Below are 72,089 nucleotides of genomic sequence, written 5' to 3' on the forward strand. Positions count from 1 at the left end.
CCTTTACAACTTTGATGAAGCACCCGACAGCTGAATCGGACCGGAAGGTTCCCCGGACAGGCGATTTTGGAAACGTGTCTGCATCCGGAGATTTTGGCCGAGAGATTCAATAGCCGGTATGCGTTTTGGCCGATAAAGTCTACCCGCGGTACGTGAAAATGGCCGATAAAAACCTTCCTGGTACGCGAGAATGGCCAATAACCTCCAAAGACCCAATTTCACCATTTTTCAAGCTTTGATCACCATTCCACTTCCTGGATTCATCTTTTCAGCTCCAAATGGCTCCAATTACACCTGATAAACACTCAAAACTTGCAAAGACTCATTGGGACCTAATGCATCTCCTAAGTCCTAAAACAATGCCTAAAGACCTAAAATATATGCAAATGAGACAAAATTTGGACTTAAATATGTACATTAAATGATGCAATTTATCAATATATCACTTGTGTGGTGTTCGGGTTCTCCACACACATAAGGATCGAAGTGTATCGGCCGGCTCCCATTCTTCTTTCAGAGATTGTTGGCTCCTCGTTCTCACATCCATCGGCTCCTCGTGCGTTTGGAGGCTTACTAGACTCGGCCTGTTCTTCTTTCATGCATATGCGCAGTGGTGAATTGATGACGGGGTTGTATAGCTGATCTTTAAGCACGTAGAAGGAGACATTGCGTCGTTCTTGTAACATTGTAAGGGCTCTATTGGGCAAAAGAACTTGCATGCCCTCTCTGTGTAGAAACGTGAAGTTATAGGCCCATCTATTCCCTACCTTGCCTCTGAAGAAACCACTCTTGCTTAAGTATTGCTCATCAATCAGGCTCGGCTTGGATTTCGTATCAGGGAATACAAACTCTCTGGCTCTCAGGATCTTTGTCACCACCCAACCGTTCTGGAGCCTCCTGGTGCCGTTCTTCTTTCGACCACACCACACATTGTGTCTATAAGTGAGCATTTAGATCGCAAAGAATGCACCTAGAGAAGGTACATGTATCGACCCTTCAAATTCTTTGTTGTTCTTCGTGTGAGATATGAGTGGCTTCAGACCAAGACCTAGCATCTCAAGCTCGTTCAAGTGAATGACTCCGGGGTTGTAGGTCGAGAAGAACATGCAAGCCAAGACTCGGTTAGCGTATCTGATCGCAGGGTTTTTCATGCAGATTGTCTTGCTCTTGCCTCCAACATACGGTCCAAAGGCGATGGTTTCCCATAGAGCAGCTATCTCTTCCTTCGCATACACAAATTTCTCCAAAGAGCTTTTATTCTTTACAAAGCCAAATACCTCATCTAGCTCCTTGAAACTGACTTTGTAGCTGACCCCGTCCATTTCAAACTCTATGTGACCGAAACCTCTCCCATGTAAGTGCTTGGAATCTCTTTTGGGGTACATGAATACCTCCAGAGTGGCCAGGAACTATTGAGTTATCCCTTCATAGGCAACATCACTCATCTCAAAGAACGAAGCTAAGCCCATGTTTTGGAAGATTAGAATCACATCGTCAAGTATCTCAAGCTTCCTTAACACCTCCTTGTCAGGGAACCGACATTGAGCCACTCTCACTGTGTTGAAATGATCCAAGTACTCCCCAGTGGTTCGAAAATGCTCCCGTTCAAGCTCGGCTTTTGGCTCTCTTTTGGCTCCTTCATCACATTCGGTCTCATGCTCCTGTGCATCCCCTTTTGCAACCGCGGCTCCAGCTTCTTCCTCATCAGATTTCCAAGCCACTTGCTCTCCTTTTTTTTGGCTCAGGAACAGGTGCAAGTGTGAGCTCGCTGTTCTTTGCACGCTTTGCAGCTGGTTCGCCTTCAGCTTGCTTGGTGCGTGCGGAGGATTTCTTGCTCGTTCCACCGTTTCTTGCCGAGTCCACAGCCTTGCCCTTGTTGGCTCTCTTCTGAACATCTTTTCCTTGGGTTAAAGTGGCGGTTCTTTCAGTCATCTGCAAGAGAAACCATCAAAGAATGAATGAGAACCGAGTGTGTCGTTAAGCTCAAATGCCAAAAGAACAAACAACAAAAGAGTTTTCTTCTCAAAAAGAATGGTTCAATGGGTTCTCAGGCTCAAACTGATCAAGAGACGAGTCAATATAATCACTAATAGTTAAAAAAAGCAGACCGTTCAGCCGAGAAACCCATTTCACCATTAAAGCCGATTTAAAGCACAATTTCTCATGAATTTTAAAAACTCAAGAACAAACAATTTTCAGTGCAAGAACCGGTTTTTCATGTGTTGTCTATCCAGATGGAATTTCTAAAATAATTCCCAAGGTTTTTAACAGTCTAAAAGAATCGATTAAATATTTTACAGTCAATAAAGCTCGTAAACAATAATGGAAAAACATGAGTTCTTCAAAATGCAAAACCTTTGGGAACATAGAATTCAAGCTTAGTGAGATGCTTATGCAGGATAGACAACACCCTAATGAGTTCAGAACACTTGGAATCGTGCGAAACTGATGAGAAATGAGAGAGTTATGTGCGTGAAATGCAGAGAAAAGAATGAAGAAGGCAAACTCTGAGTTTTGGCTCGGTATGGAGGCAGGTATGGGCTGGAGTCAGTTGGGTCAAGTGGAAATCCTGCGGGTCAGTCCAGTATGTCCCAGGTCGCACACCTAAGTCGCAGTAGATGAAGACTTGTCTTGTGAAGCCTGAATCGCCTTGTCTTAGCCGCACGCCTAAGTAGGAGTGTTTTGCGAGTGTTGCTGCGGCTTGGTCTCCTTCCTCTCCAACTCGCAGGGCTAAGGCGGTTTCTGGGGAATGTACAAACTGTGCGGGTTGGTCTCTATTGCACCTAGGTCGCAGGCTCAAGTCGGAGTGATTTGCGAGTGTTGCTGCGGCTTGGTCTCCTTCCTCTCCAACTCGCAGCATCCAGAGCAGCTTAGACCACTTCGCATTCCGGAGAGTGTAACTCCTATGAGACTTGTCCGAATTGAATGATTTCGGTTGCAGAAGACAGAGGACTCATTTATCTCCAACTTTGGTGAAGAAAGCTTCGGTGCTTGGGAAGTGTAAGGCTTCCTGGAGGGCACATCTTTGCAGTGCATGTACACGACCAGAGAGAGGCGTCTAGACATGTGTCCATTCCGGAGACTATATCTTTCTGCTCATAGATCCGAATTGAATGCTCTTGGACGTTCTGGAAAGAAGACTCAAATTTCTATGGTTCTCATGAAGGACCCGGAAACTAAATCGGCCTGGAAGTGCACCGTCCTTCGCATCCTTTAGAACTGATCTGCTCGGTCAGGAATACCTGCGAGACTGGGGTTCCTTCCGACAAGCTTATCTCTCTGCTCACGCGTCCGAATTCCACGATTCTACTTGCTAAGAGACCGTGATGCAATGCTCTCCAAATTCTATGAAGCACCCGCCGTCTGAATCGGACCGGAAGGCTCCCCGGACAGGCGATCATTCAGGGGTATCGGATTGCTCCGGAATGAGTGCGAGACCTGTTCGTCTTCCGATTACCATATCTTTCAGTTCTGTGGTCCAAATGCCTTGATTCCAACTGTTATGAACTCTTGACTCAATTATCTCCAACCTTTATGAAGACTCCGATAGCTGAATCTGACCGGAAGGTTCCCTGGACGGGCGATTTCGGAAACGTGTCTGCACCCGGAGATTTTGGCCGAGAGACTTGACCGCGGTACGTGTTTTTGGCCGAGAAAGCTACCCGCGGGAAGGATTTGGCCGGTAAAACCTTCCTGGCCAGCGAGAATGGCCGGTAATCTCCCAGGACCCAATTTTCCACTTTTTTCAAGCTTTGCTCACCATTCCACCTCCTGGATTCATCTTTTCAGCTCCATATTCACCTGATAGACACTCAAAACATGCAATATACTCATTGGGACCTAATGCATCTCCTAAGTTCTAAAACAAACCCTAAGGACCTAAAATGCATGAAATAAAACATAATTTGGAATGATTTATGCAACCTAAATGATGCAAATTATGAACATATCAACTCCCCCACACTTGTCCTTTGCTTGTCCTCAAGCAAAAAGAGCAAATGAGAGAAAGAGGTTGTATGCAATGGGAGTTCACATTTTCTTTTGAAAGAGAAAAGTGACAACTAAGAGAATTCAAGTTCATGCTCAATATGCAATGCAAGACCATACTCTGATGTAACAACTCAACAGTAATCTCCACAAGTTCTCTTATTCCTCAACTCTTTGACATTCATTAAGCTCTTTACCAAGTGGATCAAATGATGCAATGTTCAAACAAGCAAAGTTTGGCTAGGGTGAGGCTATGAGATTAAAATGATCTCATCAGCGCCTGAGTGGGTTCAATGCAGCAAGGGGATCTCCCTATGAATGATCAAACTTTGGCAGAATGCTAAAGGTAAAAAGCAACCTATGCATACAAGGGCAAGGACTCATCCCACCCCACACTCTACTCAAAGCTTTCTCACTTGTTCAACCTCTCAAGAACCTCACTTTCCACACTCATTTTCCTCTCACTAGGGGACTCACTTTTAATTTTCACACTCAAGTCTTGGAGTTCAAACTTTACATAGCTCTTTTGCACTTTCTTTTGTAACTTCTAGCCTCTTTTTCTTTCTTTTTAAAACATTTGAGCTCTTGGGCTTCTTTTCTTTTCTTTTCACTTAGAGGCTAGACTTTTTCTTTTCAAAACACTAAAGCTCACTTTCTTGACTCAAAACTCCAAGACTGATTTCTTTTCTTTTTCTCCTAGTTCTCACCATTCTCCTTTTATTTCCACTCATCTCTCCTTTTTCCACTCACCAACAAGTATTCCCCCACACTTAGTTCTCACCAAATCTCTCAGCTCCTTGATGATGGAACTTAACACTCAATGAGACTTGCCCTTGTCGCTCTAAACCTAACACTTTCTGCTAAGTTTGATCCAAGGTGGCCTTTCAATCACACACAAACATTTGGCTTGAAGGAAGGATGGGTTCAAGGTGAGGAAAACTGATCCAGATGTGGACTCAGCTATTTGAGCTAAGGAAGAGGGTGGTAAAAACAGGATTCTAGCTCAAATATGTATATAGGTATCCACAAGCTTATTCAAACAATGCATCAAAGATAATTTCAAGTCAAGTTCAAGGTTTTCACTTATTAGAGTTGAGTTCAATTCAAAATTGCTTCTCAGATTCAAACCATTTCAAGCCTTGCAAGCACAGAAGTCATTTCACAAGCATATTTAATCCAAATTCTCAAAGTGATGTACTCTCAAGGAAAGAACCTATCATTACTCCCATTTGCATATGATGCAACCTATATGAAAATGCAAACTTGACTCAATCCTAAAATGTGAATGCAACTACATGAGCATTTTTTTTTGTGAAAAGTTTTCAGATTTTTCAATTTTTTTTTGGTTTTTATATGCACTTAGATGAATGCAAAATGAGACTCAAAGTGAAAAGGAAAATAAGAGCAGAATAAACATGATTAGTAAACACAAAACCCCTCCCCCACACTTAAATAACACAGTCCCTTGTGTTATAAAAGCATGAGAAAGAGAAAAAATCAAACATGAAATGCAAAAGATAAAGAAAAATGCTAAATGCTCATTTACAAGTGTTTGGAGTGATACCTGGTGTGGTTCTTGTGCAAAAGGGGAGTGAGTATCTGCACCAGATGAGGCCAGACACCACTGGAGATGGGTTTGGCTTGGCCTGAACTCCCTTGCTGCGGCCTGGTCTTGTGTTTCCCAGGTAGCAGATTTTGGGACTTAGAACTCTTGGCCTGTTCTTCTTTTGCTGCGGCCTGGACATCGTTCTTCTGACCCGCACACCCATCCCGCACGGTTTAACACTTAGAACCCTCGGCCTTCTTCTTTTTGGTGCGGCTCAGCGTCTACGCTCCTAGGTCGCACGCCCAGGCCGGAGTAAATTCCGAATAGTCGTGCGGCCTAGCTCCCCCTCTTCTGACCCGCGCACCCATCCCGCAGTAGATGGGACTTAAACCCTCGGCCTTCTTCTTTTTGGTGCGGCTCGGCCTTCCTCTTTCCAGGTCGCACGCCCAGGCCGGAGTAAATTCCGAACCTTGCTGCGGCCTGGGCTCTTCTCTTCTGACCCGCACTCCTAGGCCGCAGCTTTTGGGACTTAAACGTTTTTCTGGCCTTAAACACCTCTCTCAGCTCTCTCACATGCTTCTTTCCATTCATCACTGAGCTATGTCCTCCAAAGATCACTTAGTACCTGAGACCAACTCACAAAACCCATCAAAAGATCCTAAAACATAAAAAGAAATGAGAGAAAAGAATAAAAAGATTATATACAAGGATAAGCTTGGGGTGTCTCCCAAGAGCACTTTGTTTAAAGTCACTAAGTTTGACTTTTTACACTCTTTTTAGTAAGGGAGAGGAGGAGCTTTGATGCTCCAGGTCTTGTCCATGAATTCAAGTTTGAGGTCCTTGTTCATCAGCTCTTGGACACCATTAGATCCTTTGTCTATGAACTCTGGTGTGAGGATAGCTCTGACTTTGGCAAATGGTCTTGATCTTCCATTGCCTTTAACCTTGTATTCAACAGCTCCACCAACAAACTTCCAAGGAGTGAGAGTTAAGACCTGAGAAGATGACTGAAGAGTGAATGGTCTGGTTCTTGGTGGGTTCTTGTCTTGAGACCCTGAGCCATTGCCTTTGTTGCTGCTGATCTCCTTCTCACTTGGTGTAGGAGATAGAGATTCCAAGCAAGCTTCATCATCACTAAAGAAATCCCCTTCAAACTCAAGATCAGGTCTTATTAGGGATTCTTTCTTTTTCTCAACAGATGCAAGGGGTATAGCTTCTTCTATAGTTCCAATACTCCCCACATACATCATTCCATAGTGTTTCAACTCATCAGAATCATCATATATAACTCCACAAAACCCAGCAAGAGGAGGCTTAAGAGGATAAGATACTTCATCATCTACCTTAGCAAGCACCACTCTTTGAGTATCAAAGTCCATCCTTGCTCCTGTGGTGTTCAGAAATGGAGTTCCAAGCAAAAGAGGTAGCTCTTTTGTCTTCTTCATCTTCACAACTACAAAATCTGTTGGAACTGTGCATTCACCAATTTTCAATGGGTAGTCTTCAAGGATTCCATATGGTTTCTTTGAGGATGAATCTCCAAAGGTGATTGACATGGGGTGATGCTTAAGACTCTTGATCCCTAGTCTCTCCACCATGTCTAAAGACATTACACTGATGCTTGATCCAGAATCACACAAAGCATTGTCCACTTTCAAATTTCCAAGAGAGCATGAGATGGAGAACTTTCCTGGATTGCCTAGCTTGGGAATAGATTTGGGTTTCACCCTTGTTGAGCCAGTGCTAGAGACTCCATCAGATGTCCTTCCTTGAACCATTCTCTGATCCTTTCCTTCAGCAATCTCAGAATCATTCTTTTTCATATCAAAACAAGCTGTCTCCCCACCTTCTTTCTCAATGTCCTCATTGAGATCACAGAACAGGAAGTCAAACTCCTCTATGATGGCGTCCTCATCATCTTGTGTTAGGCACTTTGCACTTGAGACATTGCCATGGAGAAGATCCTCAATTTCTTGGACAGCAGCATGATTCTCATCATTTGAGAGGATGGCATTGCAGTATTCTGTTGGATGTGCTACTGATGTCCCTGGTAAAGATCTTTGAGCTTGAGAACTGCAGTGGCCCTTGTTGTTCTCTAGAGTCTTGACTTTGGAAGCCAAGGTTGAAAGCTGAGATAAAAGATCAGAATAACTGCAATCCACCTTGTTGTTAATCTCTGCCATTTTCTTGTTAAAGTCCATGGCACCACTTGCTTGACCTTGGAGGATTTGCTGGAGCAGGTTCTGCACTTCGTGATCCTTATTCTCTGAGTTCTGTTGGGGACTTTGTTGTTGGGGAGGGACAAAACCTTGTTGTTGAGTGTTTTGAGGATAGAAGTTCTGGTTTGGGGGATTCTTGTAGTAGGTAAAGCCCTTTTGGTAACCTTGTTGGCCACCTACAAAGTTCACCTCAGCTGTGATGTCTTCCTTTTGAAATGTGTCTTGAAACACATGATTCACATCTCTAACAAATTTGGCTGACTGATGAGAATCTAAGAGAAGTGTGTCTAGCTTCTCAGTGAGAGACTTGATGGCTTTCCTTGTCCTTTCCTCTTCAGCACTCACAGCCCCTCTTGAAGTCCTTTCAAAGTCTGATCCATAAAGCTCATCACTCTGAGCTACATTCTCCACTAGGGTCATGGCATCATTGACTTCCTTGGTCATGAAATTACCATTAGAAGCTGTGTCCAAGAGAAGTCTGACCTGTGGCAAAGTACCTCTGTAGAATGTACTTAGCAGCTGACAATCTGAGAATCCATGGTGAGGGCATTGCATGGTATACCCTCTAAATCTTTCCCAAGCCTCACAAAACGATTCATGGTTCTTCTGAATGAAACTTGAGATTTCATTTCGTAACCTTGCTGTTCTTGATGAAGAGAAGAACTTGGTTAGAAATGCTCTTTTGCATTGCTCCCAAGTTATGACTGATCCTTGAGGTAGAGACTTTTCCCACTGATGAGCTTTGTCTCCTAGAGAAAAAGGAAATAGCCTCAACTTGAAACTGTCCTCACTCACTCCATTCATCTTAGTTAGATCACAAACTCTATCAAAGTTGTCAATGTGATCTAATGGGTCTTCTAATGCCAAGCCATGGAACCTGTTTGATTGCACCATGTTGATCAGGCCAGATTTGATCTCAAAATCGTTTTCAGGTGTTGGGGCTTGAATCCCATGTCTTTGACCCTGAGCATTGGCCTCATCACCAGCTCCCACAACTTGTCTTGGACGTGGAGGTGGTGGCTCTTCCTGATTCTGGTGGTTTCCATTACCACCATGAGCCTGTTGCCCTTGATCCATACCCAACCTCTCAATGTGCTCAGCTCTTTCTCTTTGTCTCCTTGCTTGACTTCTGGTGTTCATACACCTGAAAACAAAGACAGCACTTGAAAGGTAATCAGTAAAACAAAAGAAAATGACTTGATCTCAAGAAGATCCAAAGTCCTAATGCTAGAATGAACTCTCCAATTGGCAACGGCGCCAAATTGATAGTAGGAATTTTTCAATCCTTGATCAATTCCTCAACTACTCATGTCATTGTAGCACTTGAGGTATCAATCCAAATAGAGAGATTCTAGACACTAGAACTATGAGGATCAATTCTTAATCCAAGTCTAATAAGCAGATGAGTTGGTAACCAAGATTATCTAAAAGCATATAACAAAACAAGCAAGAACAAACAGTAATTAAGAATTAAACAAGCAAGAGAAACTAAACAAACACTCAAATTCAAATAAAAAGAAAGCTAAACCTCTAGATGTGATCATTGATTAGGGTGCTTTAAATGTGAATTCATGATGCTAAGCAAACAATGCAACACTTGCAAATCTTTAGTCTAGACTTCCAATTCAGATTAATTCATTCTCATGACAGAAATCCCTTTGTTAATTACCAATTCAAGACTAATTCCCATTAGTGAATAAGCAATTAACAAGCATAAGGTTCCAAGTCTAACATGACCAGACAGCCTCTTTGTGCATCAAAATAAGAGCTAAGAAAGACTGAATCTTATACAGAAAGATACAGCAAGCATCACATGATCTCAAATTCCAATTAACTTAGAACTCTAATCTAGATTAATCCTCTCATGAAGGCACTAACCTCTACACTAATCCATTTTCAAACCAAATCATCATTTGTGAAATATGAATCAATGAGCATTAAGAAACAGTTCTAATATGCCATTCATGCATTTAACAATCATTCCCATGACATTAATGCATAAACCCTTAGTTAGCTTTCATTCAGGCATTTCATCAAACACTTTTGGTGCATGAAAAACCCAGATTCTAGACCCAAGTGATGTGCAAGGATCTAGCATTAGGATCAGCTAACTAAGGAAAGGAGAAGAGAATCTAAGCTTAAACAATCATTAATCTACATCTAAGCACCCTAATCTACACACCTAGAAGCTTAAAATATGACTACTCACTAATCATGAAGAACACATCTAATCTTTTGCAAGAGATGATGTTAATCATGATTAGAAGCAGAAATGAGATGATGAGATGATGAGAAACAGACTTAGATTGATTAAATCCTTGAGATCTCTCTTAATCAAAAACGTTTTTACACTAAAAAGGAAAGAAAACTAGAGAGAAACTAAGAGAGAAGATGATCCTCCTTGGGTTTTTCTCCCAAAAAACTATATATACCTAGTGCTAATGGACCGGGTCAGCCCAGGACAAACTGGGTACTGACCCGGCTCAGTTGGGTCAAGTGGAAATCCTGCGGGTCAGTCCAGTATGTCCCAGGTCGCACACCTAAGTCGCAGTAGATGAAGACTTGTCTTGTGAAGCCTGAATCGCCTTGTCTTAGCCGCACGCCTAAGTAGGAGTGTTTTGCGAGTGTTGCTGCGGCTTGGTCTCCTTCCTCTCCAACTCGCAGGGCTAAGGCGGTTTCTGGGGAATGTACAAACTGTGCGGGTTGGTCTCTATTGCATCTAGGTCGCAGGCTCAAGTCGGAGTGATTTGCGAGTGTTGCTGCGGCTTGGTCTCCTTCCTCTCCAACTCGCAGCATCCAGAGCAGCTTAGACCACTTCGCATTCCGGAGAGTGTAACTCCTATGAGACTTGTCCGAATTGAATGATTTCGGTTGCAGAAGACAGAGGACTCATTTATCTCCAACTTTGGTGAAGAAAGCTTCGGTGCTTGGGAAGTGTAAGGCTTCCTGGAGGGCACATCTTTGCAGTGCATGTACACGACCAGAGAGAGGCGTCTAGACATGTGTCCATTCCGGAGACTGTATCTTTCTGCTCATAGATCCGAATTGAATGCTCTTGGACGTTCTGGAAAGAAGACTCAAATGTCTATGGTTCTCATGAAGGACCCGGAAACTAAATCGGCCTGGAAGTGCACCGTCCTTCGCATCCTTTAGAACTGATCTGCTCGGTCCGGAATACCTGCGAGACTGGGGTTCCTTCCGACAAGCTTATCTCTCTGCTCACGCGTCCGAATTCCACGATTCTACTTGATAAAAGACCGTGATGCAAGGCTCTCCAAATTCTATGAAGCACCCGCCGTCTGAATCGGACCGGAAGGCTCCCCGGACAGGCGATCATTCAGGGGTATCGGATTGCTCCGGAATGAGTGCGAGACCTGTTCGTCTTCCGATTACCATATCTTTCAGTTCTGTGGTCCAAATGCCTTGATTCCAACTGTTATGAACTCTTGACTCAATTATCTCCAACCTTTATGAAGACTCCGATAGCTGAATCTGACCGGAAGGTTCCCTGGACGGGCGATTTCGGAAACGTGTCTGCATCCGGAGATTTTGGCCGAGAGACTTGACCGCGGTACGTGTTTTTGGCCGAGAAAGCTACCCACGGGAAGGATTTTGGCCGAGAACCTTCGACCTTCAGTACACCATTTTGCCGAGAAACCCAAAATTGTTCCTTTTCACCATGTTTGATCATTCCAACTCCATTTCTTCATCTGAATCATATCCTCCACTCCAAATTGGCTCCAAAAGCACCTGTTTAACACTCCAAAACATGGAAAACTCTCTTGGACCTAATGAAATCTCCTAAGTCCTAAAACAATGCCTAAAGACCTAAAATGCATGCAAATGAGACATGATTTTGACTAGAATATGTACATTAAATGATGCAATTTATGAATATATCAGTTTGACTTTACTTCCCTTTTCTCGTAGTTTCGGGTTCAAGAAGAGGAACTGAGGTAGCTCCCTCTCTTGTTTCAGATACCAAGTAATGCTTTATCCTCTGACCATTCACAACAAAGCCATTACCATATTTTCCTTCTAAGACAACGGCTCCATACGGTCTCACTTCAAGGACTCTAAAAGGACCAGACCACCTAGACCTCAACTTCCCAGGGAACAGCTTAAGTCTTGAGTTAAACAACAGCACTTGGTCCCCTTCTTTGAACTCTCGCTTGTGTATTTTCCTGTCATGAAGCGCCTTGGTCTTTTCCTTGTAGATTTTAGAGCTCTCAAAAGCGTCTAACCGGATCTCCTCAAGTTCATGAAGCTGTAGAAACCTTCTCTCATGAGCCGTCTTGATGTCAAAATTTAGAAGTTTCACTGCCCACAAGGCCTTGTACTCCAATTCAACCGGTAAATGACAGCTTTTCCCATATAGCAAGTTGAATGGTGAGGTGCCAATGGGGGTTTTGTAAGCGGTCCTGTAAGCCCACAAAGCATCATCAAGTTTCTTGCTCCAATCCTTCCTAGATGAGCTCACGGTCTTTTCCAAAATCGCTTTGATCTAACAGTTTGTGACCTCCACCTAACCGCTTGTTTGAGAATGATAAGGGGTAGCCACCTTGTGCTTCACTCCATGCTTTTTTTAAAAGACTCTCAAGAGTCTTATTGATGAAATGGCTACCTCCATCACTGATAACTACCCTTGGAATTCCAAATATTGGGAAAATGGTGCTCTTAAAGAGCTTGACCACAACTTTCAAATCATTGGTCGGAGATTCAATTGCTTATACCCACTTGCTCACATAGTCCACAGCAACAAGTATATATTGGTTCCCGTATGAACTTACAAAGGGACCCATGAAATCAATGCCCCAACAGTCGAAGACTTTGACTTTGAAAATCGGGTTCTGAGGCATTTCATTCCTCTTAAATATGTTACCGTGTCTTTGACAAGCCTCACATCTTGAGACAACACTCTGAGCGTCTTTAAACATAGTCGGCCACCAAAAACCACTTTTTAGAACCTTGGCCACCGTCTTGAAAGCCCTTAAGTGCCCACCGTATGCTGAACTGTGGCACTCTTGCAACACCGGGTGAATCTCTTCCTGATAACTTGGAGTTTTCAAGGCTCTAAATGAGGGATTATCAATCCCTTTTGTCACTTTGCAGTACAAAGGGTATCAATCCATCATGTGTAGACACTAAGATGCAGGATCAGTTCTTAATGCAAGCCAAATGAGTGAGGTTTTTATGATTAATGACAACTAAGAATGGGAAAACAAGGATCAACTTAAACAAGCTAAATGAGATGAGAATGTATGTATGATGATGAGAAAGGTCTTAGACATGATAGTGGAATAGGGTGCCTTCAGTGTTAAACTAGTGAGCTAATGAATCATGTGATCAAGCAAACCATTCAACTTAAACATCATTAATTAAGTTAATCCTCTCATGAAGATATTAACTTCTATGGTAAAACAGCTTCTAACCTAATCATCATTAGTGAAACATGAATCAACAAGCATTAAGAACCAGATTAACTGTCATTTAAGCATATAAACAACCATTCCCATGATGAATAACACTTAAACCTCTAACAACCTTGGTTCATGCATTTCATCAAACACTTTTGGTGCATGAAATGCCCAGAATCTAGACCACATATGATGTGTATGGATCTAGTATTAAGAACAGGTTGTAGAGAATGGAATATGAATGATCTAACCCCTAAGCTCACTTATCTACCACTTAAGCATCCTAATCTATATATCTAAGACCTTAATATGGGGATTACTCACTAATCATGACCAACACACTAGATCCTTTGCAAGATGTGTTGTTAATCATGATTAGAAGTGTGTAAGTGAAGATGGAGATGAAGATTAAGAAGAAGACAGCTTTTGAACACAAGATCTCTCAAACTCTCTTGATTAAAACGCCCAAATCAGATATTTCTCTTCAAAAGGAGTTTTCTTACACAAAAGAGGCAAAAAGATTATGGAATAAAGCTTAAGTCTTTGGGATAAAACCCTAAAAACTATATATAGGTCTCTAAAACGGACCGAGTGTGTGAATCAAAACTCGCACAACCAAAAATTTGTAAGGAAAACCTAAGGGATCCAAAATTTCTAGGTTATCGCAAGAACAGTAAGATCAAAAGAGGGGTTTTTTTTTGCTGGAAAGTGTTTAGGTTTTTTTGCTCTCGAGTTGTGAAAAGTTACAGAATGAATTGTAAACATCGTCTATTTATACTAATTCTCTGAACCGCCTCTCCCAAAAATCTCGGGAGAGATTTTAGGAATATTTTCTTATCTTGTCATGCGGCCACCGTCATAACGCTTTTGCTTAGGGTTTCAGTAGGCTCGCATCCTCTGGCTCGGCCCACTTTCTCTTGTACGCAGCTCGGCCCATCTTTTCTTAGGTACGGCTCGGCCCATCATTCCTAGTCGTGGGATTTACCATCGATTTGAACCTGTCTGGGATGATTACAGGCGAGACGTATCGGGAACGAGATCGCCGAGCTGTTATGGCGGAGGTTATGACGAGGCATTTTTCTGAAAGAGTTGCCGAGCCATTTGCGTTAACGATAACACGAGGCGTTTATGTTAATAGTGTCGAGCGGAATCCACAAAGCAGGGTTCGGTTCGCACAGCTGATAACACTGTATTTTGACCACTTTTATGGATCGTTTTGAAATGCTTTTTCTATGTTTTTAATTGCTTTTAAGTACTTTTATCACGTTTTTCTAGTATTTGTAGTTCCAAGACTCTTTTCAGGTAACTTAGGGAAAAGCTTAACAAAATGGACAGAAAACCAGATTTCAGCTCAGAGTCAAACCGTCAGAAGTTCACCCCTGATTGAAGGCCTTCTCACCGTCTGATCCAGCTCAAATTTGGAGACCTTAAAGATGGAAGTATCAGCTTTCCAGTGCACTTTACAGCTTGGCAATCCAACGGTTCAATCAAAAGATACGCGAAGAGCAAGATGTCCCGTAAACCAGCTGGCCAGCACTTCCACCCGCGGCCAACAAGCTATTTCCCGCGGTCAGGAGCTTCCCGACCGCGGCAAACCACTCATCCACTGCGGTCAGAGCACTCCCGACCGCGGCAAGCCAACTCCGAGCCCATAAAGCCCATATCTGAAGCCCACATTTGGAGAAACCCTAAGTGACGTCCAGAGAGGTCTTGAGCACTATAAATACATGCCTTAGGAGCCCTAGAAATCGTGTAGAGTGTGAAACCTCATATGATGCTTATGATTTCGTTTATTATGTCTGAGTAGTTTTATTGTTGGGATTAAGGGATTTTCGATGGGGATGTATATGTTCGATGAGGATTCCATGAGCTTTTGAGCCGAATCTTAGAATTTTTTCTTCTGAATTCGTTTATACTGCATGAGAGTAGCGTCATGAACTACAATCTGATCCAGATGCTTGGTGACGCGAAAGTGTTCATCCGGTGTCAGATCTAGTTTAGGAGAGCAAAACAAACATAGGAGTGGAAACCTACCTATGGGCGATTTGTGAATTAGGACGAGTCTTAAACATAATGCATCTCTTCTCTTCCAGGGCCAGAGTGGAAACCTACTGGTCAGGGTTGAGAGAGATAATTGTCTATGATCACGACAGTGGCGTATTCATACGTCCGTGACTCCAGTTCGAAAAGTTTAAGCTAAGATCTTATCAAATTTCCTCTCTAGAAATGTTTTGAATCCGTCGTACCCCTGAGAAAACTTCCCTGAAGCCCAACGCCTTTTCTCCATTGATTTCCTGCGATTTTTCTTTAAGCTTTAGTTCAATATTGTCTTTCCTTTTTAGTTCATTTTCATTTAAGCACTAGAATATCCGTTTTTATCATTTTTAGTCATTTTCGTTAAGTTTAATTATTACGTCATTTAATTTCCGTATTCTCTTTTAGTATTTCGTTTTTAGATTTTAGAGACACCACCAAACGCCCACTAAACTGTTTTTGTTCTAGACTTCCTTACTTTAACTTATTTTCAAAGGCTTTTTGCAGCAAAAGATCCTCCTTCCCTGTGGATTCGATCCCTAAGTACTAGAATTGATCAGCTGTGCACTTGCGGCTATCGATTTAAATTAGGGTAAAACTTGACAACCCTCGACACACACATCAAGACCACCATCGACAGCTTGATGAGTTTTTTTGAAGAGATGCCAGGCCGAATCACTGATGTCGAGTCATTTTGCGTTTAACGATGAGGTGACGATGTGAAAACTATTCCAAGTTGTTTCATGTAAGGAATAACGAGGAGGCATTTTGAGGAAATACCGAGCCGTTTTGCGTTAATGATAACGACGAGGCGTTTTGAGGAAGTTGCCGAGCCGTTTTGCGTTAACGATAACGACGAGGCGTTTTGAGGAAGTTGCCGAGCCGTTTTGCGTTAATGATAACGACGAGGCGTTTTGAGGAAGTTGCCGAGCTGTTTTGTGTTAACGATAACGACGAGGCGTTTTGAGGAAGTTGCCGAGCCGTTTTGCGTTAACGATAACGACGAGGCGTTTTGAGGAAGTTGCCATATCGACAAAGCATGGTTCGGTTCACGCAGCTTGTGGGCTCGGTTTATCTGGACAACTCCATACGTGAGGCATTTAAGAGTCATTAGTTCTCTCTAAGACGTTTGGGTGTTGGCGCGTATGACGGATGCGCCAGGAAGTTACGCATTCGCCGCGGACTTCACGCGCCTCCATTTATTACCTATGTGCCATCCTGAGGTCTACACGGAGTCCACACGCTTCGGTCGTTCTATAAATAGGTGAGCTCCTTCGTTCCTTCTCATAATCTTCAGATCTCTCATTTTTACTAAAAGATAGCTCTCCCTTCTCTCTTCTTTCTCTCTCTAGTTTATTTATTTTCCGGCTAGGGTTCCGAGGTTTTTGCCGTCTCAGATCTTTTTCCGGCGAACCTTGTTGTAAAACACTGTAAATTTGGTACGATCTGTAAAATATGTCGAGGCGTTCGTGCGATTCGCTTGAACCCCTATTATTTTATGAAACGAGCCGTGCGGATGCCGCAGCGGGGAGTATGACGGGATCCTCTGAGGCATCTGCTTCGCCGAGCCCTTCCAAAAATTCTGCCGAGGCTCATGATGTGTCGAATTCTCTGAGCCCTTCAGGCACTTGTTCTGTTAATAACGAGGCATCTGCTTCGACGAACTCTCATCGAGGTCCTGTCAACCAAGAGGAGGTTGTTACGCCGCGGTTAAGGCCGACGAAGAAGTGTTTCCTTTCAACCCGGTTGAGGCGAGGCTCGAATTAGAACGGCTTATGGCATCCCGAGGCACCTCTTCTTCTGGGAAGGGAAAACCTAAACAAGTGAAAAGGCAAAAACCCGATCCTCCCGGTTCTACACTCTCATCCCTCGAGTCGCTCGAGGCGTTGCGCCATCGTTTTAGAATATCCGAAGCAGTTGAATTTGTCGTTCCGGAGAAGATTGACCGAGCCAACAAGCCTCCCGAAAACCATTTCACCTTATACGAGGCGTTTTTTGAGCTCTAGTTCCTATGGTTCCCAATCCCCAGAGTTATCCTCAAATACTTGTGGGAGCATGAGATTTCGGTCGGGTAGATTATGCCGAGAGGTTTGCGACATATGATCGGCATCCTGGTTCGGAGCTTCGAATGTGGTGTCGATATTGAGCTCGGTCATCTGCTCGATCTGTTGGAAATCTGGAGAGCCCCGGGAGGAGGCAGATATTATATTTCCAATAAGTCCAATCGCCGGATCATAGGCGGTTTCCCGAGCAAAGATCAGTTTTGGACTGAACGTTTCTTCTATGTTTTGGTGAACGAGGCTTCGGTGGGCGAGGATTTTGTAAATAAGACGAAGACCGTTTGGGAACCACTTGGTAGTCGATCTTCAACATAACGAGGGATCAGTACGAGGTCTAGCTTAAAATGCTCTCAAGAGGTGAGCCTTGGCCTGAGCAGTGTCAAGGTAGCAATGTCGAGGCTTGAGAAAACAATAAGCACGTATCGCAACTCATTTGGGCTAATATCGACCAACTTGGCTTCTAGAAGCATTAACTTTCAGCACACGACTCCAAATGCTTTGAGACCAGTTTCATAGTTAAAATGACTCATCCAACTCAAACTTTGGTGAAGAAACCATCGGAGCTTGGGAGGTGGAATGACCGGAAAGTACAGCTTTTGGACCGCTGTGAACTCTGGAGACAGTATCTTCCAAACCACCGCTCCGAATTGAGTGACCTCAGCCGTTCCGGAATGGTCTTTCACAGCTCTCAAACTTTGATGAAGACTCGGTAGGCTGGTTCGAATCGGAAGGGCTCTGTCCTTCGTGATCTTTGAAGCTCGCTGATCGGCGTTCGGATGCATGAGAGACAGGCATATCTTCCGGAGGTGATATCTTTCTTCTCACTGGTCCGAATTGCATGATTCCAACTGTTCTGTGATCTTGGCTTGATAATCTCCAACTTTTATCAAGACCCCATCAACTGATTCAGACTGGAAGGTTCCCCGGATTGGTGATCTTTGAAGCGCGCGAATAAAAATAGGTTTTAGCCGAGAATTGCTTCCCACGGTAAGGAAAATGTCAAAGAATCATGTACCGCGGTAAGCTTTTTAGCCGATAGATCTTCTCGCCTCGGCGTAAAACTTCACGCGATGGGATTTCTACCCGATACTCATTTTTAGCTGATAATGACCGTTCGGTAATGATTTTGGCCGAGGTTTTCGTCCAGCCGGTACGAATTTTGGCCGAGAATTTTGACCTTTTTCTTCACCGTTTTCATTCCTGATCCTCCTCTTGAGCTCCAAATAGCCTCCAAAGCACCTGATAAAGACTTCAAAACATGCAAAACTCTTTGGGACCTAATTCAAGTCCTAAATCCTATTTTGATGCCTAAACACTCTATATACATGGGAACACACATGATGAGGACTCTTAAATGCAGCCTTAATGATGCAAAATATAGACATATCAACTCCCCCACGCTTGTCCTTTGCTTGTCCCCAAGCAAAAAGAACAAATGAGAGAAAGAGGTTGTAATGCAAACGGAGCTCATATTTCCTTTTTAGAGAGAAGTGATCACAATGAGAACTCAAGTTCATGCTCAAATATGCAATGCAAAGCCATACTCAGATATATATATATATATATCAACCAAAACACGGAATCTCCACAAGTTCTCTTCTCTCTCAACTCTTTCACATTCGTTAAGCTTGTAACCGGTGGATAATGTTCATGCAAATCAGGGTGAACTCAATCGGCTCGGGACTGGGTTTTAAGATAAAAATTATCTCAATCAAGTAACTGGTATTCCATGCAACGGGATCACTCAAAAAATAGCAGACTTTAGTAAAATGCTAAGGGTAAAAAGCAACGGATGCATTGAAAGACAGAAATGCATCTACCCCACACCCAAAATGCTTTTCACACTCGGCATTGATCTTCACAAGACTCTCTCCCTAGTCTACTCACCCCCAAATGGCGTTTAGCTCTCTGACTCTGATAAAGCCGTATTTTGACCACTTTTATGGATCATTTTGAAATATTTTTTCTATGTTTTGAATTGCTTTTAAGTACGTTTATTACGTTTTTCTAGTATTTGTAGTTCCAAGACTCTTTTCAGGTAACTTAGGGAAAAGCTTAACAAAATGGATAGAAAACCAGATTTCAGCTCAGAGTCAAACCGTCAGAAGTTCACCCCTGATTGAAGGCCTTCTCACCGTCTGATCCAGCTCAAGTTTGGAGATCTTAAAGTGGAAGTATCAGCTTTCCAGCACACTTTACAGCTTGGCAATCCAACAGTTCAATCAAAAGATAAGCAAAGAGCAAGATGTCATGTAAACCAGCCGGCAAGCGTTTCCACCCGCGGCCAACAGACGAATCCCCACGGTCAGAGCCATCCCGACCGCGGCCAGCCACCCATTTCCCGCGGTCGCGCACATCATGACCGCAGACAGCCAACTCCGACTTTGAAGGCCCATTTCTAAAGCCCGTATCACTTTCCCAACCTCAATTCTGGAACCCTAGACACCAGAGAGTATTGGAGACTATAAATACATTTCATTTAGGTCGTTTTTAAAGAGAGAAGAAGATAGACGAAATACTTTACAGAAATTTTACTTTAAGCTTTGTTTTTAGGTTTTAGGGAGAGAGAGATTTGTCTCTTGAACCCTTGTTCTTTCTTTTTCAATTTCGGTTTCTATTCTACTTATTAATACTATGTTTTTGATTTCGTTCATTATGTTTGAGTAGTTTTATTGTTGGGATTAAGGGATTTTCGATGGGGATTTATATGTTCGATGAGGATTCCATGAGCTTTTGAGCCGAATCTTAGAACTTTTTCTTCTGAATTCGTTTTTACTGCATGAGAGTAGCATCATGAACTACAATCTGATCCAGATGCTTGGTGACACGAAAGTGTTCATCCGGTGTCAGATCTAGTTTGGGAGAGCAAAACAAACATAGGAGTGGAAACCTACCTATGGGTGATTTGTGAATGCTGACGAGTCTTAAACATAATGCATCTCTTCTTTTCCAAGGCCAGAGTGGAAACCTACTGGTCAGGGTTGAGAGAGATAGTTGTCTATGATCACGACAGTGACGTATTCATACGTCCGTGACTCCAGTTCGGAAAGTTTAAGCTAAGATCTTATCAAATTTACTCTCTAGCAATGTTTTGAATCGTTCGTACCCCTGAGAAAACTTACTTGAACCCCAACGCCTTCTTCCTTATAGATTCACACCGTTTTAATTTCAAGCTTTAGTTCAATATTCTCATTCCTTCTTAATCGATTTTTATTTAAGCAATTAGATTAGCCGTTTTTCTCGTTTTTATCCATTTTCATTAAGTTTAGTTATTAGGTCATTTTATTTCCCGTATTTTCTCTTTAAGATTCGTTTTTAAATTTTAAACACACCACCAAAACCCCCCACAAAACCGTTTGGTTCTAGACTTCCTTACTTTATATTTCTTTCAAAGGCTTTTGAAGGAAAATATCCTCTTTCCCTGTGGATTCGATCCCTAAGTACTACAATCGATCAGCTGTGCACTTGCGGCTATTGATTTCATTTAGGGTAAAACTTGACAACCCCGACACAACCACACATCAAGTTTTTGGCGCCGTTGCCGGGGAAGGCACGCGTTTTCTTTTCCACAAAACCCCAAGAAAGGTTGGTAAATCGACTCTAGAACCCCCTTTTCTGCATATTTCCATTTTTCGGTTATTTTTGTTTTTATTTCAGAAGATATGGATCCTATAAATCAAAATATACACTATGAGGAAGGTTTCTATAACACTCCTCAAGCCACCAGATGCAGAGAGAAGCAGTATCTATGCGATCTCTATGAAGAAATTCGAACCGAAGACTACAGAACGTTCCAGAACGAGCTCTACGTACCTCCAATGGCTAACCCTAGATATCCTATGCATCGCCTACCTCACCAGGTTCTCCACCGAGATGAGAACGTCCAGCTCAGCAACAGATTGAGTCAGCTCGAAGGCGTCATCAGACAGTTCATAGAAGCTCAAGCAACCGCTACAGCTGCTCTAAACGAAAGGATTGACGGGATATCGAAACTTTTCAATGAGAAGATCGATAACCTAGCCTCACAAGTCAATTCAATAGAAGAACAAGCAACCAAGGACGCAGCTATGATCGCTAACAGGTTCAACAGCATGGAGGAAGAGCAAGCAAAGCACACCTATGAGCTTCGCAACACCAAAAACAAAGTCATGGACCTGGATTTCAAACTTGATGATGTGGAAAAAGCCCTAAACGAAGCTAAGAAAGAGTCTTATGACTTTACAGTCGAAGTTTCAGAGAAGGTTTACAAAGTCTTATGACTTTACAGTCGAAGAGCTTGACTCAACCATGGACAAAGTAGTCTATGCTCTTGATGAAGTTGAAGAAAAGGTTGAGGAGATCATGCAAGGACTTGGAGAGCAGATTCCAGCAACCAAAACTAAAGGCTCAAGTCCAGAGAGGAAGTACATCAAGCCAGAAGACCCAGGAGACCACCCAGGAAGCAAGGGAGGAAGCAACAGCAACAGAGCAACTCGGAGACAATTCCCCGCGGTCGCGTCACCTCCGACCGTGGCCAAGAAGCCCTCTCCCGCGGTCGTGTTAGGTCTGCCCGCGGCCCATGGTCGTTTTCCCGCGGTCGCGTCACCCGCAGCCAAGGCCAACCGGAAAAACGTTCAAAAACAGTCCCGTTCGGCTCATACAAGCATATGTGGGTCTGGTACACCTCCTGGGATGACTAAACCACTCCATCAACAACTGGTTTGCTTCATAAGCACTCAAAACATCCGAAGAAGAGGACAAGTCATGGCCCTGCAACATGGCTTTGTCTTGTGAAGATGAGTATGAAGAGCAATACTCTGAAGATGAAGAGTATGGGTTGTTTGTAGAAGATCCAAACGCAGGATATTCCTCAGAAGACGGCTCAGGAGAAATTCAATGGATCACCAACAACATCAGTAGAGAGAAGCTAATGGAGTTCAACAATGTGGTCAGGTCATTCCCTGCTCATCTAAGCTTTGATGAAATCTAGAAACTTGGTCGTTTGCAAGTCTTTTTCAGGTACTGCAAGGAGTCTAAAGAGGATATTCATAGATACTTTATGAGAGCTCGATACATGGCAACACCAGAAGCAGCTGTCTATGCGATTCACCTCAAAAAGCCGGAAGACTGCAGCCACTACACCAACAAAATCAGCAAGGAAAAGCTCGACGAATTCAATGATGTGGTTCGAAATTTGCCTGAAGGAATCACCTTTGCCAGAGCTTGCAAGGACTTCATGATAGGCCACTACTTCTGTGCCGTATTAAACACCTTCGCAGGACTAGAGCAAAGATTAGCCTAGCTGATGATTCCAATGCAACACCTCAAGGAATAGCTCATGAAATTCCTTTGAGAATAGGAGATTGCATAGTGCCTGTCAACTTCTACATTGTCGAGACAAGAGATGCAACATATCCAGTGATTCTCGGATGGTCTTTTCTAGCAACTTCCGGAGCTATAATGGACTGGCCAAACCGGAGGATTTCATTTGCTAATATCGACAAAGATGTCTTCACCGAAGCTGTCCCATACAACAGCAAAGCAGGAAAACATTGGAGTGATGAAGAACCTGCTAGGCAAAGCAAGGAGATGTCGAAAAAGACTTGTCTCAGGACAAGGTCTTCTTCATTGGACTAAGCCACGTCCAACACCAAAAGTCGAGCTAAACGACTTTAAACAAAAGCGCTTAATGGGAGGAAACCCATTTACGTATTGTTTTGTTTAGGATTTTTCTTTCTTTTTCTATTGATCTTTTTCTTTTTCTTAGTTTCAGGTGTTTCTTATAAAACAAAAAAGCCAAAAAAATCAAAAAACAGAAAAAAACCAAAAAGAAGGATGGTCCCTGACTGCTCGGCCCAGCTGGAAACAAGGGGAAGCAGGAAGAGGCCGCGATATAAGCCCCCGCGGTCGCAGACGTTCTGACCGCAGGAAACACCACTTCGACCGCGGTCGCGTGTTCCTGACCACGGCCAAGCACCTGTTTACCGCGGTCGCGTGACTCCTGACCGCGGCAAATGTCGTTGACATCAAACCCGACCCCAAACCACCCACTTCACCTCATTTCACCTCACCAATCCCCACTCCACCTCATTCATCACCCTCCACCACCTTCATCACCACCTATCAGCTTCTGAAACCTCTTCGAATGAATCTGGTTCATCTCCACCAGCATCCCGGATCCAGGTAAGTTCTCTCTGTCCTTACCAATTGGATTATCTATGCATTTTTTCTCATCCAATCTCGACTTGTTTCACACTGAGGACAGTGTGATTTAAGTCTGGGGGAGGATTTCATCCCTTTCTAACCACTTTTCTTTCATGAGTCTTGCATTATCTACACTTTTTGCATTTTCCTTAAAGTTTTTCAAAATCGGTTTTCAAAACAAAATACGTTTTAAAGGGAATGGTGAACATGAATCAATGATAGTTGATTGTGTGCTTTTAGACTGTTCCTAGTGATATGCTCATTCATGATTTAGGACTAGACTAGGCGGTAGCTAAGCACATTTGAAACGAAGTACCCCAGAGGAATTTGAATGATTTCGATTTAGATGAATGGATACACTAGCTCTGTTTTATTTGGACTTAATTTGGACTTTATTTTCTCATTGAAGCATTAGACCAGGGAAACGAATCATACATTCAAGACTCCTTTATCCTTTTACCACTCTCTGTTGATCCTGAATGGCTAGTTTATCTTTAGCTAGTTCCCCACCTTAACCAGTCCTCTTTCAAACCACATGCACTCTTGTTTTCTATTGTCTTATATGCAGATAAGTGCAAAAACGTTGGAGAGAAAGAGGAACGACGCAGTTTTCGGTCACCAAGGACAGAGACCTGCGATTTGCCGGAAAAGTTCCCGGAAGGACTCAACACAAGAGGAAGCTCAGTTTGCCTTAGAAAAATATCAAATTTTGGTACAATCTCGTCATCTAGTCTTTCTCTTTTTAAAAGGCATTTCCTATTCTTAAAAAAAAAAAAAAAAAAAATCTGAAAATAAGAAAAGAAAGAAAATAAAAGCCTTAGAGAGTCTAGAGAGTCGAATTTTAAGTCCCAAGGCAACTGAAGTTCGATTTTATGGAGTTTTGGAGATCATCTTCTGATTCCCGGAAAGAATCTAAGTCTGGGGGAATAGCTGTTTACAACAAAGGAGGAAGGATTATGCAACAACATTTGGCAAGAAGAAGTGACTGAAAATTGCGGTCATCAACAGGTCCTTATCTCTCTTGCGGTTTTGCATATTGTCTTGCATCCTCCAGATCTTCAGGTAACCTGAAACACTTTAACTCCACCACTTAAACAGCCCTTTAATGCCAAACGCCGTCTATCCTGGATGATGTCGTTAATTAGAACTCACTATTGAACTTAATGAATGTAGAGAGCTAGTTGACTGGAATCAAGATTTAGATTGTTTAAGTTTTGCATGACGGAAAAAGTGGACTAGTATCTCTTGTGTATTGGTGAGAATTTGATATACTCACATTTTGTTATGTTTAGGATTGCATTTTTGTCCAAATATTGAGTCACATGCATACATTTAGGTAGTTTTACATATATTTGTCTTTGCTTTTGTCTTTAGTTAGGAATTGCATTAGGTCCTAGAGATTTTTGCACTTTTGGAGTGTTTACAGGTCATTTGGAGCTAATTGGGAGCAATTGGGACAAAAGGCATGGAGAGACCATCACCTTATGTGCATCAGACTCGGACAAGTGTTATGGAGCCGACGATCCCTCAATTTTATCACCTGCGAAGAAGGACTTTCACCAGGATTCAGCCTCCGGAGTCTTCATAAAGAATTAAGGGCGTCGCGTCTAGTTTCCAGAACACTTTAGATCGTCTTATTTTGAGTTTTGAGCTGAAAGTTACGACGATAAGAAGCAGTACATGTCTCGGAGCGAATAAAGGACCAAAGCAACACACATCAAAGAACCGGTAGAACGGAGCCCATGCCGACGTCATCTGAACCCGAACCCTTTATCAAAGTTGGAGATGATAGAGTTACGGTCCCGGAACAGTTCGAATCATTGCAGTTGGACTTGTGAGCTGTGAGTTACGGAAGGCGAGAGACAGACATATCAGCCAAACGTCTAAGAGTGGATAAGGTGCTGAGTGTCATGATTTGACACGGTGATAACGCCACGGCCTGAGCTTTCCCGTGGCATAATATGAAAACTCTCGGGATTTGACACGGTCACCATGCCATGGCCATGCACTTAGCCGTGGCAACCTCCAAGGTTTGCTAAAAGAGACAAAAGAGCATGACACGACCTTGAACCTGACCGTGGCAATCACCGAATCATCAACACCTTGCCACGCCCAACATGACACGGTCCAGATCAAGAACGTGGCAATCCAAGAAGTTCATCACCCAAACCCAGAAATGAAGAGACACGGTCACTAGACATGGTGTAAACCAAGCCATGGCAACCTTGATCATGAAGATTCTGTCCAAGAACTTTGACACTATTAGGTTGCCACGGTCTGGCCAAGCATCATCTGACCGTGGCAAACCACACCACTATCCATCAAGGCCGGGTCAGGATCCAGTTTGTCTTGGGCTGACCGGTCCATTAGCACTTAGTATATATAGCTCTTTGGAGAAAACCCTAATCATCTTATCTTCTATCTTAGTTTCTCTCTAATTTTCTTTCCCCTTTTGTTAAAAAAACGAGTTTGTTAAGATATATCTGAAGGATTTAATCAATCTAAGTCTGTTTCTTATCATCTCATCATCTCATTTCTGCTTCTAATCATGATTAACATCATCTCTTGCAAATGATTAGGTGTGTTCTTCATGATTAGTGAGTAGTCATTTTTTTAAAGTTCTAGGTGTGTAGATTAGGGTGCTTAGATGTTTGATTTGTGATGTTTAGGGTCTAGATTCTCATTTCATTTCCTTAGTTAGCTGCTCCTAATGTCAGATTTCCTTGGGAAAGTGAAATCTGGGTTCATAGGCATTTCATGCACCAAAAGTGTTTGATGAAATGCCTGAAAGAGCTAACTTAAGGGTTTATGTTTTAAATGCCATGGGAATGTTTGTTTGAAGCATAAATGACATATTAGAACTGTTTCTTAATGCTCATTAGTTCATATTTCACAAATGAGAATTTTGTTTGAAAGTGGATTAGTGTAGAGATTAATGCCTTCATGAGAGGATTAGTCTAGATTAGAGTTCTAAGTTGAAATGTTTGAGATCATGTGATTTCTTGTTATATCTTTCTGTATAAGATTCAGTCTTCTTGGTTGAGAGATTGTTTGGTCACTTATTAGGCTTGATGCATTATGCTTGTTGATTGCTTGATTATATCTAATGGTTGTTAGACTTGATTAAGTTATTAGCAAAGGGATTATTGTCATGGGAATGAATCAATCTGATTGAGAAGCCTAGACTAAAGAGTAGCAAGTGTTGCATTATGTTCTTAGCATCATGAATCAATATCTAAAGCACCCTAATCAATGATCACATCTAGAGGTTTATCTTTCATCATTTGCTTTATCATCATTTTGTTTGCTTGTTTAGTAGTTCATTAATCATTTCTTGTTTGTTTATTGTTTATGCTTTCTTGTTGCTGGTTTCACCAAACTCATCTTTTATTCAGCTTGACTTAAGAACTTGTTACATAAACTAGTGTCTAGCAAACACACATTTGGATTGATACCCTTTGTACTACAAGTGACATAAGGGATTGATAACCCTTATTAAGGCCTTGAAAACCTTAGTTATCAATTGGCGCCCTTGCCATATTGTGTGGGGATTGTTAGCATTAGTTTCTGATATAGTTTTTGAGATCAAGTTTCTTTTGTTTTACTGATCACCTTTCAAGCTCTGTCTTTGTTTTCAGGTTTATGATCACAAGAAGCCAAGCCAGAAGACAAAGAAAAAGAGCTGTTCACTTGGAGAGGTTAGGAATGAATCAGCAAGTTGGGAATGAGCATCAGGCTCAAGAAGCGGATCACGGTCAAAGAGCTGGTAATGAGATTGGAATTCAGGCTCAACAGACTCAGGTCCATCAGGGACACGCTCAGGGTAACCAGAACCAAGACCGACCTCAGGTTAATCCACCACAGCCCCACCCAAACCCACCCATACGTCATCAGCCCCAACCAGTCTTTGTTGGTGAGAATGACCAAGCTTATGCACACCAGTATGGAGCAGGAATCAGGCCACCTCCTGTCCAAAACAACAAATTTGCGGTGAAGGCCTCTTTGATCAATATGGTTCAGAATCAGAAGTTCCATGGCTTACCTATGGAGGATCCCTTGGAACATCTGGATCAGTTTGACAGAGTTTGTGATCTCACTAAGATCAATAGGGTATCTGAAGACAGCTTCAAAATTGTTCCCATTCAGCCTTGGAGATAAGGAACATCATTGGGAAAAGAACCTCCCAAGAGGATTCATCCACACATGGGAGCAATGCAAGATTGCCTTTCTATCCAAGTTTTTCTCAAGCTCAAGGACTGCAAAGCTAAGGAACCAGATTTCCAGCTTCACTCAATATTCTAATTAGACCTTTGGAGAAGCTTTGGACAGGTTTAGAAGCTACACAAACAAGTTTCCACATCATGGCTTTTCAGAAGCCTCTCTCTTTAGCACTTTGTATAGAGGAGCTGTTCCTAAGATCAGGATTCAGTTGGACACAGCATCAACTGGAAATTTCTTGGCAAAAGAAATCAATGCAACTATGGAACTTGTTGAGAACTTAGCCATGAGCCAAGACACTTATGGGGAAGATTATGATAGAAGCTATAGAGGAGAAGATTCTGGTAGACACCAAGAGCTGGAAGAGAAGATCAAAGTGCTGAATATCAAGCTTGACAAAGCCCTAGCTGCCACTCAAAAGCCTATAAACTATGTGAGTGAGGAAAAGAGATGCTTCACAAATACAAATGAAGAGGGTCTCACTCAAGAGGAGTTGCACTTCATTGGGAAACAAAACAAGTTCAATGGTTACAACAACTTCAAAAAACACCAGAACTTGTCCTATAGGAGCAACAATGTGGCCAACCCCCAAGACTAAATACACCCTCCTCAAAGCTTTGTTCAACAGAATCAGTACCAAGGTAACTCCCAAAGTCAACAAGGTTTTCAGCAACCAGTGATTCAGAATCAAGGGAATAGCTTCAATAACCAACTCAGCTTCCAGCAACAAAGGCCACCACCTCCTGGTTTTGCCCCACCACCTGTTCAACAAAGTCCTGATTTCAATGTTGTTCTCCAACAGCTCTTACTAGGACAACAAAAGATGGTATCTAACCTGGAGACACTGGGCGCTGAACTAAAGGCTATTAAAAAGAGCAAGGGCATCTGCACTTCTGAACCACAAGTCTCTCTTCTTGGTAAAGCTGTTCAAAACCCAAAAGATTATTGCAAAGCCATCTACTCCAGTGATGACCACTCAGCTGCTGTGCAAGAAATAAAAGACCTTCTCTATGGTCAAGTCTCTAGTGAACCTGCACAAACTCATGTGGATGAGAATGCCATTATACAGGATTTCATGGGCTTCTTACATGAACTCAATGAGGACATTGAGAATGAAAGTGTGGGGGCAGCCGGTTCAGTTTTTTTTGTTCAGCAAGGGAATGCTTCAAGGTCTATTGCAAAAACAGAGCTGCCACCTGGTCAAGCAAAGCCAACAGATAGTGCCTCCAACTCTGAATCAACTCAGATGAAGCCCACCTCCCTCCCAAAGCTAGGCAACCCAGGGAAGTTCACCATCTCTTGCACTCTTGGCAACTTTAAAGTAGAGAATGCTTTGTGTGACTCAGGGTCAAGTGTTAGCATAATGTCTAAGGACATGATGGAGAAGCTAAAGGTCAAGTCTCCTACCCTTCTTCTATCACCTTTGGAGATTCCTACTCCAAGAAACCATATGGGTTTTTGGAATACTATCCACTACAGGTTGGTGAATGCATAATTCCCACTGATTTTGTCATCATGAAGATGAAGAAGACCAAAGAGCTCCCCCTATTGCTTGGAACTTCATTTCTAAACACCACTGGTGCAATGATTGACTTTGATACTCAAAGAGTGGTGCTTTCAAAAGTGGATAAGGATGTCTTTTACCCTGTTACACCTCCTTTAGCTGAGTTATGTGGGTCAGTTGTCCAAGAGATAGAACCGCCTAAGGTACTTGAGATGAAATATGTGGGCAGTGCTGGAATTCTGGGTGGATCTCAATCTCTCTCAGCTGTGGAAATGGAAAAAGAACCTCACACCAACTCTGTTTACAAGGATGGGACTGAACTGCCATTGATCAGGGAAGAAGACATCTTGCTCTCATGGTCTCCTACACTTGATGATCTAAAGATGATGAACACAAAGACTGATGGCTCAGCATCAAAAGATAAGAGCATAGAACCTGATCTTTCTTCTCAAGACTTTGATCTCACTCCTTGGGTTGATGATGATGGATCTCTGAAGTATAAGCTGGATTGCAATGGGAAGCCAGGTCTGTTTGCTGAAGTGAGGGCATGTTTCACAAAAGCCATCTTTGATAAAGACTCAGATGGTATTCAAGAGCTGGCGGACAAAGGTCTCAAGATGGGATCTCGAGGACAAGGGTCTAATGGTTCCAAAAGGCAGCAACACAACTCAGATTTCTTGCTCAGGACCATTGAAGTGATGAAAAGGATCAGTACTCAACTTCACCCCAACTAAGAACAGGTTTTGCAAAGTCAAACTTAGTGACTTTAAACAAAGTGCTCTTGGGAGACACCCCAAGCTTATCATTTGTAAATATTCTTTTTAATGCTTTCTTTTGCTGTTTTTAGAATGTTTTGATGTGTTTTGTGGAGTGTGTTCAGGTTACAGATGACCTGGTGTTCTTTGGCCTCAAGGAATGGTGGATAAGATGCAAGGAAATGCAAAATTTGGCTAAGTTCACAGTTTGCCACGGCCATGAATCACTGCTTGACCCAGGCGTGGCATGAGGCTTTTTCTTGGATGCCAACCTTCGGTGATTGCCATGGGGAGATTGCCACGCCCAGAATTGAACCGTGGCAAGTTGAATTTTGAATAGACCACCATTCGGCTCTTGCCACGAGAGGAATGCCACGGGTAGATTCAAGGCGTGGCAACGTGTTAGAGGAAGAACAAAAGAATACCACGGGCTGTCCAGAGGAGCTTCAAGACCGTGGCAACAGGGGGTGGCAAGAGGAACAATGCACAAAAACGAGCTCCAGCCCTCACTACAAGCACGTTCAGATCAGTGCAAGGAGCAGCATCAAAACTAGGACACCTCCAGTGATGTTTAGCCTCCTGAGATTCACAATTCCACTACTCCCTTCCATCAAAAACAAATCTGGTAACACTCCAAACTTCTTGTACATATGCATCTAGTTCTTTATTTCTCATTTTGCATCTTTATTGCTTTTGCCTTTCACTCCTCTCTTATGCTTTTAGAACACAAGGGATTGTGTTACTTAAGTGTGGGGGAGGGGTTTTGTGTTTACTAATCATGTTTTCTCTTGTTCTTATTTTGATTTACATCTTGAGTCTGCATCTAAGTACATATAAAAACCAAAAAAAACTAAAAATCAGAAACATTTTCACAAAAATGTTCATTCTAGTTGCATTTCACATTTTTAGGATTGAGTCTAGTTGCATCATATAGGTTGCATCTTGCAGGGAGTAATGATAGGTTTTCCTAGAGAGTAAATCACTTTGAGAATTTGGATTAAATATGCTTGTGAAATGACGTCTATGCTTGCAAGGCTTGAAATAATCTGAATCTGAGAAGCAAGTTTAAATTGAACTCAACTCTAATAAGTGAAAACCCTGAACTTGACTTGAAATTATCATTTGGTGCATTGTTTGAATAAATTTGTGGATACCAATACACATATTTGAGCTAGAATTCTGTTTTTACCATCCTCTTCCCTAGCTCAAATAGCTGAATCTGCATAATAGATCAGTTTTCCTCACCCTGAACCCATCCTTCTTCCAAGCCAATTGTTTGTGTGTGATTGAGAGGCCACCTTGGACCAAACTTAGCAGAAAGTGTTAGGTTTAGGGCGACAAGGGCAAGTCTCATTGAGTGCTAAGTTCCATCATCAAGGAGCTGAGAGATTTGGCAAGAACTAAGTGTGGGGGAAAAGACTTGTTGGTGAGTGGAAAAAGGTGAGATGAGTGGAAAAGAGAAAGTGGAAATAACTAGGAGAATGAAACAAAAAGAAATCAGTCTTGGAGTTTTGAGTTAAAGAAAGTGATCTCTGGTGTTTTGAAAAGAAAGAGTCTAGCCTCTAAGTGAAAAGAAAAGAAGCCAAAGAGCTCAAATGTTTTAAAAAGAAAGAAAAAGAGGTTAGAGGTTACAAAAGAAAGTGAAAAAGAGCTATGGAAAGTTTGAACTCCAAGACTTGTGTATGAAAAGGAAAAGTGAATCCCCTAGTGATAGAAGAAGGAGTGTGAAAAGTAAGCAAGTGAGGAAACTTTGAGTAGAGTGTGGGGTGGGATGAGTCCTTGCCCTTGTATGCATAGGTTGCCTTTTACCTTTAGCATTCTGCCAAAGTTTGGTCATTCATAGAGAGATCCTTTTGCTGCATGGAACCCACTCAGGCATTGATGAGATCATTTTAGTCTCATAACCTCACCCTAGCCAAACTCTGTTTGTTTAAACAATGCATCATTTGATCCACTTGGTAAAAAGCTTAATGAATGTTAAAGAGTTGAGGAATATGAGAACTTATGGAGATTACTGTTGACGTGATACATCAAAGTATGGTTTTGCATTGCATATTGAGCATGAACTTGAATTCTCTTAGTTGTCACTTCTCTCAAAGGAAATATGAACTCTCATGCATTCAACCTCTCTCTCTCATTTGTTCTTGTTTGCTTGAGGACAAGCAAAGGACAAATGTGGGGGAGTTGATATACTCATATTTTGTCATGTTTAGGATTGCATTTTTTGTCCAAATATTGAGTCTCATGCATACATTTAGGTAGTTTTACATATATTTGTCTTTGTTTTTGTCTTTAGTTAGGAATTGCATTAGGTCCTAGAGAGTTTTGCACTTTTGGAGTGTTTACAGGTCATTTGGAGCTAATTGGGAGCAATTGGGACAAAAGCCATGGAGAGACCATCACCTTATGTGCATCAGACTCGGACAAGTGTTATGGAGCCGACGATCCCTCAATTTAATCACCTGCGAAGGTGGACTTTCACCAGGATTCAGCCTCTGGAGTCTTCATAACGAATCAAGAGCGTCGAGTCTAGTTTCCAGAACACTTTAGATCGTCCTATTTTGGAGGTTTGAGCTGAAAGTTACGGCGATAAGAAGCAGTACATGTCTCGGAGCGGATAAAGGACCCAAGCAACGCACATCAAAGAACCGGTGGAACGGAGCCCTTGCCGACGTCATCTGAACCTAAACCATTCATCAAAGTTGGATATGATATAGTTACGGTCCCAGAACAGGTCGAATAATTGCATTTGGAGTTGTGAGCTGTGAGTTACGGAAGGCCAGAGACAGACATATCAGCCAGACGTCTAAAAATGGATAAGGTGCTGAGTGTCATGATTTGACACGGTGATAACGCCACGGCCTGAGCTTTGCCATGGCATAATATGAAAACTCTCGGGATTTGACACGGTCACCATGCAACGGCTATGCACTTAGCCGTGGCAACCTCCAAGGTTTCCTAAAAGAGACAAAAGAGCATGACACGGCCTTGAACCTGACCGTGGCAATCACCGAATAATCAACACCTTGCCATGCCCAACCTGACACGGTCCAGATCAAGAACGTGGCAATCCAAGAAGTTCATCACCCAAACCCAGAAATGAAGAGACACGGCCACTAGACATGGTGTAAATCAAGCCATGGCAACCTTGATCATGAAGATTCTGTCCAAGAACTTTGATACTATCAGGTTGCCACGGTCTGGCCAAGCATCATCTGACCGTGGCAAACCACACCACTATCCATCAAGGCCGGGTCAGGATCCAGTTTGTCTTGGGCTGACCCGGTCCATTAGCACTTAGTATATATAGCTTTTTGGAGAAAACCCTAATCATCTTATCTTCTATCTTAGTTTCTCTCTAATTTTCTTTCCCCTTTTGTTAAAAAACGAGTTTGTTAAGATATATCTGAAAGATTTAATCAATCTAAGTCTGTTTCTTATCATCTCATCATCTCATTTCTGCTTCTAATCATGATTAACATCATCTCTTTCAAAAGATTAGATGTGTTCTTCATGATTAGTCATCTTTTAAGCTTCTAGGTGTGTAGATTAGGGTGCTTAGATGTTTGATTTGTGATGTTTAGGGTCTAGATTCTCATTTCATTTCCTTAGTTAGCTGCTCTTAATGCTAGATCTCTCATTATAAGCTTGATCTAGAACTTAGGCATTTCTCCACCCACAAGGTGTTTGATGAAATGCATGAATGAGCTAACTTAAGGGTTTATGCCTTTTTCATCATGGGAATGATTTGTTAAATGCATGAATGACATATTAGAACTGTTTCTTAATGCTCACTGATTCATATTTCACAAATGATGATTTGGTTTGAAAGTGGATTAGTGTAGAGATTAATACCTTCATGAGAGGATTAGTCTAGATTAGAGTTCTATGTTGAAATGTTTGAGATCATGTGATTGCTTGCTATGTCTTTCTGTGTAAGATTCAGTCTTCTTGGTTGAGAGATTGTTTGGTCACTTATTAGGCTTGATGCATTATGCTTGTTGATTGCTTGATTATATCTAATGGTTGTTAGACTTGATTAAGTGATTAGCAAAGGGGTTTATTGTCATGGGAATGAATTAATCTGATTAAGAAGCCTAGACTAAAGAGTAGCAAGTGTTGCATTATGTTCTTAGCATCATGATTCACCATCATCATGTTTTATCATCTTTATTATCACCATCATCTTGTTGAGCTTGCTTTAATTACTTCCTTATCATTGCTTGTTTGTTTCTTGATTATGACTTCATTTGTTACTTGTTATCAAAAACCTGTCTTTGATCACTTGACTTAAGAACTTATCACATAAACTAGTGCCTAACTACCACACATATGGATTGACACCTCTTATACTACTTTGACAAGGGGATTGATAACCCTTATTAAGGCCTTGAAAACCTTAGTTATCAGAATTTTCTAGACTAAGTTGTGGATTGATGCACTATCTTTGGTCCTAGTTTAGGAGTTCATATCTATGAGATTTGTGCATTCCCTATTTTTGTTTTTACTTAACCAGTTTAGGCTTTTGCTTTGTTTGAGGACAAACAAAGGTTTAAGTCTGGGGGAGTTGATAACACCGTATTTTGACCACTTTTATGGATCATTTCGAAATACTTTTTCTATGTTTTTAATTGCTTTTAAGTACTTTTATTACGTTTTTCTAGTATTTGTAGTTCCAAGACTCTTTTCAGGTAACTTAGGGAAAAACTTAACAAAATGGATAGAAAACCAGATTCAGCTCAGAGTCAAACCGTCAGAAGTTCTCCCCTGATTGAACGCCTTCTCACCGTTTGATCCAGCTCAAATTTGGAGATCTTAAAGATGGAAGTATCAGCTTTCCAACACACTTTACAGCTTGGCAATCCAACGGTTCAATCAAAAGATACGCGAAGAGCAAGATGCCTCGTAAACCAGCCGGCAAGCGTTTCCACCCGCGGCCAACAGACCAATCCCCGCGGTAGAGCCATCCCGACCGCGGCCAGCCACCCATTTCCCGTGGTCGCGCACATCCCGACCGCGGCCAGGCAACTCCGAATTTGAAGGCCTATTTCTAAAGCCTGTATCACTTTCCCAGCCTCAATTCCGGAACCCTAGACACCAGAGAGTATTGGAGACTATAAATACATGTCATTTAGGTCGTTTTTAAAGAGAGAAGAAGAGAGACGAAATACTTTACAGAAATTTTACTTTAAGCTTTGTTTTTAGGTTTGAGGGAGAGAGAGATTTGTCTCTTGAACCCTTGTTCTTTCTTTTTCAATTTCGGTTTCTATTCTACTTTTTAATACTATGTTTTTGATTTTGTTCATCATGTCTGAGTAGTTTTACTGTTGGGATTAAGGGATTTTCGATGGGGATTTATATGTTCGATGAGGATTCCATGAGCTTTTGAGCCGAATCTTAGAACTTTTTCTTCTGAATTCGTTTTTACTGCATGAGAGTAGCATCATGAACTACAATCTGATCCAGATGCTTGGTGACACGAAAGTGTTCATCCGGTGTCAGATCTAGTTTGGGAGAGCAAAACAAACATAGGAGTGGAAACCTACCTATGGGCGATTTGTGAATGCTGACGAGTCTTAAACATAATGCATCTCTTCTTTTCCAGGGCCAGAGTGGAAACCTACTGGTCAGGGTTGAGAGAGATAGTTGTCCAAGATCACGACACTGGCGTATTCATACGTTCGTGACTCCAGTTCGAAAAGTTTAAGCTAAGATCTTATCAAATTTACTCTCTAGCAATGTTTTGAATCGTTTGTACCCCTGAAAAAACTTCCCTGAACCCCAACGCCTTCTTCCTTATATATTTACACCGTTTTTATTTCAAGCTTTAGTTCAATATTCTCATTCCTTTTTAATCGATTTTCATTCAAGCAATTAGGTTAGCCGTTTTTCTCGTTTTTATCCATTTTCGTTAAGTTTAGTTATTTGGTCATTTTAATTCCCGTATTTTCTCTTTAAGATTCGTTTATACATTTTAAACACACCACCAAAACCCCCACAAAACCGTTTGGTTCTAGACTTCCTTACTTTATATTTCTTTCAAAGGCTTTTGCAGAAAAGATCCTCCTTCCCTGTGGATTCGATCCCTAAGTACTACAATCGATCAGCTATACACTTGCGGCTATTGATTTCATTTACGGTAAAACTTGACAACCCACTACACACACCACATCAGGGGGGGGGGGAATGGATATACCCCTATACCAATATTTGACAAAAATTTCGAGTTCAAACGACGACTTAACCCAAGGTCGACTAAAAACGCAATTATTTTAATAACAAGGGCCTGACCTCGAAGAGAGTAAAAACCCAGTCAGTCGAAGCAACGAGGCCCGAGCCGAAAGCACTTCGACCCGAGCCAAGTATTACTCCACCTAAGTCCAATATGGGGTTTAAACTCGAAACGACCTTAGCATAAGCGGAATAATACAAACCTGAAACCTCGGCCCAATTCGAAAAGACTTGAGGCCTGAGTAACCAAAGTATCAGAATTCGATTTCACGGTACTCCCAGTTAAGCAAATCATTAGTTTTGCCTAGGTCAAATCAAGATTTAAGCTCGAAATGATGTAAGGCCCACGCAAGTGAGTTATTTCAATAAAGAAAACTACCAAGCCCGTTAAGAACAGAACCAGCTAAGCAGGCCCGACTAACGAACCACCTAACCAAAGCGAGCTAAGAAATGACTTAGCCGCAGAATGAATAAAGAGAAACAACTAAGTATGCCAGAGATACTTAACGAAATTAAAGTGGATGAAAGCCCTCCCGAGCACCAATTCAAAAGAAGAAAACAAAGAAAAAAGAGAATGGATTAAAGCCCTCCTGGACAACATGTTCAGGAAAATACTAAAAAGGGGGGGGGGGGGGCTTAAAGGCCCCCGCAACAAAATAAGCTTAGAGGCCCTCACACCTCGTCGTTGTCCGCCCCACTTCAAGCCTTCTCGTGCGCCTCTATCGAAACATTGCTCCCGAACTTGTTGACCCGGTGTCGGCACGAGCGACACCGTGTCAACATCCATGATGGCCACCAATGATTCTGAGATCGCAGGGAGATTAAGTTTACTAAGGGATAAATCTAAAACCTGCGCAGCCTAAAAGGCCGCCTCGAAGCCGGGTTTCTTGGCCTTCAACTCCACGAGCTCAATGTCTGGTTGAATGTCCCCCTTCGCCAGCATCTCGATGTTGGCGAGCAACTCCTGGAGATCGATCTCGGCATTCACCTCGAGTTTCTTCTGGCTAAACTTGTCCTTGATTGACAAGAGGAACTCCCGATACTGATAGGAGAGTTCCCCCATTTGGGCACGAACCTGGTGGCGAGCGCCAACGCAGAACAGCTCTCCTCAGCCAGGGCCTTGTTTTGGTCCAAGAGCGTCCTCAGCTTCCCCTGCAGCTTGACTTTGGATGCCTCCAACGCCTCCAGGCAAGCTCGGGAATCCGATAACTCAGCTAGGCGACCATTCTCCTCGGCCTCCTGGTCATTAGCCGCCTAAAGCTCCGTCCCCAAGTCTTGAACGACCTTCTTGGCGGCGTCAAGCTCGTCTAAACGGGGCATGTCATCAGCCATCCGCTTGACAAATGAAACCACACGGTTAAATGACGTCGAAGTCTACAAAAGACGAATCGAATTATATATATATATACAAATACACGAAAGTAAGCTGTAAACAGAGCCTACCCGAGCTTGGTCCACCGCGAACTCCCGAAAAAGCTTAGCCGTTACCATACGCTTGGTCGCCGGGAGACGACAATTGGGAGGCTTGAAGTGGCGGAGCAAGTGGACCAGTGACTCCGGGTCCTCGATGATCAGGCAATCCTTTGTGTGGGTAAATTTCCAATTAAACGGAGGATTCCTGGCCGTCGACCCACTCTCATTTGAATGGGTCCTGGAGGATTTCCCCAGATCAGCAGAGGACTGCCTCAGGGATCGAGTCAACCGGGGAGAGCGTGGGGGCTCGCTCTTGCAGCGAGAACATTTCGATCGCTTCCGAACCAGTTGGCTGCCCTCCGAACCGTTGGATCCGGAGTCCAGGTGGATCAGATCGGTCGGAACGACCACCAAAACAGCAGAGGGGCCAACTTCTTGCATCGGAACCACATGCAACAGAGTGGCAGACTGACTCGCCACAGACGAGTTGGGGGCCGCCAGCGCTGCAGAGATATAGGAAGCAATGTCGCTGCATCTAACACGGCTGAGACTGGCCTGGTCATGGGCGGCTCGCGGACGGAAAGTCTGGTGGCGAGATATTGAGACGTTGGCTAAGCGTCGGCTGATCAAACGAAGTCAGTAGAGCAAAACGATAAGCGGCTCGACAACATAACCTTGAAACTTGGGGTAATCAACCTTTTACCTTGAGGAGAAGGGGATCGAGCATGGGCTCGATGAACGATCGGTTTCTGGGGATCACTGAGAACCCGCACGATTCTCTGAGGAGTGAACTCGTACCACAAAGTCCCCTCCCGGCGAAGAGCGGCAAGGACGTTCTCTGCAATCGGCGGAGCCTTCCTAGGTGTTTCTGCAAAAGGAAAACCGGAAATTAGTACCTACACACAAGAATTTACCGCAAATCTGCCTGATGAAAATATGCATCATGCAACGTTGAAATGTGGCAGGGGCATTACAGAGACCAAAAGGCATGCGCCTGTATGCAAATGTGCCATAAGGGCAAGTAATTGTTGTTTTCTCTTGATCTCGGGGATCTATGGGGATTTGAAACAAACCCGAGTACCCATCAAGAAAACAAAAGAAGGGGTGGTTTGCAAGCCTCTCTAACATCTGATCAATGAAAGGCAAAGAAAAATGATCCTTCCTAGAGGCTGCATTGAGCTTTCTATAGTCTATACACATTCTGTGTCCTGTTACAGTCCTAGTAGCTATCAGCTCATCCTTCTCGTTTTTAACCACTGTGATCCCACCTTTCTTGGGCACAGCGTGTACAGGAGATACCCATCTTGAGTCAGAGATTGGGTAAATTATCCCTGCCTCAAGAAGCTTGAGTATCTCCTTCTTAACCACCTCCTTGAGGATTGGGTTAAGACGTCGTTGATGCTCAATAGAGGACATAGATTGGTCCTCTAGGTGTATCCTGTGGGTGCAAATGTCAGGAGAGATCCCTCTAATATCAGCCAAAGAGTATCCTATGGCTCTCCTGAACTTTCTTATCTCACTAAGCAATGCATTCTCTTGATGCTCTAATAAGCTATCATTGATGATTACTGGATATGTGGAGTTTAAGCCCAAGAAAGCATACCTGAGCCCTGTTGGTAGAGGCTTGTGCTAAACAGGGGGTGCATCAGCCTCATTCCAATCCTTATCCAAGCTGCTTTGGCTGGTGTCTGATCCTTTGATAGCCAAGACCTCAGAGCCACTTTGTTCCAGTTCGAAAAACCTTGTCTCAGGACCAAGTTCTCTAGCATTGTTCAAATACAGCTTATACCCTTGACTTTCTTCTGCTAAGAGCCCATTGTCTCCTTATTCTTGGGTTAGAGTAGCTTGAAGAGGGTCCTCAGTGTTCAGTTCCTTAAGTAACTCATCAGCCAACTGATCCATTGTCTCCACATAGAAGCATTGACCTTCAATGGTGGGTTTCTTCATCATCTCATTCACATCAAACTTGAGCTTCTCAGACCCAAGTTGAAGCTCTATTATCCCACCTCTCACGTCAATAATAGCTCCTGCAGTGGCCAAGAATGGCCTGCCCAAGATAAGAGGATCAACTGGTTCCTCATCCATTTCCAGCACAACAAAATCAGTTGGAACCTCAAAACCACCTATCTTAACAGGCAGGTCTTCTAACATACCAACAGGAAATCTAACTGATCTATCTGCAAGGATAAGAGAGATCCTTGCTGGTTTGAAAACTCTAAAGCCCAGCTTCTTTGCTATGGAGAATGGCATCAAGCTGACTGATGCTCCTAGATCACAAAGACAACCAGAAAATAGAAGAGGTCCAATGGCACAAGGGAGTGTGAAACTCCCTGGATCAGTCAGCTTTCTTGGAATGGACTTCTTCTGAATTATGGCACTGCATTCATGACTTAGTACCACCATGCCTTGAAGGCATCATTAGAAATGCATCAATGAGAGGCATTGTGAGTGGTGTCTCATTGAGTGCCTTCTCAAATACAGCTCTTGCCTTGTCCACAAGTTGCTTCTTAAATCTCCCTGGAAATGGGAGCTTGGGTTGGTATGGAGGTGGTGGCACATATGTCTTTTCTGGTTCAGGTTCCTTTGCTACCTCTTTACCCTTTTCTTTCCTTGGTTTCTCAGCAACTTGATCATCTTGTAAGGCTGCCTCCCCCTCAGTTTGATCATTATCCTCAATGATCACATTGTTGTTCTCAATACCAGGTAACTCCTTTCCACTCCTCAGTGTGATGGATTTAGCATATTCCTTGGGGTTGGGTTCAGGTTTTCCAGGTAGATAACCTTGGTTCCTTGAGACTGAGGCCTGGTTTTGTTTTAAATTCCTTGATTTCCTGTTGCATGGCTGCATTCTGGCTTGCAAATATCTGTTGACCCTCAAGCAGTTGTTGAAGAATACCAACCATATCTGACCCCATCTGTGGCTGCCGCTGAACCGTTGATGGCTGGAACTGGTGTTGAACCGGCGGTTGCTGCTGGAACTTTGGTGGACCAAACCCTGGTGGTGCCTTTTGCTGCTGTTGTGAACTGAAACCAGTACCCTGAAATGGTTGCTGTTGCTGACCAAAACCCTGATTCTGAGAAAACTGATTCTTGGGTAGAAAAGACCCTTAGAAGTTGTTATTGGGAACAAAGTTCTTTGGAGCTTGAGAATTGGGATATACCTGGTTTTGTGGGTTTGCCACATTGGGATTCCTGTAAGAGAGGTTCTGATTTGCATTGCCATACTGATATCTTTGGAACCTCTGATTCCCAATGTAGTTAAGCTCCTCCTGGGTTAGACCTACTTCACTTATGTTCTCAAAGATCTGAGAAGGTTCCTCATACTCACCAACAAAGTGCATTGGCTTTTGAGTGGTGAATTTCAACTTGTCAAATTCACTTCTCAACTCCTTAACTTCTCTAGTGAGCCTCTGTTCTGAGCTTGAACCTTCAGATCTATTTGATCTGTCATAGTCTTCACCATAAGTGTTATTGCTCATTGCTAAGTTCTCCACTAGCTCTAAAGCAGCATGTATCTCCTTTCCCAGAAAGTTTCCATTGGAGGCAGTATCCAGCTGGTTTCTTATCTTGGGAAGAACTCCTCAATAAAGTGTGCTAAGGAGAGAAGCCTCACTAAATCCATGGTGTGGGCATTGGTTGGTGTAGCTCCTGAATCTCTCATATGCTTCACCAAAACTCTCATTGCTGTGCTGAGTGAAGCTAGAGATTTGATTCCTTAGTTTAGCAGTTCTGGAGGTGGAGAAGAACTTAGATAGAAAGGCCTGCTTGCATTGCTCCCAGGGTTGAATGGAGCCTCTTGGAAGATTCTTCTCCCATTGGTGGGCTTTGTCACCAAGACTGAAGGGGAATAATCTTAGCTTGAAACTGTCCTCAGAAACTCCATTTATCTTTGTCAGGTCACACACCTTATCAAATTGATCCAAGTGTTCCAAGGGATCTTTCATTGATAAGGGGATTGATAAACCTTATTAAGGCCTCTCTTCAAAATTGGGGAATTCAAAATTGGCGCCAATTGATAACTAAGGTTTTTAGATCTTAGATGGGTTATCAATCCCCTTGTCAAAGTAGTATAAGGGGTGTCAATCCATATGTGTGGTAGTTAGGCACTAGTTTATGTGATAAGCTCTTAAGTCAAGTGATCAAAGATGAGTTTTGGTGTGAACAAAGTAACAAGAAAGCATAAAACAAGAAACAAGCAAGCTATGATTAATGAACTAAACGAAGCAAGCAAGATAAACAAGATGGTGGTGATTAAGCAAATGATAAAAGCTAAACCTCTAGATGTGATCATTGATTAGGGTGCTGTAGATATCAATTGATGATGCTAAGAACAATAATGCAATGCAAGTTACTCTTTAGTCTCGACTTCAAAAGCAGATTAATTCATTCTCATGACAATAATCCCTTTGCTAATCACTTAATCAAGTCTAACAACCATTAGATATAATCAAGCAATCAACAAGCATAATGCATCAAGCCTAATAAGTGACCAAACAATATCTCAACCAAGAAGACTGAATCTTACACAGAAAGACATAACAAGCAATCACATGATCTCTAATCCAATCAACTTAGAGTTTAAAGCTAGATTAATCCTCTCATGAAGGTATTAATCTATATACTAATCCATTTTTAAACCAAATTCCCATTTGTGAAATATGAACTAGTAAGCATTAAGAATCAACTCTAATATGTCATTTATGCAATTAACAAACATCATCATGGCATTAATGCATAAACCCTTAGTTAGCTTTCATTCAGGCATTTCATCAAACACTTTTGGTGCATGAAAAACCCAAATTCTAGACCCAAGTGATATGCAAGGATCTAGCATTAGGATCAGCTAACTAAGGAAAGGAGAAGAGAATATCTGTCTTTGCTCGGGTCGTTCTTCGGGTTCACCTCTCCTATTGCACTTGGTGTTATCGCCTCGTCGGGGAGGATTCGCGGGTTCAGTCGCACCGCTTGGTGGGGTTCCCTCTTTTGGCTCAGTAGGGACGAGTTCTTTGAGATTCATTGCGCTCTGGAGTTCTCCTACTGCCATTTTAGCCACGAGTTTGGCTCCCAGGGTTCGGCATTGCGCCGTCGAGTGCCCGTAGGTTTGATGATACTCGCAAAACGCCTTTTCGTCGTAGTTACTAGGTCTCCTTACCCGAGTGTTACTGCGCGGCTCTCCTTTTCCGCGTCTGGCACCTACTTGGTAGTTGTGGGCGCCTCCGCTTCTTGGTTCCTCCGAGCTCTGTGTTGTTGCGTTGTTTGATGGGTTACCTTTCTTCGAGGGGCGCGTCAGGATTGAGCTTCGGATCGCTGTTTTCGTCGCCTCGTACTGCTCGTCCAGATTTTTCATCTCCTCCTCGTTTACGACGAAGTCTGACGACCGATGTAAGGCGTCTTGAATCATTGGTGGCGTGTTGAGGGCCATTTCCCGTCAGAATTTAGATTTGTACCACAATGACCGCTTCAGAGCCTCGAGTGCAGCTTTGTCGCTTATTCTTTCTACTTTGGACACGACCGCCTTGAACCTTGCCATGTAGTCCCGAAGTGACTCGTTCCGTACTTGGGATAGTGTCCATAGGTCGGCATCGGAGGTTCCTTGATCCATGAACATCGAATACTGCTTGAGGAACAAAGCGGAGAGCTGTTGAAACTGCCGATTGAATTCCGCTCCTGTCTCGAGAACCATTCCAGCGCGGCTCCCTTGAGATGCTCTACGAAGAGCAGGCAATATCCGGCATCTACCTCCCGTTCGGTCAGATTGGCAGCGTTCCTTGTGAAGGCTCGTCCCATTGCTATCCGAATGCTGTGATATGCGCCTTCGGGTCAGTTGTGCCTTCGTAGAATGGGATTCTCACTTTTCTGGGCTCGGAAATCCTAGCCTCCGTGATTCTTACTGTGAACGGTGTTCTCTGAGTTTTTTCGAGCATTTGATCGATCTCAGGCGCGACACTTGTCGCGTTATGCACCTGAGATTTCATGGCGCGTATCTCGGCCACTGTTCGAGCCATTGAGGCTCGCAACTCTTCGATTTCGAGGGTTTGTGCACGAGTCATTCTCTTAGATTGGCGAAGTCGCTCCTGATCTTCTCTCTTCGGCTCGTCTTCGCGCTCTGCCTGCTTGACCCATTGGAGATTTTCCTCTTCTTCAGTTGGGTTGTCGTCGCGATCCGGGTCAGTGACTTCATCAGTCCGAATGCCATTTAGTGCCGAGGCGAGCTTTTCTTGGCTTATTCGCTGAGCCGAGCCGTTTTGTTGCAAATTCCTGGTTCCGTCGTTTTGTTGGGCGTCCACGTCGATCGCGTCGTCGGCTCGTTGCCTTGAATTCTGACGGAGTAAAGGCAGTTCGGTCATGGTTATTCGAGTTGCTGCGGGAGTCTGTTTGCTGAGGGGACGAAACATTGGTGGAGCCATGGGATTTCTTGTGCCGCTACCCAAAGCTCCTGCAGGTGTTGAGAAATCGAAACGTCTCCGGACTCCATCCGTCGGATCAGAGATTCCGGCTCTCCAAGTCGGGTGTCGTCTCTCAGCTGTCATCGCGTCGAGCCTTTCCATAATCGCCTCGTTCCTTTTGTCCTGCTCGTCGATTTTCTTCATCAACGTAGCCATTATGTTTCGCATCTCCTCTTGGGTTTCAGTTGTCGCCGTTGTTGTGCCCGATGGTGGAGCGTCCTTCTCCGCGCTGTTGTCGTTGTTGTTGTTGTTGTTGTTGTTGTTGTTGTTATCGTCGGGGGTGTTGCTCACCATGTTTTTCGGATCTTAAAGTCTTGTCGATTTAGAGTAAGAAAATTTTGATTCCCCACAGACGGCGCCAAATTGTGTGAGCCAAAACTCGCACAACCAAAAATTTGTTAAGAAAAACTTAAGGGATCCGAATTTTCTAGGGTTTATCGCAAGAACAATAAGATCAAAGGAAGCTCTCTATTGCTGTGAAAGTGTTTAGTCTTTATTGCTTAGGGTTGCCAAAATTACATAATGAATTGCGTACATTGTCTATTTATACAAATTTTCTAAACCGCCTAGCCGAAAATCTCGGGAGAGATTTTCAGAATATTTCCTTATCGCTTCGTGCGGCCACTGCCGCAATGCTTTTTTCCTAGGGTTTCAGTGGGCTCGCGTCATTAACGACTTCGGTTCAGGCCACCTTCACTTGCGCAGGTCGGCCCATTTTCTTTTGTTCACGGCTCGGCCCATCTGAGTGTTCTTCACGTGGCTCGGCCTTTTCATTGCCTCCCCACGGCTCACTCATTTACGACGTTGGGTACAGCTTGGCCCACTCCTCTTATGCGGGGGTGCGGCCCATATTTGATGAATCACCGGTTCCTCTTGCCAAAATCGGCTCTCCCCAATGTTTAATTACTCTCGAGATGGTTTAAACCGGTTGGGGTGAAACCGACCCCAACAATAACTAACTTTTGAGTCAATTACAACACTCTTGATTGTTAGAAAAACAACAACTTGGTATTTTTTTGCAAAGTCTTATGATTTTCACCTTTATTTTTCAAATATTCTTCAAAAGTTTTAAATCAGAGATTGAGTTAGAAACAAAAGAATTATGAGAAACAAAGATTATAATTAGGTCAAAAAAGCTATTTTTTATTTAAAAAAATAATGAGTAAAATGTTATGAAAAATATTTTTCTTATATAGAGGCTGATCGTAGGGATTTTAAATTATGTTATATAGATTTTCAAAAAGTTGATTATTAGATAAAAAATTTAGTGAATAATTTTGTTTTTTTTTTCAAATTTTAAATTATCACATATACATAAAATATAAATTTAGTATATGTTTAGTATGATAATTAATTCAGAAAAGGAAAGTAAACAAAGAGAATAAAATGATATAATGATTTCAAAATAATTCATATTATATAATTGAATAAGGATTGAATATCAAAAAAATATGATTTAAATCTCAAATCTTCTTTATTCTATTTAATTGGATGATAAATATGATTTAAAATTATTTACTAATTTTTTTGTGTCTAATTAAGGAAAGAATAATCATTTTTAAACAATTACTTTTAATGATTATTTTTATAAGATATTTGATTCTCCAAATTAATATGAGTGACATTGATTGTAATTATTCTAGTAACATAAGCCTTTTTAAAAAAAAAAACATTTGAGAAGCTCTCTAGAGATGACACATCAGCATGGCACAATTGTAAATCACACATGACACAAAGGTCTTTTTTAATGTGTCTTTGTAAAATAATAATAGAAGATCTCCTGAGTTTACAATCATTTTGACATATTTAGTTTTTTTGTAAATACATTTGTATGGACTCATTGATTTTTTTCATTTCAGTTTCGAAAAAAATTGTAATCATCTTTAGCTAAACTTAGGATTTCAACTCCACATCTGAAATGCTCTATTGATAATTTATATCTCTACATAATAAATTTCACATTCATCGATATTTAAATTCCACATATAATTTCGTCTATAACATAAACTCCATATATTTAATTAAATATTATTTTCAACACTCTATTTACTTTTTTAAAAAAAAATTAAAACAACAAAAATTACGCCTGTCCACCTTTGGGCGGGTTAAAATCTAACTACGCCTCTTCACCTTTGGAAGTCAATGTAATATGTGGTAAATATGTAATTTTAATCACATTTTCATTATTGTTAATTTGTATTCACTTTAATATCAGTAACAAATTCAAATCTTCAAAAGTTTTGGATTCAATTTTTAAAACTGCACAGGCTAATCACCTAGTTTTCTAATAATTGAATACTAGAAATTAACACGCGTAATATATACGCGGAATTATAATATCTTAAATAATATTTTAATAATTAATTTCAAATTTTAGTTCATAAATTTTATTGGTATATATAAATATGTCTATAGTTATATCAAGTAAAAATTTTACATTCATCAAATAGAAATTTAATTTACTGTTAACTAATGAATTTTATCATATTTTTAAATAATAATAATAATTAGTATAAATAAATCAAAATAAACTGTTTATTAATAACAGAGTTTTGTAGTCTGTTCACAAACTATAAAAATTAAATTTATTTTCTTTAAAATAATATAATTTTTGTAAAACTTAGGTTTGATATATAAAAAATAAATATACAAAAATAAATTATAATATTTAGTAGATTGAATATATACCACCTATTTTAAAAATTAATATTTGGAATCGCAAGATTTGTTTTTGGATATTAAAAAATTAGAATCATAATCTTTTCATATCGAAGTAATCCGTCTATTTAACTTATTTGTATTTTATTAGAATATAACCTAAAAAACAATTTAATATATATTTTTTAATGATTCACACTCCAATAAAAAAAAAATTTGTGTCAAATTTTTAGTAAAAATAATTTATGTCTATAATCAAGTAACATAGCAACTTATACTTATAAAATATTTCACCATTTTTCAATATCATAATTTTAATCTTGACTTTTTGCATTATTCATTTGAAATAAATAACATAAGAAATTGTCATATTTTTAAATTTAGAAATGTAAATATATTCAAATATATGAGAAACAAAAACTTTCCATATTGTTTTAAATAGATTTGAAAGACAATTATATCATTTCCTATTTGAGTTATTTCTGTTATTTATAATGGCATTTCATGTAATAACTTACACATTTAAGTTCATTTTTAAAAATGTCTACTCAAATAATAATATAGAAATATATAACAAGAATGTCTTGTTATATATCATTAATATGCATTAATCTATAGAGTAATGTTATATATTTACCCCCTTAGATCATTGGTTGGACCTCGATAACAAAATTCGATCAGAGTGATATACACACAAGAAAACCCCAAAACACAGCAAACAAAGAACTTATCATTCTCCCTAGCTAACTCGTTAACGCAACAAGAAAGTTGAATAGATTTAGGTTTTTGTTTTCATTACATTGCCGGTTCAGAGAGATTCCTGTGAGGACACATCGTCGATCTTAGGAGTTTTGATCTTAGCGACTTTCTTTTTCTTGACCAAAACACCCAAAGTTGCAGCGAGCATCCGAGAGCGACTCGTAGACATCTTACTGAGATATGAAATAGCACGAACTTTCTTCTTAGGATCTGCAACAAAGATGCTTTTAATGGATTTCGTTCCAAGAGTTTCTTCTCTGCTCTTCTTCTTTCGCAAATGATCACGATGAGTCTTAAAGTTCCTCTTACAGCATTGGACATACTCGAACTCAGGATCTTTCAATGTTTCTCATGTCTTACTTAGTATCTCTTCCACTTGTTTACTATAGTTGAGACTAAAGGTATCAAAACACTTAGTCGAGTGTAGTACCTTGGTGTTTCGGAATGTATTTTTGTCCTTGAATCTTGAGCTTAGGCCGAGAAGCTTTACCAATGATAGCTCGCTCGTCAGCTGTACATAGAATCACACAAAACAAGAAGAGCAAAGCCTTAATAGCAGTTTTCTCAAGCCTTAACGTAAGTTCTATTTCACTTTTATCATCGAATCTTCCTACAACCAGTGATTCATGGACTACTAACGGAGAATACTTGTTCTGAATTCTATCAGAATATCTTTCTTCGTATCATCCACACTATCAAAAACACATATTATAAGATGGTACCTTTGCGTTTTGGAGATGAGATTTGCTCTTGAGTTTTGATCACAGGCACAGAATCGTCAACATCTTCAGTTGTAGCTCTGTTGCCGGCTGGATACACATTAGGTTCTTCTTGGTGAACTGTCTCAGCAAATGGTTTCTCAAGTCCATCAGCCGTAGGTGACTCGAAAGCATAATCATCATCCCTGTTAGACTCAGCTAAATGAAACACGTCATCTTGTCGCTCGTCACCACGGAAATCTGAGTTATTTCCACTTGGGATCGATACTCCTGCCAAGTCGTTACAGGCTTTGTTGGAATTACTAACATTCTGGTGAATGTGATCGGAGGATACACACTTCTTTCTGCAGGTTGTCCCAAGCAGTGACTTTCGCGAGACATATAACGTAGTAGCTTCAGATAATATCTTCAGCTTTTCGAAAAACTTATTAAACCATGGTGTTTCTTGTCTTGCATAAAATAACATGTATGCCTGCTTTGACAGAACACTTTCTTCGCTGATTTTCTTGACCTGCCAACAAAAGGTTGCATTGATTGATAGCTTGCAGAGAAGTTTACAAATAACTCAAGCACACAAATCAAATGAAAATTATTGATTATATCCTTATATTACCTCTGAGTCATCAAAACGATGCCAGGTCCCACGAGCTGATCTTACATACGCGACGTAATGACCAGATGATAGCCCAGTCCCAATATGCTCCACCATGGCATACTGATGGTATATTGTGGGGACCTGAAGAAATAAAATAAGAACATTAGTTGATGTTAATACTTGAAAATCTCTTAGATTTTACAGAGCGAAGGTGTGTACAAATTCACTTACTTCAGGATCTTCGTTACTGCTCATGTAAGGGAGCAAATCCAAGTCCAAAGGGAACTCAATGTACTTGCTGATCTTCTCTTCATGAATTTTGAATCTTTTCAGATGGAACGCAGCAACCAGCGGTACCTTATCAAGCTTAAGCTGCTTCTCCTTGAGACTTCCTCCTTACAGTTATCACAAGACTGACCCTCGAGTTTTTCAACACAAATAAAGGACTCTAGTGCACTAACAAGTGTATCGCCATCTTCAATTGCCAGACTCCATCCACGGGAAGGCTCAAATTTGTCGGAAACAAAGTTGCAGTTACAACAACGAAGCTGAAAAGGAAACCAAAACATATTTCCAAAGAGCCACATATATGTATATGGAAAATGCTTCAAATCAAAACTAGATTATTAGTATGGTAAATGAGTGCACTTTTCTTACCTTACTCAGTAGACGCCCAACAAAAACATGTTCAGCAATGTTACCATCTTGTGAAGAGACAGAGCCAGACTTATTTTGACGATCCAAACATGTCTGTAACTTGCCCAAAAGAGACTCTAGAAACTCAGTAGCGTCTTCTTGGCGGTTTATTTGAAAGACAGATGACACATCTGTAGTGGTTTAAGCAGAAATCACTCAAAATGAACATATCAAAAAAAAAAAAGTTACGCAAACAAAAAAAAAAAACCAAAATCTTAGAGTTGAGAAGTATACCTTGCAGATTCTGACGAAACCGATCAACAATGCTTAAAGATTTTCCGGAAGCAAATAGAGCAAGCTCCATGTGTTGTTTGAGAGCCCGCAGAACACAAAACTTCTCATTGCCACCTGAAAATCCAATGAGCTATAAGATTAAGACTATGAACGATCAAGGCACCAACTAAAGTCAGACAATAAAACGGCATAAAGCAAACCCAAAAGAGCTATAAGATTAAGACAATGAACAATCAAGGCAACAACTAAAATCAGACCCTAAACTAAAATGAGATTATAAAACGGCATAAAGCAAATCCCAATGAGCTATACGATTAAGACTAAGAACAATCAAGGCACCAACTAAATTTAGACTATGAAACCGTGTGAATTACTCGTCTTACAGTTGCAAGGGTCTTGATGTTTGTATGAGAGGAGACGTTGGAGAAGGGGCACAGTATGAGTTAGACACTGCAACACGGAAGCTATGAAGCAAGTGTTGCCTGTATTCTCTAATCCAGCACCCTGAAGAAATTGTTTTAAACATCAAATGATTAAAAATTTTGGATGAAATTGAGAATTGATACCAAAAACTAAACGAAAATATAGTTTAGGGGGAAAAAGGAGCATACAACACCAGTGGGTTCGTTCTTCAGAGACGACAATGGGGATTCTACAGGTTTTCTGGGCTCGATCTTCATATCATCGTCGGTCTTGATTTTAGAGAATTTCTTTTTCTTGACCAAAACACCCAAAGTTGCAGCGAGCATCCGAGAGCGACTCGTAGACATCTTTTGAGTTTTGACTTTCTTTTTCTTGACCAAAACACCCAAAGTTGCAGCGAGCATCCGAGAGCGACTCGTAGACATCGTACTGAGATATGAAATAGCACGAACTTTCTTCTTAGGATCTGCAACAACGATGCTTTTAATGGATTTTGTTCCAAGAATTTCTTCTCTGCTCTTCTTCTTTCGCAAATGATCACGATGAGTCTTAAAGTTCCTTTTCTTCTTTCGCAAATGAGTTGAAAAACCCTAAAGAGAAGACAGCTGGCAATATTAGAAGAATTGATTTCCAAAATCGATTTCCAAGATGAATTGCAGAAAGCATTCTCCGTACTCTTTTGTTCTGGATCGGTTTTGTCTTCTAGTGTACAAGATGACCGTTGTTTTTGAGCAGGAAGTGTGGAGGTTCGATTTCGCACAATTAGACTCGGCCCAAGAAGCCCATTGTAAATATAATTTAAAATTAATTCTATTTAATTAACAGAATAATTGGATTGGGCCAAATATTATTTGGTCTAAAAATAATTTATTCGCAGATCAACTAAATATCATCGTGCACATGCGATTCAACAAGTTCTGAGCTTTGAGATATCTGATCAAAAGTTAAAAATATTCTAAACAGTTTGGGATGTTGCAGAGATCACGAAAACGGCGTAACACAAAGTTGTCTGAGATACACAGCTGTAGTTCGAAACTCGAAGAGAAGTACAAAAATACCTCGCATCAAATGAAGAAAGACACTTCCGATCCCAGAAAAAAACCCTAGAAATTCAGTTATCTCTTTGTACTTTGCTCTTCGAGCAATCCTGTATTCATTATCCGATTAAATCAAATTCAAATCTAATTTCTCCAATATTTTTGATTCAAAGACAAATCCAGCCCATCGTACTAAATCTTCTCCCTAAAATCTATATTAGTATTTGCGAAGTGAATTCTTCTGTGGTTTAACGACACATAAATTCTGTGTCGTTTTGATTAATGAAATTATGAGGATTTGATTGGTTGATAATTGTTATAATTTGATTGGTTGAATTAGTTAATTTTAAATCATTAAAATCGATATTAGTTGCTAAAAAATGGAAAACTTCTTTAATTCAAGTAGGATTTGATTGGTTGCTAATTGTTATAATTTGATTGGTTGAATTAGTTAACTTTAAATCATTAAAATCGATATTAGTTGCTAAAAAATGGAAAACTTCTTTAATTCAAGTAAAAAGGGCATGGGCCATAATCTCTTCTCTCGAATAAATTGGCCCAAATTTCAAACCCAAAAAAAAATATACATACCTTCCAATACGTCGTTTGTGCTGATTGAGATGGTAGTGTGTTGGTTAAGTGCTTTGTCCATTTATCGAAGGTTCACGGGTTCGAATCCTGTGATTAGTTTATTTTTTTTTTTAATTCTATTTTTGGAAATATTTTGTATTTATTAAATATTTTGTAAAAGGGAATATTCCATAATTTTTTTGTTATTATCTACAATGGAATCTTTACATTTTTATTATTAATAGCTACGAAATTCATGGGAAGATAATATCGCATGTAGATCAATAATTACATTTTAGTATTTTTCACAAGAAAATAAACCTTAGGTTGTTTAGACGTATAAATATGAGCGTTTTCAACCAAACTTCTCATAATTAACGCATTAGTTTTTCTATTAGGGTTCTGTGATTATTTTGCTAGGGTTTTTATAATAGCATTAACTTTTTGGATCTCTTTAGAAAAGATTCAGCATGTTTGTCTATTTGCATGCAAAGCTAACAATGTGTTCGTCTAAGTACAGCTTTGATCATCCATCTAAAGTCAGCATCACTTGGGAAGTTCCGTCTACCGATTCTGGTATATATGTATAACTATTATCAAATTTAATAATAGTATGTATGCTCTCAAAATTTTTAGATGAATTCTAAAAATTTATACGACTATAGGTTTTGATAACCAGGCTTATGCTCGCGGGTTAAAGTCTGTGTTGAAATCGCATCGTCAGAATATGGATAACAAAGACATGACTGATTATCGTTACGTGACTCCATATGTTTTCGTGGATATCACCAAAAAAAAAGGTTGTTGAACCTCTTTAGGTTACTCATTCAATTTATAATACTTATTAGTAGTTGTTTGTATTTGTAGGTTATCCATGCAAGCTACTTATCGATTCTGCTATCGATGAATGGACCTTGCGGACATATAATCCTGTTATCGAAGGTAGTCCTGTCTATTAATCTTACAGTTTTTACCTTTTATAATGCTATATCTTAGCCTTTCAGATGCATACCCTTATTATATATTAGTCTATGAACGTTTTCAATTTTTATGTAGATATTGATTCTTCGTATCATATATCTATTCTTGATCACGAGCTTTTTATCAAAGGAGGTATTTCCGCTCTTAATGTAATATATTTTTGTTAATGGTGTATATTAAGTCTTTATGTTTGTTCTAATGTTTGTTTTGTGTATTTAGTTTCTGATCGTGTTAATACGAGTGATCATGCTCAGAAGACTTTTCTATGGGATTTTGCGAGAAATGCTTGGGTTATGAATAAAGAATCTAATGGTTTCAATTCTTTGTTTTTTGTTTTGAACACTGTTTTTTGTTTTTTTAGAATACTAATTACATCGTTTTTACATATATTTATCTATGCAGAAGATAGTGACTCTGATGATACTGAGGTTTTATCGGGTCGTGGTACTGATGATGATTATAGTTTTGAGGATTATATGGGGTCTGATTCAGAGACGAGTGAAGATACTGATGATATGGACCAAACAGATGAGTATGATTCTGAGGATGATTTTATTGACGACGATGAGACTTGTGAAGAATCTGATGGTTCAAGTGATAGCTCAGAAGATGATAGCGGTGATGACGAAGATGAAGATGATGACGATGCCGATTCAACTGATGATAATGAAAATGATGATGAAGATGTTATGTTGGATGATGAGACTGATATTGACGATGATAGTGAAGATCAGCGAAACGTCGAACTGAGTGATATACTCATCGAAAAGAATATTAGTATATCTGGACACCAGGATTCGGTGTGTACTTATACAGTTTCTCTTGGTTCAATGTGTTTTGGTAAGTGTGTTTCACGTTTGAGTCCTTCCAAAGATGATTGTACTATCTTTGTTAAGGTTTTACAAACGTGGGTGCATATGCTAATTTCGAAACGTTCTTCTATGGAGCTCATATTGTCGGATGAACAGGTATTTATTGTACTATTACACAAAAGTATTATAAATTTTAGTCGGTGTCTAATTGACTGTTTTATTCACAGGGTGTAAAAATTCAGGCCACTGTTAGTGATGGTGAGATCAGTGTTGCATCGTTTCGCATAGATGTTGGTAGTTGGATTATTATCAGTCGTTTTTCTGTTTCCGATTGTGAGGATAGTTGTAGACCGACTTCTCATAGATACAAAATATTGTTCCTACCATCAACTATCATTGACAAGACTTCACGTAGATGTGAAAATGCCTATTTTGACTTCGTTGATTTTCAAAGGATATTGGATCGTTCCCATGATGATGACTATTTAGTTGGTGTGTTTATTTTTGATTTAGTTATTGAATTTCTTTATTGTTATCTTACTGATGTTAACATTGTTTAATTTTTGTTGTCTATGAAGATATGATAGGTCGTGTCTTAAATGTAAGACTATCTGGAACGTCCTGTGGTTTACTGACTGGAGAGCATTCTTTTCCTTCATATGGCAGTCTATGTAATGATATATGTGATTCCGAGATATGGGGTTCATATTCAACCGTCACGTTCTGTCTTAGAGATAAACGGTACTGTCTGCTGAATGTTTTAAACTGTATAATGTCGTTTTAATTATTCTATCCATCTGAATATGTGTGGCATGTTTTAATTTAGTGGTGTTGATTTGAGTTGTGAATTGTTCGGTGAGATGGCGAAAAATTTTTATGCATCTTGGAGACGATGTGATCAAGATATCATTGTGTGTGTGCTTAGATGGGCTGTTATTGATTATTTTGGAGGTATTTTAGTATACTAATTTATATTCTCTATGTTCGTTAATTTTATTGTTTTGACTCTGTATTTGGTTTATCAATATAGGCAAGATCACTATATCTTCCACATCTCCTACTAAGTTCGAACTCAATCCCCGTATTCCTGAGTTAGATGAGTTTTCGGAACAGTGAGTTTCTAATACTTAATGTTTGTATTTTGACTTTTTGGTATTAATTCGTGGTCGCCTTCTCTCTCTCAAGTCTTTTTTATAACAATGCAGATATCCGCGTAAGAGGCCATGCACGCGTGGTAGTGTGGCACGTCTACAATGAATAATGTTATGACGTCTACATTGAATATCATTTTTACCATGAATACAAATTATAGTTTAATTATTCTTTGTTCTTCAGACCTCTTTATTTCAATCAATAAATATATTTTTTTAATGAAATTATTATTGTTGTTTGATATTGAAGTATATAGAGCGGAGAAAATAATATAAGTTATATATTCACATAAATAACGCATGCTTTTATTGGTTTCTTGGACTCCAAGTAACTCATATTTATAAATATTTAAGAAGATTCGAATATATCCCCGATCATAACTTTTAGTTTTTTCCATTTAGTGTCTATGAGAATCATGGTGTTTAAATGGATTGTTTTATTGATTTCTTGGACTCCAAGTAATTTATATTTATAAATATCTAATAGGATTCGAATATATCCCCGATCATTCCACAATTTTTGTTTTTTTTTCATTTAGTAGCTATGAAAATCGTGGTGTTTGAATGAATTGATTAATTAGTTATTAAAAAAGAAAAACTCGGTAGTTGAGAGGTGTGTATAAAATGTAAATAAAGGAAAACATTCTAAGAAACCCTAGAAAAAAATAAACAACGCGTAAACCACATAATTCTTATATCTCTATATATATATGCATATATTTCGGTATAGGTATATATATGCGTCTATCGCGACTTCACGGGTTATCAGTCTGCATTGTTAGAATTGTTTGCATTCGGGTTCTTCGATGAAAGCGTTTGGTAAATGAGTTTTGTATTACGTTTTTGAGGACGTCACTAATCGTTAGTTTTCTTTACGGTATTTTATTGATTGTTGTTATTGTATATATGATTGTTGTTCTATTGTACATGTCTAGGTGCTCACAGGCGACCACGTGTTAATTGGCAAGTTATGCCGTTTCATCTCCCGGGGGAAAATATTGTGTTTTCTAATAATTTAGATAGACGTATTGCTGCTAGAAAACCTAAATTCCTTGCTTGGTTTAGGTGTAATCAGTCTTATCCAGAGGCAAGGAATCTTTTATACTCGGAGATTCCTTCTATGTTTGTATGGGATCGTAAAAATAGGACATGGAGGCCAAGACTAAAAGGAAATTCTGGTGCTTGTGTTGTCGACGAATCGCCGACTAAGTATGGAGAAGAGTATTATCTGAGACTATTATTAGACATAGTTAGGGGTCCATGTAGTTTTGATGATATTAGGACTGTTGGTGGAGTCGTTTATCCTTCGTTTAGAAGTGCATACCATGCATTAGGGTTTGTTGGTTGATTATCAGAAGTCAGTAATTTTTTACCATGTTTTTTTTAGTTTCTTTATCGTGGTATAGTTATCTCTTATTTTAACAAAAGCAATATATAATAAATGATATTAGAATAATTATATATATCAGTTTTGTTATAATAATAAAGTTTAATTATAACATATTATTATTCCGCTTTTCCGTAATCTTAGCGTTGCTTATATTTTATCAAAATAAAATAAAATAACTATATATGATACGCTGTATATATAGAGTTGTTTATCATTCTTTTGGTGTTTTGCAAACTGCAAACTTCGGTCGGTGTATTTGTGATGGATAACTCATATCGTAGCTTTTCTTTTACCTAGTTCGAGTATATAATAGATGGATCCTGCGACGTTAACAGTTGTGTGGGTAAGCTGTGTGTATTACGTATATTCTTGTGATATGACACATATTATGTTTTGTAAGTTATAAATCGCTATAGTGTTGACTTGCCTTTTTATGTTTTTACCGTTAAGATCTAATTGGACGTGTTATGACTGTTGGAAACTACGTTGATCCACAATATCCTTTTGAAAGCCACATGATGAACGAGATATATATCGAAATGGAGAATCAGAGGTATTGTGTATTATCATACAGTTTAGAATTCAGAGCTACTTATTTACAGCCAATTTTCCGCTGATTGTTTTATTTTATAATTATTAGAGGATGTCGTCTACCATGTCGTTTGGTTGGTAATTTTGGTCGAGATTTTCTCGATGGTTTGACGCATTGTGATGATGATATGATAATATGTATCGTTCTGGCTGCAAAAGTTGATATCATTCGAGGTATTCTAAGTCTGGAATTTATGATACTTTCTCGAATATATATATAACTATATAAAAACTATAAGTGTTTGTTAAGTTATTAATTATTTCGATTTTTTTTTTGTGATATTAAGGTAATTGGATGGCTATAGCGGCTCCTAATTACACACGGATAATGTTGGCACCAGCTATTCCTGAAGTAGTACGTCTCCGAGAGGCATTGGTGTCAACCGATCAATATTGATTTCCATTCCACGAATACATAAATCTTGGAATAACAGCCTATGAATTTTTTATATCGTGTAAAACTATGCAGTTTTTTAGTTTGTTATTTTCCATTTTCTTCTCATATGAATTATCTTATATATCTCTGCGTGTGTGCGCGATTTTTACAATATATTATAGTAATTGTTCATTTTAAATTTAAACTAATAATTGTTCTTTCATGTGATATGTTATTTAAGAATTATAAATGTTATATACAGAGGATAAATTATATAAATGATAAACCGTAAAAATATTTTGATTGATCGCATTTTATCTAATTTATTGTTACACTTAATTATTGATATGTATTATCGTTTTTAGTAACTTAGACACATCGTTTAGGAATAATTCCTTAAATTATTTTTCTAAATCGCTAATTATTTATCTATTAAATATATTTTCTACTTTGTATATACAATTGCTGTAATGTTTGCCATTTTTTTAATTGAATTTAATTTCATTATGTTAATTTTCCGTTAAAGTATATCTAAATCGATATTATCTGAGTATTATTTTATTATTTTATACAGAGAATTAGAAGATTTTATCGTTTTTAACATTTTTAAAATAAAAAAAAATAGAAGATTTGATCGTCTTTACCTTTTGTTGCGATATATGTATATTCTAAAAAAGTTATAAATCATATCCGAACTAATTCTAATATAGATATATATATATATATATCATGTCTCCCACTATATATATATAGATACCCATTCTTCGTCTTGATCTCTCCCAATCTTTTCTCTTTGTTATAATATCGTCTGGTCTAAACTATGTCGATTTTTAAAAGAAAATCAGCATCTAATATTTTCGTTAGGGATCTACGTCCTGGCTCTGATAACTTTGTTATCAAAGTTAATATCCTCAAGATTTGGGATGGATTCAAAGGTAGAGGGGGGTGTTCACTTGAGATGGTCTTGATTGACCAAGAGGTTAGTCCTATAATTTATGAATATCTCGGTTAGCCAATTATTTGTTGGTTAATTTTTTTTTTTATTGTCCTTTGGATCTTATGGTGATAGGATACAAGCAACTGTTGAAAGGTTTTTCGCTAAATCTTTTCATAAAGATTTGATCGAGGGGAGATCGGTGCTTATCAATACTTTTAAGGTTGTTGAGTATAATTCTGAGTATCGAACTACACGAACGCCTTTCAAGATAGTGTTCTATGCAACTACGACTGTCTCTGTATGCTTGGATTTTCCTCAAGACGTTCCTGAGAAATATATGAAAAGTTTTCCAGATATGTAATCAACTGATTTGGACAATGGCTACTTGATCGGTAACATATCTAAACTGAGACACATATTTTTAAAAATATTTTTATGACATGGTATTTTTTATGAGACGGTAATTGTTTTGGTTCTTTCGTTTCGTCTTATTTTATTACAAACGCTAAGACGTGGTCGGACAAATCGTAAGAGTTGGTCATGTCGAGGACGTTATGGCTCAAGGAAAACGTCGTTCTAGACTTAAGATTTATCTTAGGGATGAGAGGTAACATACTTAGTTCTAATTTAATAATTTATTTTATTTTGTGTTATTTTTTAGTTATATGATTTAACTCATGATTATTTATTAATTATAACAGCGATCTACAATTACCATGTACTCTTTGGGCTGATTACGCAAAAGAAGTTGCTGATTATGTTAAACGAAATTGCGCATCCGTCGTTGTGGTTATTATAAGGCTTGCGTGTATCAAAAACTATAGAGGTATATTACTTAATGATTTATACTGATTCAATTTTAGTGACAATTATGAAGAGTTTTATCATAGATTATATATATTTCTGATACATCGATTTATTTACACTTTTTAGGTGAGATGAGCGTCTCAAATGCTTTTAATACAACTCAAATTTTGTTTGATCCAGTTTGTCCTCTTGTGGCGAAATTTTGATCTGAGTAAGGATTTATTCAATGGAATTATAGTACGGTTTTATTTGTACGTATGTTCGTTCTACTATAATTAGTTTCTTTGTTTTTTCCGTTTAGGTTGCCTCAAGATAAGTATATTCTCATTCCTAATGAAGATGATTCGGGTGTAGATTCTAAAGATTCATTAAACAATGAATTTTTGGGAACTAATATTAGGCGAAAGTTAAGTTCTATACATTCGATCGATACGGTATGTGAATATGCGATACTCTATTATTTATGTTTATAAAAAAATTTTGTATATCGGTGGTTATCGTTGATTATCTCGACTAAGCAGGTTGGTAAGTATGTGACATTGGCGACTATACGCTCGGTTGCCAATAGTAATTCGTGGTATTACATAGCATGCAAGAAGTGTGAAAGAAAGGTTCATCCTATACCCGAGAGAGACCATGTTCCTTCGCCGCCGTCTTGGAAACGCATTAATTGCAATAGTAATGTTTATGAGTCTGAAGTTGTTGCTAGGTAGTCAATCTCTATTCTTTGATTTCGGCGTCCACATACTTTCTAATCTTTACGTCTTATATTTTTTATATTTATAAAATTAATTGTCTAATTATTCTTTTATAGTTTCTTTCTGTTGTTGAACGTGGACGATGGTTTTGGAGGGATGGCAGTCTTTGTCGTGTTTGACAAAATTGCTCAAAAATTGTTTAAGAAGACTGCCGAGAAAGTTTTCGAAGAGTCTGTTGGGGTACACTTATCGTTTTATTTGATAAGCGTTATGATTATATACCTCAATTAAAATATTTTTGTAATATATTTTGTAGGATAATTCGTCTGGACTGCCTCAATCACTGCGTGATCTAGAAGGAAAAGAGTTCCTTTTTAAGGTTGTTGTAACTGAAGATAATGTCAAAAAGGTTAAGAATTCGTTTTCGGTTGACCGGTTTACATCTGATGACTACATGATTCAGACGTTCTGTAGTCAGGTCTATTCTGAGGTATGCTTTTGATTCTTATTTTGTCTGGATATTTGGATATATAACTATGCATAACGGATTACTTATTTGATATGTTTTCTTTTTTTTTAGCCTCCATTTTTGGAAACCTTCGTCGATGAAGATAGAGGATCACATGTTGAGAAAACTCTGCCTGCCTGTTCTAAAAGTGATTGTGATGATCCTCATGTCAATGTCGATGTAAATGCAGAAGATTCTATCGAGAAGATTGGACCTGCATCTTCTAAAAGTGACTGTGATGCTCCTAATGACATTGTTAAACTAAATACAAATGTCACACTCGAGAAGACAGCTCATGTGGGTTCTAAAAGAGATCGTGAGGATCCTGACGTCATTCCTACTCCTGTCAAAACATCTGGATCTAGAAGGAAGAATTCTATGTGATAGGATGTTTACTGATAATGCTTTCGCTATTATATTATCTTAAATTTTATGTTTTTGAGTTTTGGTAGAACCTTTTTATTGAGAATATTAATGATTTAGATTTTATGTTTACTTAATTTTATTTAATTTGAAAGAGTTCAATTTGAAAGAATTATTTTTCTTTTCTAAAATTGATTTGTTTCTATTCAATTTTATGTTTACAATCATCGCATGTATCGCATATTCACATCCAGTCTGTAAATCATTTTGTATCGCATTTATTTTGTTATGCTTATCAAGTTGATATTATGTCAATAATTCATTTATTATTCTTTTAGATATGATAGTGGGTTATAATCAATAAACCTTTTGAAGCGTTGTTTTGTGATTTAGGTTTATCCTTGAACACATATACGTAACGTCCTGGAAACTGTCGTGACTTTGAAAACTGATTCTATTCCGACCCGATTCATATAAATCTAAACTCTGTCCTTTTTTTTGTTGTAATTATCAAAATTAATAAAATGTATATATATCACGATATAGTTAAATAAATATCGTGATATATATATATATATTACGATGATAATATTTGTACGAATAAGTATCCAGTATATGTAACAAATTAATTATATATTCAGTTTTAATGATTCTCGAAGATTCTATAGGAGATTTATTCTGTTATATTTACGTGTGCATATATTTATGAAATAAAACAACAATGTCAAATATTTATCAAATAAAAAGAAAAATGTCAAATTTCCAATAGAAAAAATGTCAACATTATAATAAAACCCTAGAATACTCGGTTATATATAGATGTAGTGTCATATTGTGGTTTATTCTATTCTTTGCTGTGTACTTTTTCTTTATACCTCTATAATGAACTCATCAGGTGCGATATATACTATACATCCAACTTGATATCGTATACTATACATCCAACTTTATATCGTTTTGTGTTTATTAAGTTCTGTTTTCGTATTTATATTGGTTTGTAACTTAGATCTAATTACGTTTCGTAGGTGCAAATACACGTGGAAGTGTTCGTCTAAACGTTTTGCCTTTCCATCTTCCTGAATCTGAGATTGTGATGACTGATGAAGGCGAGAATCTTTGTCCTAATCGAACATCTAAATTCACGGCTTGGATGAACTGCAACAAAAAATACCCGGAAGCTAGGATGCTTACGTATTCAGAAATTCCAAGTCAATTTGTTTGGGATCGTAGGCAAAAGTTATGGAGACGACGTGTCGTTGGTGACCCTGGAGTCAGTGTTATAGCAGATTGTTCGGATGGATCTGACGAGGCTTATTATCTCAGGATTTTGTTGGCTGTTATAAAGGGCCCATGTTCTTATGAGGATATTAGGACTGTTGCTGGTATCGTGTATCCTACCTTCAAGGATGCATGTCATGCGATGGGACTAGCCAATTTATAAATTTCATAAGTTAAGCATTAGGATTTTAAGTTATTTTTTAGGGTTTAGGGTTTAGGGTTTAGTCCCAAAACATTTTCGTTATAATTAATGAAATTACTAAGGTTTATTTTAATATCGTATTTTTTATCAAAATGTCTCCTATAGTTTACCATCATAAGAAAAAATAAAACATGGTTTCCGAGTTGAAATTATGTTATATTTATAATGTTTATGAATTGATGTTTTTCTTTTCTTTCGTCTCACGGATCAACCCTAGGTTATTTTTGGAATATTTCCAACGAATATATCATCATTTGATCCGTTGTAACTCCGAAGGGAAATTTACCTTATCATAAAATAATAAAATAAACTTTTATGTGAAAATGGATCTTATATATATTTACCGTATTTTTTTATTAACAAAAATAGTTAATTTTAGTTGGAAATTGTCATTTAATTTTATTAGTTTTGACGAATCCTTGCTTAAGTATATAAAACCCGCCTTTAAAAGTATAACCGTCATTTCTAAAGTATTTTAAACACGCCGTTTAAAACATAACCGTTCATTGTCTCCGTCTTATAAAAAGAAACGTTCATTTGTCTCATTTTTCATCTCCAAACCAAAAAAAAAAAAAACGAATGGCTCCATGTAATAGAGTTTCTGAACTTCAGAAGATAAACGGTGGGCAACGTATTTGTGTCCAAGTTGTTCGAAATTATTATGATTTCACTAACATGCATTACCCTCATCGGAAGTTAGTTCTCGCTGATGAATTTGTAAGTTTATAAGATTTTTAAAGATTATCCATGTTCATGTTTTGGGAATGTAATCGTTTATTGGTTCTTTTTTACTAAAACTGTGTAGGACAGTCGCATCCTCTGTACCATGCCATCTGAAATAATTAACAAATTCGAGGATGTATTGCTCGAAGGAGAGTGGTATTTTCTTGGTAATTTTGCAGTTACTGACAGATTACCTCATCCAAGCATATCATCAAACAACTGTCATATACGTTTGAACGAGGATACAATCACTGAGAAAACCGATCCGAAGTCTTCCAGAGAAATATACTCTTTCTGTGCATACATAGATATTTTGCTTGCGTCGATTCAAACTGACCGATATCTTGGTAAGTTTCCTATATGCATGTTATTATCTTGGTTTATCTCATTAACTTATAAATGATTTTTTAAAACTTAGTTGTTTAATTTTGCAGTTGATGTTCTCGGGATTGTCACTTTTGTTCAGAAACTTTAAAGTGGAGTTCATATGTCTGATACATCGGATACACCCACAGAACGTCCACTTATTCGTTTTATACTCGAAGATCTTGAGTAAGTACAACTTTTCCTCATAATATCTGATGTCAGACTTAGATTTCTTTATATATTAAAATATGTTAATTATCTTCTATGTTGGTGTAAATATCTACAGTGGAAATTCCTTGAAATGTATTGCTTGGGATAACTTGGCAACGAAATTTGAAGAACTTTGGACGAATCGTGATAAATCTTCAAGGCATATTATTGTATTGCGATTTTTCTCTTTCAATAGGTGGAGGGGTACGTAAATATTAACCATTAATATCTATCCAATATGGCAATTAATCAGAAGTTTAACAGATTTATTGTTTCCACATGCATACTGAATATGTATATGTTATTAGATGAGTGGATAGTTAAATCGGAAAGATTCATATCTGATATTCTTGAGGATCCTCCTACTCCAGAAGTGGCAATAACAAAGATGAGGCTTGAAACTGCAGTTGATTTTACCCCTTTGGATGATGAATATGAAGAACAGTTTCCGTAGGAAATATTAAATTTTTATTTCGTTTTTTATAGGTTGTGTATTTGAACAACATAGCTATTTTTTATTTTTATTGTAATACATAAAATATTCAATATCTATAAACTTCATCTATAAACTTCATCTGTTTCGCAAAGTATCTCATTTTAGCGTTTTTTTTTTATTTACAAAGAATGACACTTTTTGTCAATGCAATATTGTGTTCTTAGTCCATTGACACTATTGTTGATTTAAAAGTATTATAATATTTTACTAGGAGAATAAATATGTATATATATAATAAACATATATTTTAGAAATTGAAAAAAGCAATGTATACGAATAGAAATTGAAAAAAGCAATGTATACGAAAATAATAATATGAGGAGATTTTTGATATAGTACCATCGTTTATTGAATCAAATGATAAAAACATATAGAAAAAAAAAGAAAATAAAACATGCGAAAAAAAGAAAATATTCAAAAGTTTAATATAACACCATTGTCTGATTCCGTGATTGTGGTCCGCATTCTCTCGACTTCTGGTAGGTTAGGGTTTAGTAAAATTTCGGTACAATCGTATGCAGTTATCGCTGCCCAAGCATGTGCAAATTTGAACAGTTGCACGAAACGTATAACACAAATGTTAATTTTGTGTTCTTTCCGTGATAAAGCAGTCATCAGGTCCAGTGCATAGTCGTTCCGTAATAACACTTGCAATCTAACATCTCTGTTGGACATATAATAATCATATAATGTAGTAAAAATTGATAATTACAGTGATTGCAATTGAGAAACATATTTAAAAAACTTACGATTCGTTACGGAGTTCCACGTAAACATTACCCCACTTTCTTTGGCTCTTGGAAGATTTGTGACTAAATGCTCCAATCACCGCGACGTGTCCAATTATATCTAATAAAAAGATTAGTTAGTCATTGAGAAAGTTTATAGATATAAAATAGCATATATTTTTTGTTATTATTTATTAATTTATCTAAAGTCATACCAACGAAAAACAATGGGTCTCGGAGATTGTTGTGTATGTTACCAAATTCAACGATACTTAGGTAGTTGTTGTTATCATAGAAAGGGATCTTTGAAAAATAAGTTTGAGAATTCCATATTATTTTATAATTATGCAACGTCGGCCTCAAGTCTCCGATGACAGGGACTACACCAAAACGGTACAGAATAATTGAATCTCCTTGCTTTACTTCTGATGTAAAACTGTCTATAAACCCTTTTGATATTGATCCATGTATTTTATCACCCTAAAAAAATAAAAATATGTATATCAGAGACGTGATATGCACGAAAAATATAAAGTCACCGGAATACCTTTTTATCAACCAACACCAAATCTAAAGTGTTATCAGGTTCACCGATGTGCTCGAACATACGCAGTATTTTCACACGAATACGGCGTAGTTGAATTGATGGAGTTATATCAGAGACATTGGTGTAAGTCATATTTTTCATTGCTAAAAGACAAGCAGCGATCGACATGATGTAATGCCTATAAAACCTAAAAGGTAGTCGTCATATATAACTCGGTAATGCTAATACGTCGTTTTTATATATAACGATATATTCCTAATATCAATTGGAAAATTGTTATAATTATAATAGTATATTATAATAGATCCCTAATACAAATCGGAAACGGTATCCCTGTGATCGTGATAAATTTTCTATCAAGGTCCTATGTTATCCTAAAAATGTAAAATAAGCACTAAGGTATCTCAAAAATGTAAAATATTCGATATATCCTTTTATTTTAAATTATATAAATAGGAAACAAATGTTTGGTTTAAGTATTGTCTCTGCTATGTTTATTTAAGTTATCTTTGGACGTAATCGTTGTAGTTGTTTTGAGGCTTTGGGTTTGCGTTTAATCTAAATGGCTTATTTACTATCTATCACCGCCGTGTATAAAAAATATGATCAAAATCTGTTTGGAATTTCCGAACTCGATCCTACCAAACGTATATGGAAGACTAAGTTGAAAGTCTTACGTAAATTTAAAAGATTTCCTGAATGTGACCGCACGTTAGACATTATAATGGGGGACTGGAAGGTATAACACATCAATTTCATTATTATATTTTAGTTTTTGTAATGATAAATGTCTGAATGTTTTATTCCATACTTCTCAGGGACAGAAGATTTATGTAACTGCACCGATTGAATTTTATGATAAGTATTCGAGGATATGTAACGAGGGTGATTGGGTTCTTCTAATAAATTTTAATCTATTGCCTCTTACTGGTGAATTTAAGCCAAGTACACATCTTTATATGATTCAACTTACCAGTGATACAACATGTGCAAGCTCTTATACTTTAGATATCAATGGTTATTTTTCGTTCGTTGTTTTCGAAGATGTTATGAATGAGACTATTGATTTTAACTACTGTGTGGGTGAGTATTCTGTGTATTTTTCATTACCGATTTCTCATGCAGTTGCTATATTGATTATTTGATATTCATTTTAAAAAAAAAACAGATCTAATCGGTAAGGTTGTCAACGTTGGAAACTCTCACGATAGAATTGGATCCTTAGGATACTCTAGACAGCTTATAATAAGATTTGATCTCGAAAACGAAAAGGTAATCTATTTTATGTTAATAGAATTTTAAAAACAAAATTTTTAAGTTTAACTCAGACTGTTAATTGTTTGATGGGAAACTTTAGGAACCGACGTTTATCATGTTTTTGGAAAGGTGATTATGCTGAAACTTTTCTTCGTGAGTTGGGTGGATGTAAACAAGATGTCATTATTTGCATCATTCGTTTTGCGAAGATAATTGTTCGACGAGGTATATTTTTTTTTTATATGAGATGGTTGTAAAGTATATGCGATAAATATGATTTGATTTTTCGTTTCTTCGATAATACAGGATGTTTCTTGGCAACAACGTCGTATGATTGCACACAAGTTATTCTAAATTCGCCATGCTTCGAGGTCTATCAATTTCGAGAGTTGATCTCCAGTCGTTAAACCCTGATGTTACGAGTTCCGTGCTAATGTTTTAGGAATTATTTTATATCAATTTTTATTTTTAGGTTTTGTGGTTTGTGTTAAACATCGTATGTGATTTGAATACAACTTGACTTTTGACGCAGTGTATGAAAATAAGATTTTTTAATTATTATTTTCATGTATGGATTTCGATGTTCATAGTTATCCCCAAAACGCCTGCGTAACGAATTGTAGTATAATTGTCCACTCGAAAAAAAAAAATATGTGATATAATTTATTGGATGATATGTTAAATAACCATATTTTTGGGAGAATATTCAATTTCTAATATATTTGTTGTAATGTAGAGATATATTTTTAGGATTAACTCTGCATTTTTGGAATAATAAATAATTATTTATAGATCCGCGTTATTGTAATGTAGAAGTATTTCAATATTATTTTAACATTATCACGAAAAATGTAAATTTTTGATATTAGAGAAGATAGGCATATTATCGCGAAGAATAAGTAATGTTAACATTATCGTGCGGTTTTCTATTTCGAAATCCTTTTTATTACCAAAATCTTAATTTATTATGAGAAGCTAAAATGTATATTTTGCATTATCGCGCAATATAATATTTCATATATATAGTTTGTTAATGATTGTGTATTTTGATCACACATTATTATTTTTTTTTTGTTCATGCTGTTCACCAGAAAAAATGAAACGTAAGTTTGGGCGTCCTCAGAAAAAAGGTTCATCTTCGTCGATTGCTCCAAATAAAGGTGTTTTTTAAGTAAATTACATTTTTAAGACATTTACGTGTTATAAAGTTGCTTACTATTAATTGTAATTTGTAGGTGGTAATGCTAAGAACCCACAATATGCTCCTACCAGTGTAACCGATATAGACCAAAATGGAGGTTTGTTCGGTTACAATATCAATGAAGTTCCTGATCTAACACCCTCGAGAATTCGTAATGCACAGCAGAGACGAATGCATATCATGCGTGAGAGGAGAAAAAGAAAAGAAGCTATTGGTTTGATCTTCTTTTTCGTAATTACAATGTTTATTAATAATTATATGCCTGATTTTCATTTATTATTTTTTCGGTAAAAAAAACGAACAGATCTTTTGGCTACTTCTATCAACACCGAAGAGTTTGCTTGCTTTGTTGCTACTGATTCTGAGTCCGATATGGATAATGATGAAGACTTTATGTCGGAAAGTGAGGATGTGGAAAAATCGAGGCCTGGTAATAAAAAGAAAGCAAGACCCAAAAAACGTGCTAAAACCTCTGAATTTTGTGATGGGGGTGCAACCGAGACCGTTGTTACTAGAACAGATTTATTGGAATCAGTTAGTCCTGGTCTGAAAGATGGAGGTTATGGTTTTCATTGTACTAATATATTTCATTCAATACATAATATATAACTACTGTGTAATTAACATTAAGCAATGAATATTATTTTAATTAGGTTATTACGACGATGGTGATCCTATATATATATGTGGTAATTGTAAGGCTTATATGTGGTATGGAGAGAGGTTGGGTAAACGATATCGTCGTGGGAAGCCTATATTCTCCATGTGTTGTGGTCAGGGTAAAGTCGTTCTTCCACTTCTTAAAACCCCTCCGAAATCCTTATTAGCATTGATGTATAATGATGGTGATTTGCGTGATCACTTTCGTGAGTTTATCCGGGCGTATAATATGATGTTTTCTTTCACTTCTCTTGGAGCAAAAATAAATAAAGAAATTAACGACGTGAAAGGTCCTTACATTTTCCAAATGAGTGGGGAGAACTACCATTCTATAGGGGAGTTGCTACCACCTCCTGGAAAAGAACCAGCTTTTTTACAGCTATATATATATGATACCGCAAATGAAACATCTAACCGAATAGCTGCTTGTGGGTATGATTATTATTCTTTTGGTTTATATTAAATTTAATCATTGAGATCAATTTCAAAACATATATGTATTGTTATTTTATGTTATATGGTTCTAACTCTTATAAGAATTTTTTTTAAAAATTTTACAGGAAAACGGGACCGGCTGATAAATTGCGAGTGAGGGTTGTTGAGAAAATAAAAAATATGCTAGATAAGCATAACAAACATGTGGATGCATTACGAAACGTTCGAGAAAGGTTTGATCCTAACGATGATACAAGCCGGTTAAGGATAATTTTAAAGTGTGACAGGAAAAGCGATGGAAGGACTGAAAATCTACCAGCTACTAATGAAGTTGCTGCATTGATACCTAATGATTTCAATGGTGAGGTAGATGCACGTGATATCATCATCGAGTGTAAAAAGACTGGGAATCTCAAAAGGATCAGTGAACTACATCCTGCGTATCTGCCTTTGCAATATCCATTATTGTTTCCCTATGGTGAGGACGGATTCAGACTTGGTATCGATATTGGTTTTGTAGATACTCAAGGAAGGAAAAGGTTGCAAATTACTATGAGAGAGTTTTTTGCTTACCGCATACAAGAGAGGGTTGGTGAGTCACCAATCATACCTTTATCTGGAAGATTGTTCCAGCAGTTTTTAGTGGATGCGTTCACGATGATTGAGACTAATAGACTACGTTTCATATCAATGAATCAGTCTAAACTTCGTTGCGAAAATTATGATAAAATAAAGAAAACTGTTGATGGAGGTGACACTGATCTTTCTGACAAGGGTAAACGTATTATTATACCTTCTTCTTATACTGGTGGTACAAGGTATATGGTGCAACACTATCTAGATGCGATGACTACTTGCCAGCATTTTGGTTTTCCGGATCTTTTCATAACCTTTACGTGTAATCCCAAATGGCCTGAGATTACCAGGCACCTAAAAAGACATAACTTGAAGCAAGAGATAGACCAGATATATGTACGCGAGTGTTCAAGATGAAACTAGATGATCTCATGCACAGGCTCACCAAAGAAAATGTGTTAGGTGTCGTAAAAGCCGGTATGTTTTATTAAACTAAGTATCTTATTTCATTTATCAATATAATGTCCATAACATTGCTAGATGATCATGCTAACTAATCTTTTAAAAACTACCATTTATTCGTTGCAGCGATCTACACGATTGAGTTTCAAAAACGGGGGCTACCTCATGCACACATCGTTCTTTTTTTAGAAGCTGGTCACAAGCTACCAACTGGTGATGACATTGATAAGATAATATGTGCTGAGATTCCTGACAAGGATATTGATCCAGCGCTGTATGAGATAGTAGGAGATGTTATGATGCATGGTCCATGTGGTGCTTTGAATAAGGATAGTGTTTGCATGGCTGAAGGAAAATGTACAAAGTATTTTCCAAAACCTTACAGTCCGATCACTAAAATAGATGATGTTGGATATCCTATATACATGCGACGTAATGACAAGAAAGTTATCGTTAAAAAAGGTATTGAATGTGATAATGGATTTTTGGTTCCTTATAATAGGAGTCTCACATTGCTTTATAGGGCTCATATCAACGTCGAATGGTGTGTACAATCTCGATCAGTAAAGTATCTATTCAAATATATTCATAAATGTGCTGACTACATTCGTGCAACTGTCAAGAATGATGATAAAGAAAACGAGATTAAGAAACACTTCAATTGTAGGTATGTTTTAAACATTTTGTTTACATATTTTATATCTTTGAAATTCCAATCTTCCATTATTTAATAATGTCTTTCTATGTAGGTATGTAGCACCTTCGGAGTCTACGTGGAGAATTTTCCGTAATCCTACTCACCATCGCACGGTTTCTGTAATTAAACTACCCTTTCATTTACCGAATCAGCAAATGGTCATATACAACGAGGATGATCCAGGTGACGAGGTTATTAATCGTGTCTCAGTTGGTACGTCAAAATTCATTGCTTGGATGGAGTGCAACGATATGTATGAATTGGCGAGGACGTTAACTTATGCGCAATTCCCTACGAGATTTGTGTGGAATAACACAAAGAGAATATGGACGCCACGATCAAGGAGAGTTGCTCTTGGTAGAATCACGTACGTACCCATTGGGGCAGGTGAAGCGTATTATTTAAGGCTTCTGCTTAATTTGGTCAAAGGACCACGTAGTTTTGATGATATAAAAACGGTCAACAAAGTTCTACATTCTTCGTTCAAAGACGCTTGCTATGCGTATGGATTATTGAATGATGACAAAGAATATATTGAGGCCATCAATGAGGGCGGCTTGTGGCTTTATGCCAATTATCTCCGTCGTCTTTTTGTGATTCTGCTCACTACTCAAAGTATATCCATTCCTTCTAGAGTTTGGGATGCTACGTGGCAGGTATTATCAGATGACATCATATATAATTACAGAAAAGCTGCCAGGGATCAAAGTAAGTCGTATAGTTATTGTTTGCGCTGTTGTTATTATATATCTTTAAGATATTGATAGCTAATTTATCTTTTGTAATTTTTTTGAAATTGTGTAGCTGTTAGTCTATCTCAGGAGCAAGTTAAAGACTTTACTCTGGTCAAAATAGAACTTCTTTTACGTGTAAGTGGGAGATCCTTAAAAGAATTCACACCTATGCCGTTTTCTGAAGATATTACTCTGGAGTCACGTGATAATCCTCTTATTCGGGATGAGAGGAATTACAATCGTGAAACTCTTAGAGTAAGAAACGAGCAGATATTAGCCACTGTAACAAGTGAACAGAGAAGTGTTTATGATGAGATACTAGAAGCAGTAAATAAGAACAAAGGAGGTATGTTCTTTTTTTATGGTTCTGGAGGTACTGGTAAAACGTATTTGTGGAGTCTATTAGGATCTGCTCTACGTTCCCAAGGTGATGTTGTTCTCAAGGTTGCATCGAGCGGGATTGCTGCGTTGTTATTAGAAGGAGGCCGAACTGCGCATTCAAGATTTGCAATCCCTATTGTGGTTAATAAGTTTACCTTCTGTTCAATCAAGAAGGAGTCGAATCTTGCCGACCTGATAAGGATTGCTAAACTCATTATATGGGACGAGGCGTTGATGATGAGTAAAGACTGTTTCGAGACTCTAGATAGAACGATGCGTGATATATTAGAAGTTGATAAGCCCTTTGGTGATAAGGTCATTGTTTTAGGAGGGGATTTTAGGCAAATATTGCCAGTGATTCCAAATGCCGGGAAGACAGAGATACTTATGGCCACTTTGAATTCGTCACCTCTGTGGCACAAATGTAGAGTGTTGAGACTTACACAGAACATGCGACTTATATCTGGAGATAATAGCCGTGCGATGCTTGAACGAGCTGCCTTTACAAAGTGGATCTTAGACATTGGTGATGGTACGATAAATGACGATGGTAGTGGTGAAGCCGTGATTGAAATTCCTGATGATCTGTTGATTAAAGACTGTAAAGATCCTATGAAAACGATCGTCAAAGAAGTTTATGGGAGTTCGTTTTCGAAAAAGACTGATCCTAAATTTTTCCAAGACCGTGCCATAACGATGATGTAGATACGATAAATGATTATATGCTTTCAAAGTTATCGGGTATGTTTATTTTGTTTTAATTCCTCTTAGTTTATTTGTTTATATTTATATAATACGACGGTTGTTTTGTATATAAC

The 72,089-nt window shown here is 38.9% G+C and overlaps 2 protein-coding genes, 3 non-coding genes and 1 pseudogene across 5 annotated transcripts; 3 read left to right on the top strand and 3 right to left on the bottom strand.

Moving 5' to 3' along the window:
- Nucleotides 1–8,284: 8,284 nt before the first annotated feature.
- On the top strand, nucleotides 8,285–8,392 carry LOC112084788. The gene has a single exon (XR_002898448.1). It is a non-coding gene; the product is annotated as a small nucleolar RNA R71 (small nucleolar RNA).
- Nucleotides 8,393–27,707: 19,315 nt separating this feature from the next.
- Nucleotides 27,708–27,814, bottom strand: LOC112084901. The gene has a single exon (XR_002898557.1). It is a non-coding gene; the product is annotated as a small nucleolar RNA R71 (small nucleolar RNA).
- A 13,368-nt stretch (nucleotides 27,815–41,182) lies between these two features.
- Nucleotides 41,183–41,289, top strand: LOC112085008. The gene has a single exon (XR_002898652.1). It is a non-coding gene; the product is annotated as a small nucleolar RNA R71 (small nucleolar RNA).
- Nucleotides 41,290–43,356: 2,067 nt separating this feature from the next.
- LOC112084419 (putative uncharacterized protein DDB_G0289963) lies at nucleotides 43,357–44,307 on the bottom strand. The gene has a single exon (XM_024153548.1). The coding sequence runs from the start codon at nucleotides 44,305–44,307 to the stop codon at nucleotides 43,357–43,359; it is 951 nt and encodes a 316-aa protein (XP_024009316.1).
- Nucleotides 44,308–47,329: 3,022 nt separating this feature from the next.
- LOC18013699 lies at nucleotides 47,330–50,649 on the bottom strand (annotated as a pseudogene).
- An 18,761-nt stretch (nucleotides 50,650–69,410) lies between these two features.
- LOC112084420 lies at nucleotides 69,411–71,976 on the top strand. The gene is made up of 5 exons (XM_024153550.1): nucleotides 69,411–69,474; nucleotides 69,586–70,126; nucleotides 70,209–70,864; nucleotides 70,961–71,236; nucleotides 71,297–71,976. Exons 1-5 carry the CDS (start codon nucleotides 69,411–69,413, stop codon nucleotides 71,974–71,976), a joined length of 2,217 nt encoding a protein of 738 aa, XP_024009318.1.
- The last annotated feature ends 113 nt before the right edge of the window (nucleotides 71,977–72,089 follow it).

This window comes from Eutrema salsugineum, unplaced genomic scaffold, assembly GCF_000478725.1.
Source record: "Eutrema salsugineum unplaced genomic scaffold, Eutsalg1_0 scaffold_4, whole genome shotgun sequence".
NCBI lineage: Eukaryota > Viridiplantae > Streptophyta > Magnoliopsida > Brassicales > Brassicaceae > Eutrema > Eutrema salsugineum.

Coding starts and splice junctions, on each gene's coding strand:
- LOC112084419 (XM_024153548.1), bottom strand. CDS start 44,307: ATGGTGAGCAACACCCCCGACGATAACAACAACAACAACAACAACAAC.
- LOC112084420 (XM_024153550.1), top strand. CDS start 69,411: ATGAAACTAGATGATCTCATGCACAGGCTCACCAAAGAAAATGTGTTA. Junction 69,475..69,585: donor GTTAGGTGTCGTAAAAGCCG/GTATGTTTTATT, acceptor TATTCGTTGCAG/CGATCTACACGATTGAGTTT. Junction 71,237..71,296: donor AGTAAATAAGAACAAAGGAG/GTATGTTCTTTT, acceptor GGAGTCTATTAG/GATCTGCTCTACGTTCCCAA.